We start from the raw sequence: 72,089 nt of genomic DNA on the forward strand, positions 1-72,089 counted from the left end.
TGGCTGTTGATTTGTCTGTCCAGGATTTTGAATCACTTGTAGCTCACAAACCGTTTGACCAATTGACCTGAAATTAAGTATATATATACTACGTGATGATTGACCTCCAAGGATATTCCTCTTTATATTTTTATCAACAACAACAACATTTATTTATATAGCACATTTTCATACAAACAGTAGCTCAAAGTGCTTTTCATAATAAAGAATAGAAAAATAAAAGACACAAGGCCACCACCACCACAAAGAAACCGGAAAAAGAAACAGAAGAGAGAGTAGGGGTCGGTACGGATTTTAGAGCCACCATGAATAGTTATTATGATGAATTGAACATACAGAGTATCAGGATTAAGTTAAAGTGAAGTTATAAAAGGCCATGTTAAAGTAATGTGTTTTCAGCAGTGTTTTAAAGTGCTCTACTGTATCAGCCTGGCGAATTCCTATTGGCAGGCTATTCCAGATTTTAGGTGCATAGCAGCAGAAGGCCGCCTCACCACTTCTTTTAAGTTTTGTTCTTGGAATTCTAAGGAGACACTCATTTGAGGATCTGAGGTTACGATTTGGAATATAAGGTGTCAGACATTCCGATATATAAGATGGGGCGAGATTATTTAAGGCTTTATAAACCATAAGCAGAATTTTAAAGTCAATCCTGAATGACACAGGTAACCAGTGTAGTGACATCAAAACTGGAGAAATGTGTTCGATTTTCTTTTCCTAGTTAGGATTCTAGCAGCTGCATTCTGCACTAGTTGCAAACGATTTATGTCTTTCTTCGGTAGTCCTGAGGAGGAGTGCGTTACAGTAATCTAGTCGACTGAAAACAAACGCGTGAACTAATTTCTCAGCATCTTTCAGTGATATAAGAGGTCTAACTTTACTTATGTTTCTTAAGTGAAAAATGCTGTCCTAATGATCTGATTAATATGTGATTTAAAATTCAGATTACAGTCAACAATCACCCTAAGCTTTTTACCTCCGTCTTGACTTTTAATCCTAATGTATCCAGTTTATTTCTAATAGCCTCATTGTATCCATTATTGCTGATCACTAAAATTTCAGTTTTCTCTTTATTTAACTTGAGAAAATTACTATTCATCCATTCTGAGATACAAGTCAGACATTGTGTTAGTGAATCAATAGAATCGGGTCATCAGGTGCTATTGATAAGTACAGCTGTGTGTCATCAGCATAGCTGTGGTAGCTCACGTTGTGCCCTGAGATAATCTGACCTAACGGAAGCATGTAGATTGAGAATAACAGCGGACCCAGGATAGAGCCTTGTGGAACACCATATTGGATATCATGTGTCTTGAGTTGTAATTCCCACAACTAACAAAATATTTTCTCCCTGTCAGGTAGGATTCAAACCAATTTAAGACACTGCCAGAGAGGCCCACCCATTGACTAAGGCGATTTCTAAGAATGTTGTGATCAATGGTGTCAAATGCAGCACTCAGATCTAAGAGGATGAGAACAGATAAATGGCCTCTGTCTGCATTCACCGCAAAGTCATTTACTACTTTAACGAGTGCAGTTTCTGTGCTGTGATTTGTTCTAAAACCTGACTGAAATTTATCAAGAATAGCATGTTTATTTAGGTGGTCATTTAACTGCATAATGACTGCCTTCTCCAGAACTTTACTTAAGAAGGCAGGTTAGAGATGGGTCTAAAATTTTCAAGAGCGAGGGTCAAGATTATGTTTCTTAAGTAGGGGTTTAACTACAGCAGTCTTAAGACAGTCTGGGAAGACCCCAGTATCTAATGACAATTTACTATGTCAAGAACATTATCAATTAGCACGCCTGATACTTCTTTGAAAAACCTTGTTGGTATTGGGTCAAGGACAGGTGGAGGTTTTAATTGAGATATTATTTTTGTAAATCAGGTAAATCTATCCTAGTGAAAGAGTTTAATTTGTTTATAACAGGATGTTGGGGTTTAGGGGATCCTTAGTGTTGGAGGATATACTATGTTATTTCTAATATCATTAATTTTTGATTGAAAATACAGCGACAGCCTCACAGGTTTCACTGGAAGCACTTAGGAGGCATTCCTTTGAGCTACCTGGGTTTAGTAGGCGATCAATTGTTGAAAATAAGACTCTGGGATTACTAGCATTGTTATTTATAATCTTAGAGAAATAGCAGCGTCTCTCAAGACGGACAGTGTTATTGTATTCTGTTATTTTGACTTTTAATATTTCATGGTGGATAGTAAGTTTAGTCTTCCTCCATTGACGCTCAGCTCTACGGCATGTTCTCTTTAAATCAGACACTCTTTGGGTCTTCCATGGTATACAATGCTAGAAGATTTTTTCACTGTCTTTTCAGGTGCAACTACGAGTGTCAACAGCAGCTCTCACTTTAGTATTAACTCTTTCCCCCTTACTATTTACATTATCCTCGCTATTATAGCTGGCACTATAAACGGACTGATTGCTTAGAATGTTTGTAAGTTTTAAAGCTGCTGCCGAATCAAAGAAGCGTTTTTTAACAATATGTTTCTCATGGGTGTTTTTATCATTATTTCTATATTAAAAAGTAGAAGAAAATGGTCTGATAGACCAATATCAATGATCTGTTTTATATCAACTTTCAGTCCTTTAGTAATCACTAAGTCTAACGTATGACCTGCTTTATGTGTAGGCTGATTTATGAGTTGTCTCAAATCAAAAGAATCCAGGAGGTTCATAAATTCTTTTACTTTTAGATCACACTGATTATCTATATGAAAATTAAAGTCGCCAACTATTAGGAGTGTGTCATAGTTAGTAATTAAAATTGACATTAAGTCAGAGAATTCCTCAAAAAGACGTTATATTTAGGAGGTCTATACACGGATAGTACTAGAACTTGAGAATCTCCATGGATAACAACGGCGAGATACTCAAAGGACTTGAACTTACCAAAACTGACATCTTTACATTTTAACCGGCTCGAGTAAATGTTTGCTAATCCGCCCCCTTTTTCCCTGGCGGTCTACACGAGTAAAACTGTAATCCGGAGGCGCAGATTCGATTAAAACTGCCGCGCCGTCTGAGTTAAGCCACGTTTCACTTAGTGCAATAAAATCTATTTTTTTTTATCACTAATAAGATTTTATTTTATTGTACAGTAGAATCAACTCTTGGCAGTGGTCAGTGGGGCGGCCATGGGGCGCATGTGTACAGGCGCCGTTCCCATCCCTAGCACCTTCGCAGTCACTTCTCCTACCTCTTCATATCGTAAAACATTCTTGAGGCAGATTGAAGACTTAAGCGCCAGCTTACGTGAAAAATTAAAGAAAATGCAACACAATTGCAACACAAACACTGACTTAATCATTTTTAATGGGAAAAGATGCCAATGAAAGAAGAGAAGAAGCGGGCAGCTAAGATGGAGAAAAGAAGAGCTACTCAGGAAACAGCAAGCACATCAACCTCTGAGCAAATGAATGCTAAATGTACAGAGAAAGAGGATGAAAACTAAGAATGCTCAAGTCAAGTGTATTCGCTGCACGTTATCATGCAGTGTGCCATTACTGGTAAAGAATAATACTGTGAGTTGGTTCATACTTTAATTTATGAACAAGGGTAAGTAATACTTTTAAAAGTTTTTGGGAAACACTAGCTAATTAATGAACAATCTTAAGTATGAGATAACAAAGTAGATAGCTTTATGAAGCTTTCAGAAAATGCACCCGAGATTATTTAGTAGACTCTTCTCTCTTTAACATTGCCATACGTGGAGATCACTACAACTATTGAGTATTTTGCTGATGATACTGAGTCCTTGCTTGTATCATAGCATTTAGTGCTTTTATTAGATGCCAAAATAAGCCCAATTCTCTCAAATCACTTCAATTTTCCACTTCTTGTAATGAGGATTTACAACTAACTTAAGGAGTTTCTTAAAGTGTTCCTTCCAACTCTTTTATCTGAGATCAGTATTTTGCACCCTTACTTAAAATTCCCTTCGTATTTGCTGAACAAACAAATATAGTTTTAGACTTTTTTTGAAGTTACTTTAAAATCCCCCTCTATAGTTTCATGAAAATCTTACAACAAATTGGTGTTTTCTTCTTCCATTGCTCCTTTTGTTGCCCTCTTGGCATTCCAGAGCCTCAGAATCAAATATGGAGAGCTTCCTTGCAACACTTAACAGAATCATTACATTTTGGTGGGTTCATCACCAGCTATTTAGGAACTCCAGCTTTGGCTTCAGGGTACTTTACTTCTGGGAAACTCAGCTCAGATAATCCCTGAGGACTATCTCTCTAGCAGGAAAACTTTATTTTGTGCCTCATCATAAGTGCTTTGAATAAAGAAGCAACAGTATGGAAAGTGTGTGTTTTAAAGTATTGATCAGGTAAGGATTTTCAGCTCTTGTGTTAATATTTCCACTTAGAACACACAGATGTTGAAAATAAGAAAACCCCCTCAGATTTGTGCTAAATGTTTGCTGAAATAGTTTCTGAAAATGCTACGAGTTAAAATAAACGGAATGTGTTTGTAGTTGAGCAATCTTTAGCATTGGCTTAGTTTCCCTGTTTTAGTTAGGAATTTGATGATTCAGCTCCAGGCTTCTGCAGTCTCCAAGTTCATTAAAATCAACAATAGAAAATGATCTCCATTAATTTTAAATATATTCAAAAGCAAATATAAATAAAACAGCAATGAAAACTTTAATGTAAACATAAAATACTGAAACACAGCATAAATAACTAAATCAAATATAGTGTATATACATATATTTTGAACTTAAATGTTACATATTATTAAGTTTAACAAGCCAAAACATTTCCATTGACTATACTTCTCAATAATATTTTTTACAGATAGACATTCCTCTTGGGGTGTTTTCTTCCAATCTCTTCAGTTTTTATCCAGATAATTTTTGTTGCCTTATTGAAATAATTACTTTAAAGATTGAAGAACTTGACTTGTTGGACAGTTCTCAAGTTCAAAAAAGCATTTTATTAAGGAGTGAGATGAAACCTGCTGTTTCTACTTGCAAACATATTGAATTCTTTTTAATTTCAAGTAATCCCAAGTGAGTGTTTCCTTTAACTCTGTAATATGTACCCAGAACTCACAAAGTAGGGGAGCCCCCCTCAATTTTATCAAACCCAGGCCTACTGCCACAGAGATCACGTGTGCTTATTTGGGCCCCCTTAAACAATGCTTTAAAAGGCACTTTTAATTCACTAAAACCTTCAGGAATGCTGATGTCTAACGATTTAAAGACATGGAGGTCAAACTAGGGGTCAAGCAATGACAATGATGGGTATATTTTGTGAGATCTTTGTTAGGATTTGATTAAATTATAGTCTTTTGTCTTCATTTCAGAATTATATCTAGCATTAAGCCTATAAATATGTAACCATTTTGCAAACGCGTGATCAAAACAACAGAGGCCACTGAGTGAACCACCATTCAAGGTATCCTAAAACCAGCATTTTAATAAATGCTCTTGGACATTTAATATAATAGTTAGTTGTTGGGCATTCTTCAATTGAGTTTTAATCCCTCAAAGATTCATCCAGCAGCATCCTGTCATTGGAATGGCTAATTACTTGTGGTTTCTTCAGCTTAACAGCAGCTTTCTTCAGCTGATCTTGTTTGCAGAATAGCCCTCTGAGTCATTGACGAGATGTTTCATCTTGTGAAGGTGTCTAATAGGATCTGATCTTAATAAAGTCACATACACCTTAATACATATTTTACAACTTGTTTTACTTATGGGAAAAAGATTACTCATTTAGTCAATCAGTCTTTACTTTGACAATAACATAACAGTTTCAAATGCACTTAACCTTTTCATGTTCATGTGGGCCTGGAACCTATTTTGACATTATCTGCCTTAACTCCAGATGGGTCTTGTAACCAAGGTGAAGTGACATGCTCAGAGCTTTTAAGGGAAAGCCAGTTGGAATATCGCTAAACAGAGTCAAAAGATTGAAACTGAGAAGTCTCAAAAGTTAAAGTAACAAAACTGACTTCCTAATCAGAACTGACTCTAGCATTTTTGCTGTCCTAGGCAAAACTGTACCAGGGACCTGCTACCCTGTTTGCTTTGGGTGGAATCATCACTGCCAGACTTCTACGTAGAAACCTGGAGATATGAGAGACAAGCCAATATGTATTGTATGGAAACAAAACAGTAGATTGATTGTGACTTTGGTAAATGCTGAGGGGTGGGGCATTTGATTATTTAAAGCAACATCTGTTTATAAGACAGTCTCAGAAAGATATACACATGAGGGGTGCCATTTCAGAAAACACATACGAACAGGGCTATGTTAGCAGGATTTATTTATTTGCCTTTGCATTTAACATTTCTCTAAAAGAAAACATACACATAATTAAATTACTTCTTAAAGAATGACATGTCCTGTAGTATTTGGTTTATACTGTCAGACTAGCAAGTAGTTTATGATGACAGTGACAATGTAGTTATAATCTTACAAAGACCACTACATAAACATATACTTTCATTTAGGTTACCAGAATAAATTGACAGGTTTAATATTATAACAAAATGCAAAGAAATTAAAGATTAATGATTATCTTTAAACCTTTACCTATGATTCTTATTTATGGTATCCTCACTAATGTATGCAAATAATTATAGTTTTGAATTAAATCATACTTTACCAATACAGTCAATAATTGCAGTCCTATTGCAGTTTTGATTATTTTTATTATTACTGATTTATTATTATTGTTTGATTCAAGAAGTGTCAAGAGGTGACATGATTGAAGTGTTTAAAATTCTGCAGGGAATTAGTACAGTGGATCGAGACTTGTATTTTAAAATGAGTTCATCAAGAACATGGGGACACAGTTGGAAACTTGTTAAGGGTAAATTTTGCACAAACATTAGGAAGTTTTTCTTTACACAAAGAACGACAGATACTTGGAATAAGCTACCAAGTAGTAGAGTAAACAGTAAGACGTTAGGGACTTTCAAAACTCGGCTTGATGTTTTCTTGGAGGAAACAAGTGGATAGGACTGGCGAGCTTTGTTGGGCTGAATGGCCTGTTCTCATCTAGATTGTTCTAATGATTATAATCTATGTTGTAGATTATGTTTCTACCACACCTCCAAGCTAGTACCCATGAAAGAAAAACTAAAATTAAGAACCTGCACTTGAAGAAAATTAAGAAACAAGAATGAAACCTCTAAAAAACTGAGTGTAGTGTATCCTGGGATTTGGAAGACCACTTGTAATGGACTCATGTAGATCATCAGACAATAAAATCAAACATCGCTTGCATAAACAACTTCTTTAATAGGTTTGATCACAGTAACCCACTCTCACCTCGGAGTACTGCATCCTCCAACCATCCTTCTGCTGATACCAGCATAGGTGAGACATCCCCACCCACAATTACAGCAGCCCAGGTGAGCAGAGAGCTGAAAAGACTTTGTGCCAGCAAAGCAGCGGGTCCAGATGGTGTATCGCCACGATTGCTGAAGACCTGTGCATTGAAACTGGGGAATCCTCTACAGCGCATCTTCAACCTGAGCCTGGAACAGGGGAGAGTCCCGAGGCTTTGGAAAACATCTTGTATCACTCCTATCCCAAAGGTATCACGTCCTAGTGAGCTGAATGACTTCCGGCCTGTTGCTCTGATGTCACATCTGATGAAGACCATGGAGCGGCTGCTGCTTCACCACCTGAGGCCACAGGTCCGCCACGCCCTCGACCCTCTGCAGTTCGCATACCAGGAGAAGGTGGGAGCGGAGGATACCATCATCTATATGCTTCATCGATCCCTCTCCCACCTGGACAGAGGCAGTGGTGTTGTAAGAATTATGTTTTTGGACTTCTCTAGCGCCTTCAACACCATCCAACCTCTGCTCCTTAGGGATAAGCTGACTGAGATGGGAGTAGACTCACACCTGGTGGCATGGATTGTGGACTATCTTACAGACAGACCTCAATATGTGCGTCTTGGGAACTGCAGGTCTGACATCGTGTGCAGCAATACAGGGGCGCCGCAGGGGACTGTACTTTCTCCAGTCCTGTTCAGTCTATATACATCAGACTTCCAATATGACTCGGAGTCCTGCCACGTGCAAAAGTTCGCTGATGACACTGCTATTGTGGGCTGCATCAGGAGTGGGCAGGAGGAGGAGTACAGGAAGCTAATCAAAGACTTTGTTAAATGGTGCGACTCAAACCATTTACACCTTAACACCAGCAAGACCAAGGAGCTGGTGGTGGATTTTAGGAGGCCCAGGCCCCTCATGGACCCTGTGATCATCAGAGGTGACTGTGTGCAGAGGGTGCAGACCTATAAATATCTGGGAGTGCAGCTGGATGAGAAATTGGACTGGACTGCCAATACTGATGCTCTATGTAAGAAAGCTCAGAGCAGAATATACTTTCTGAGAAGGTTGGCATCCTTCAACATCTGCAGTAAGATGCTGCAGATGTTCTACCAGACGGTTGTGGCGAGTGCCCTCTTCTAAGCGGTGGTGTGCTGGGGTGGCAGCATAAAGATGAAAGACGCCTCACGCCTGGACAAACTTGTTAAGAAGGCAGGCTCTATTGTAGGATTAAAGTTGGACAGTTTAACATCTGTGGCAGAGCGACGGGCACCAAGCAAACTCCTGTCAATCATGAATAATCCACTGCATCCACTTAACAGTGTCATCTCCAGACAGAGGAGTAGCTTCAGTGACAGACTTTTGTCACTGTCCTGTTCCACTGACAGACTAAAGAGATCGTTCCTCCCCCACACTATGCGACTCTTCAATTCCACCCGGGGGAGTAAATGCAAATATTAATTTTATTTTAATTCTTTTCATTTTTATTACTATTTAATTTAATATTGTTTCTTTGTATCAGTATACTGCTGCTGGATTATGTGAATTTCCCCTTGGGATTAATAAAGTATCTATCTATCTATCTAAACAAATAATAAAAAACAGAATAATCGGGTTAATAGAAATCAGAGAGTTGTATTGAGTTCAAGAATTTGTAGGTCTTATTGTTTAAAAAAGCACCACCCACCCCCAAGTTTTTCTGCTTAAGGTATCATCTACCTATTTCACCTAAATGGTAGAACTGACCCTGGTCCTAAAGGAACTAAATGCCCTTTGCTGAACTAAATTAAATCTCATAAAAACTCACCACCGATTTTATGTAATTATTCAGAACTCTTGATATCATGAGATGCAGGCGAGCCTCTTAAATATTGTTTATGTGGTAACATCACAAGTCATATCAACAGCCAATCACATGACTAGCATTGTAGTGAAGAAATAAATGCAACCAGCTGTGAAAGAATGCACAAAATGTAAATGTCATTAAAAATAATGGGAGACAAAATGTCAATGATTTAAACAAAATTGTTTAATTAATAAAAAAGAAAAGTAATTAATATTTGGTAAATGGATATACCAAATGTATACCCAAATATACAGAGTATTCATGACAATGAGGTGCCAATCTGTTGCAACACTTCTAGCACACAGCCAGCTATGGCCAATTTGGAGTCCCCGTTACTCTAACATATATGTCACTGGGAGCAAAATTGTAATAAAACCCAAAACAAATAGGTCAGATTGAAATGTAAGATGCAGAATTCATAAGGCTGCCATCCTAACCACCATGCCACCAAGTTTGTAATACTGTACTGAGTAGACAAACTCTTAACCAACAGCACACTTTCTCTAATTGGCAAACCACTAAACATTTGTTTTGTTCACATTTGGTAATGTTGACTGTAAAACTATTAAAATATATTATGAAATTAAATGTATTGTTTTATAGACCTATTAAAAGCTGTAATGAATGGTACTGACCTTGACCCATCAATTGATTCTGAGGTGTTGACTAGCCTGCTTATAAGAAACATATGTTGCTTGATTCTCAAATTTGCTGTTTTTAGAATCATAGATATACTTTAGTTAAGGGGGCTGTTTAGGGGGAGGAATATAAAGAAGTCGGAGCTTTGAGCTTCTCCTTAAGCTGTAGTCTACATCATCAGTACAGCCTGGGAACTGATCACTGATAACTGCACAGACTAGCAAAAAGCGTCTACTAAATCAATTTAAAAATGCAGACTGGGGCTTTTGCCTTCCTCATTTTCTGCCTGGTGAGTCTATACTTATTTTGTCTAAGTATGTGTAATTTAGAAATGCCATAGTAAAGATTCCGTTGCCTTAAACCCTGTATAATTTCTTGCATTTGTGTATATTACATCTTGAAGCCTGTGACTGTTAATCAGTTTTTCAATGACTTTTAATTAGACAAAATCACTAAAATTGTAATTATATATTATTCCTTAAATTTCTTTAGCTATTTTCCTTTTCTGTCCATTATTACATGCATACATGCATATACATACACATACAGTATATATATATATATATATATATATATATATATATATATATATATATATCTACGGGTCGAAGTGCGTGTGTCTGTCTGTCCAGCCCGGACGTGCGAGGCGGTCTGAAGTGTGAGGCTACAGCAATAAAGCTCAAAGAGCCGACAAGGTGGCCCCAAGTTAACAAGTCAGAAACAAAATCACATACCTGCTAACAGACATGGGGGGGCGAGCATATCCGCAAAACGAAACCGCCGACTCTACAGTTCAATTTTTTCTCTGACGATTTCAATAGTTTCTATGAGCCCGGGTTTTATATATATATATATATATATATATATATATATATATGTATATAAATATATATATATATATATATATATATTTAGCAAATTTGTTTTGTTACATTGTTGTAAATGGGTGTATTTTGGTAATAGACAGTTTTGAGATTATTGATTGATTGCTTCAGTCTTTTTGAAAGATTATTTCCCCAGAGTTTCTGATATTTTCCAAACCAAACGTAGTGAAGAGTACCTGGGTGATTCCACCGATCAATATTCCTGAAAACCAGCGAGGTTCTTTCCCCAAGTTTGTGGCACAGGTTTGTAATTTGTGTGGTGCATATTTTAGTCTTATATTCATAGGTTTTAGAAGACTTCTACCATGCTTAAATATTTTGTTGTATTAATTGTTACCTCAATCTGTTTATCTTAGATCAAATCTGAAAAGGCAAAGGAATCCATTATACACTATGGTATAACTGGACCAGGTTCTGATTTACCCCCAGCAGGACTATTTAAAATCGACAGAGACAGTGGATGGTTACTAGTAACTGAACCCTTGGACCGAGAGAAGCAGTCTGAATATTTGGTGAGTTTTTATCTTTTATCTGACTATTTGGTTGCAAGTTTCCAGCTTGCCTTGTACTATTTGTATGTAATGCAAGGAATGACATGAAACTAAGTTACCAATTCTATTTGTTCAATAGCTTACTTTACATGCTGTTTCAATAAGTGGAACTGTAGCAGAAGAACCTATGGAGATTGCAGTAACTGTGCTGGATCAAAATGACAACAAGCCTGAATTTATCAGCAAAACCTTTCTAGGAAAAGTGAGGGAAGGATCAGCACCAGGTGCCCTTTTACCCTTTATATGAGCTATATAAAATATATATAATATGCCTTGAAAGCATCAAGCAAAGTAAATGAACTGAAATAGGAAGTCAACGTGTGAGCTTTGATAATTTCATAATTTCTACTTTTCATTTGCAGGTGTTACATTTATGACTGTAACTGCCATAGATAAAGATGATCCAAATTCAGACAATGGCATTTTAATATATTCAATTTTAAGTCAAAGTCCACCTTTCCCAAATCCACACATGTTTACCATCAACCAGGCTACTGGATCCATTAGTGTGAATTCTCCAGGTCTGGATCGAGAGGTAAACATTTACGTATATCATACTTAGTTTCTAAATTCACTGAAACAACATTCTAGCTTCTTTAACAGTTCGCAGGTTTAATGATCTATAAAATTAAATCTAAACTAGTATGAATAAGGCTGAATGTATTACAGTTTCATACAGTGTTTATTTGTAGATATTTTCATAATTAGAAAATCAATGAAGGTATTGAAGGTCAACGAGGAACTCAATGTTAGGCAATAGTGTCTAGGGTAAGGTGCACAGCAGGCTCCAATATGAAATATAAAAGCCTGCACTGTCAGCATCAGTGTATGGACACGTGTTACTTACACTTGGTTACCTTTTCTGAAACACAAAAGCCAACAGATCAATAAGATTTAGCGTTTTGTTGTATGTCTTGTAAGTTTTTCAACTGCTGCAAGAGTTTTTCTGCTTTTTCTGTTTGCTTGTTTGTTTAAACATATTAATTATTAACTTATTAATGCTTACTATTAACTGAATTATTTCTCAGAAATATTGACATGACATTAAAAACAAAATTTTAAGCGAACAATAATAATGTGCAATTATACTGTCATAAGTAAAGGCACTTTCACTTGTGTACATTTGTTATAGAAAGCATTTTTTCTATTTTACATTCATATTCTTATATGATAAATTTAAAATATTATTGTGTTTTACAGAAATCATCTAAATATGACCTAATAGTCATGGTTGCTGATATGACTGGGGTGGGGCTTTCTACAACTGCTACAGCCATTATTGATGTTGTGAGCAAGGATGAAAAGGTACAGTTTTTAAATGTCCTACAATTCTTTATGTAAGTGTTTAACAATAGTTGATATGTTGCCAAACATTACAGTAATTTCCTGTCAGTAAGGAACCATTGTTTTTATGAGTGTACCTGTGACAATATACTGAACAGAATGGCTTCATAAATGGATGGACAGGTGAGTAATACGCTGACGTTTCTATTATATTATGGACTAGCAAAATACCCGAGCTTCGCAGCGGCAAAGTACTGCCTTTAAATTTTTATTAAGAAGAAAAGTAAACCTTTTTAAACTGAGGGAAAATATACCAATAACTATGTGTTAAGGATCTCTTTGTATAGCACGTTGTCAGTTCAGCACTCCGGTTGTAATATGACCAAGCTGTGCGAGCTTACTCTTGAGCATGCAACGTACAGTATAGTTAGCCTTGTGAAAAGCAATTTTGCCTCAAATCAATGGCAACCTTTTGTAGGGTGTGTCCCTGAGACTTATTACTTGTCATCAGCAAGCAGAGCCTTACTGGAAATTGGAGGCATTTCAATTGAAATGGGAGATCAGAGGGTATAATGGGGATGCGAGGAATAAAAACTCTCTCCCCTGAGCAACTGCCAGTAAAAATAGTTGCCTCAATTAGGTTCTTTTGCAGACACGTGACCTGAAGTCTAGTACCGTAACAAAGTTTTGGTGGCTGTAAGTTTTTCAGTAACATTATTGGTGTTCCAACCTTCAAAATTAGATAATGCTCAGGAGTGCCTGGAGGATTCAGAGTGTGGAGAAACTCTAGCGACAGTGTGTCTATTAACTTGTGGATTTTTCTGTGAGTATTTGGCGGCGGCATCACGAAGTTGTTTCCGCAAGACCGCGTTAGCTGCGGAGCTCAGCTTGGAGCAAAATGAAGTAAAGAAATGAGGTGAATAGGAGGGGAGATGATGACGTGACTCCCCCACCCGCCTTAACTCTCAATCCCTCCACAAACACACAAACATAGTCTCTCGGATCTCAACTCTCCTTTATATAAATCAGTAAAGGAGAGGACTAAACACTAAGGAAAAAGAACTGCAAGACCGCGTCAGCTGCGGAGCTCATCGGAGCTCAGCTTGGAGCGAAATGAAGTGAATGAAATGACGTGAATGGGAGGGGAGATGATGACGTGACTCCCCCTCCCACCTTAACTCTCCATATCTCCACAAACACAGTCTCGGCATGACAAACGCCAGCAGCAGGAGTCTATGAACTTAATTTAAAGTTAAGCTTTACACCTTGCTTTCGTATTCGTTTGCATAAACACAGTCCTTCACCAGAAATTTTATCTCCGTTACAAAGTGATCAAAAGTCTCGTTTATACCCTGCGTCTTCTCATTAAACTCAGTAGTAGCTTATTGTTATGCTTAGAAGCAGAAGGAAAAATCTCTGCTGGGTCCACATTGTGTACACACAACCTGCACCTCAGACAACTGATCTTAATTACTGTCTGATCTTTAGATATGGCCAAGTGGACTTCCTTTGTTAGTTTTAGTCACAATTACAGATTTAGCTAGTTTTGAGTGAGCAAGCTGAATTTTCTGCATAAGTTTGCTATTAGGGTTCAACAGAGCCAGAGTGTATTTTAGGAAAGTCTTCATTTGATCTTGGATTATTCACATTGGACAGGGGCAACACTGTTGCTTTCACCTTTTTACCAGCTGGATTCTAATAAAAATTATCACACAATCTGGACCTATCACTGCCTTAAGACATATCTAATTTGTCATTATCTCCTCACTAAGAACAATTCTGCAATGCATTTAATAGATGCAAGCATAATAAATATTTACTCCAATCACATAAAATAAAGTTTCATTTACTAATATAAAGTCTTCTGTATCTCAAATTAACCTGTTTATTTTTATTTAGATGTGCCATATTCAAACAGAGTCCACAGATAATGTGCCATACAAACAGCCACTAATTACAGTCTCACAAACTATTATCGAATGATTAACACTGCAGAGACTTAGTCAAGTTATCTTCGTTAAACCCTACCTACTTTAGGCAATTTTACATTTACTACACTTTTTCAAATGACGGTAAGGCAAATAAATGTGTATATATTTGTATGGCTGCATTATGTTGTTCAGTGTCATGGGGAATATAAAGCTTGCAGTTTTTTTTTTCCATATTGCTGTAAATGTTTGTTGTGCATATTAAATAATTCTGAGCTCACTGATTTCTTTTCTTTTCCTGAAAGATTGATTTTCCAATGACTTCCTTCCCAAATGGAGTGAAAGACACCAAGGTGATCCCACCGATTAACATCCCTGAAAATCAGAGAGGTGCTTTCCCAAGCAACTGGCTCAGGTTTGTAGTATATGTAGTGTATGTTGCAAAAATGTCATTAAAGGTTTGCAATCAGTGGCTTTTTTCTCAGACTGAGTGGATTTTCATCAACGATTTTTATTTTTTTGATGTATGAATTGATGCCTCAATCTATTTGTCTTAGATCAAATCCAGCAAGTCGAAGGGATCCATTGTACACTATACCATAACTGGACCAGGTGCTGATTTGCCCCCAGCAGGACTATTTAAAATCGACAGAGACAGTGGATGGTTACTAGTAACTGAACCCTTGGACCGAGAGAAGCAGTCTGAATATTTGGTGAGTTTTTATCTTTTATCTGACTATTTGGTTGCAAGTTTCCAGCTTGCCTTGTACTATTTGTATGTAATGCAAGGAATGACATGAAACTAAGTTACCAATTCTATTTGTTCAATAGCTTACTTTACATGCTGTTTCAATAAGTGGAACTGTAGCAGAAGAACCTATGGAGATTGCAGTAACTGTGCTGGATCAAAATGACAACAAGCCTGAATTTATCAGCAAAACCTTTCTAGGAAAAGTGAGGGAAGGATCAGCACCAGGTGCCCTTTTACCCTTTATATGAGCTATATAAAATATATATAATATGCCTTGAAAGCATCAAGCAAAGTAAATGAACTGAAATAGGAAGTCAACGTGTGAGCTTTGATAATTTCATAATTTCTACTTTTCATTTGCAGGTGTTACATTTATGACTGTAACTGCCATAGATAAAGATGATCCAAATTCAGACAATGGCATTTTAATATATTCAATTTTAAGTCAAAGTCCACCTTTCCCAAATCCACACATGTTTACCATCAACCAGGCTACTGGATCCATTAGTGTGAATTCTCCAGGTCTGGATCGAGAGGTAAACATTTACGGTATATCATACTTAGTTTCTAAATTCACTGAAACAACATTCTAGCTTCTTTAACAGTTCGCAGGTTTAATGATCTATAAAATTAAATCTAAACTAGTATGAATAAGGCTGAATGTATTACAGTTTCATACAGTGTTTATTTGTAGATATTTTCATAATTAGAAAATCAATGAAGGTATTGAAGGTCAACGAGGAACTCAATGTTAGGCAATAGTGTCTAGGGTAAGGTGCACAGCAGGCTCCAATATGAAATATAAAAGCCTGCACTGTCAGCATCAGTGTATGGACACGTGTTACTTACACTTGGTTACCTTTTTCTGAAACACAAAAGCCAACAGATCAATAAGATTTAGCGTTTTGTTGTATGTCTTGTAAGTTTTTCAACTGCTGCAAGAGTTTTTCTGCTTTTTCTGTTTGCTTGTTTGTTTAAACATATTAATTATTAACTTATTAATGCTTACTATTAACTGAATTATTTCTCAGAAATATTGACATGACATTAAAAACAAAATTTTAAGCGAACAATAATAATGTGCAATTATAGTGTCATAAGTAAAGGCACTTTCACTTGTGTACATTTGTTATAGAAAGCATTTTTCTATTTTACATTCATATTCTTATATGATAAATTTAAAATATTATTGTGTTTTACAGAAATCATCTAAATATGACCTAATAGTCATGGTTGCTGATATGACTGGGGTGGGGCTTTCTACAACTGCTACAGCCATTATTGATGTTGTGAGCAAGGATGAAAAGGTACAGTTTTTAAATGTCCTACAATTCTTTATGTAAGTGTTTAACAATAGTTGATATGTTGCCAAACATTACAGTAATTTCCTGTCAGTAAGGAACCATTGTTTTTATGAGTGTACCTGTGACAATATACTGAACAGAATGGCTTCATAAATGGATGGACAGGTGAGTAATACGCTGACGTTTCTATTATATTATGGACTAGCAAAATACCCGAGCTTACTTGCAGCGGCAAAGTACTGCCTTTAAATTTTTATTAAGAAGAAAAGTAAACTTTTAAACTGAGGGAAAATATACCAATAACTATGTGTTAAGGATCTCTTTGTATAGCACGTTGTCAGTTCAGCACTCGGTTGTAATATGACCAAGCTGTGCGAGCTTACTCTTGAGCATGCAACGTACAGTATAGTTAGCCTTGTGAAAAGCAATTTTGCCTCAAATCAATGGCAACCTTTTGTAGGGTGTGTCCCTGAGACTTATTAATTGTCATGTGAAGCAGAGCCTTACTGGAAATTGGAGGCATTTCAATTGAAATGGGAGATCAGAGGGTATAATGGGGATGCGAGGAATAAAACTCTCTCCCTGAGCAACTGCCAGTAAAATAGTTGCCTCAATTAGGTTCTTTTGCAGACACGTGACCTGAAGTCTAGTACCGTAACAAAGTTTTGGTGGCTGTAAGTTTTTCAGTAACATTATTGGTGTTCCAACCTTCAAAATTAGATAATGCTCAGGAGTGCCTGGAGGATTCAGAGTGTGGAGAAACTCTAGCGACAGTGTGTCTATTAACTTGTGGATTTTTCTGTGAGTATTTGGCGGTGGCATCACGAGTTGTTTCCATAAGACCGCGTTAGCGGAGCTCAGCTTGGAGCAAAATGAAGTAAAGAAATGAGGTGAATAGGAGGGAGATGATGGCGTGACTCCCCACCGCCTTAACTCTCAATCCCTCCACAAACACACAAACATAGTCTCGGATCTCAACTCTCCTTTATATAAATCAGTAAAGGAGAGGACTAAACACTAAGGAAAAAGAACTGCAAGACCGCGTCAGCTGCGGAGCTCATCGGAGCTCAGCTTGGAGCGAAATGAAGTGAATGAAATGACGTGAATGGGAGGGGAGATGATGGCGTGACTCCCCTCCCACCTTAACTCTCCATATCTCCACAAACACAGTCTCTCGGCATGACAAGCGCCAGCAGCAGCGAGTCTATGAACTTAATTTAAAGTTAAGCTTTACACCTTGCTTTCGTATTCGTTTGCATAAACACAGTCCTTCACCAGAAATTTTATCTCCGTTACAAAGTGATCAAAAGTCTCGTTTATACCCTGCGTCTTCTCATTAAACTCAGTAGTAGCTTATTGTTATGCTTAGAACCAGAAGGAAAAATCTCTGCTGGGTCCACATTGTGTACACACAACCTGCACCTCAGACAACTGATCTTAATTACTGTCTGATCTTTAGATATGGCCAAGTGGACTTCCTTTGTTAGTTTTAGTCACAATTACAGATTTAGCTAGTTTTGAGTGAGCAAGCTGAATTTTCTGCATAAGTTTGCTATTAGGGTTCAACAGAGCCAGAGTGTATTTTAGGAAAGTCTTCATTTGATCTTGGATTATTCACATTGGACAGGGGCAACACTGTTGCTTTCACCTTTTTACCAGCTGGATTCTAATAAAAATTATCACACAATCTGGACCTATCACTGCCTTAAGACATATCTAATTTGTCATTATCTCCTCACTAAGAACAATTCTGCAATGCATTTAATAGATGCAAGCATAATAAATATTTACTCCAATCACATAAAATAAAGTTTCATTTACTAATATAAAGTCTTCTGTATCTCAAATTAACCTGTTTATTTTTATTTAGATGTGCCATATTCAAACAGAGTCCACAGATAATGTGCCATACAAACAGCCACTAATTACAGTCTCACAAACTATTATCGAATGATTAACACTGCAGAGACTTAGTCAAGTTATCTTCATTAAACCCTACCTACTTTAGGCAATTTTACATTTACTACACTTTTTCAAATGACGGTAAGGCAAATTAATGTGTATATATTTGTATGGCTGCATTATGTTGTTCAGTGTCATGGGGAATATAAAGCTTGCAGTTTTTTTTTCCATATTGCTGTAAATGTTTGTTGTGCATATTAAATAATTCTGAGCTCACTGATTTCTTTTCTTTTTCCTGAAAGATTGATTTTCCAATGACTTCCTTCCCAAATGGAGTGAAAGACACCAAGGTGATCCACCGATTAACATCCCTGAAAATCAGAGAGGTGCTTTCCCCAAGCAACTGGCTCAGGTTTGTAGTATATGTAGTGTATGTTGCAAAAATGTCATTAAAGGTTTGCAATCAGTGGCTTTTTTCTCAGACTGAGTGGATTTTCATCAACGATTTTTATTTTTTTGATGTATGAATTGATGCCTCAATCTATTTGTCTTAGATCAAATCCAGCAAGTCGAAGGGATCCATTGTACACTATACCATAACTGGACCAGGTGCTGATTTGCCCCAGCAGGACTATTTAAAATCGACAGAGACAGTGGATGGTTACTAGTAACTGAACCCTTGGACCGAGAGAAGCAGTCTGAATATTTGGTGAGTTTTTATCTTTTATCTGACTATTTGGTTGCAAGTTTCCAGCTTGCCTTGTACTATTTGTATGTAATGCAAGGAATGACATGAAACTAAGTTACCAATTCTATTTGTTCAATAGCTTACTTTACATGCTGTTTCAATAAGTGGAACTGTAGCAGAAGAACCTATGGAGATTGCAGTAACTGTGCTGGATCAAAATGACAACAAGCCTGAATTTATCAGCAAAACCTTTCTAGGAAAAGTGAGGGAAGGATCAGCACCAGGTGCCCTTTTACCCTTTATATGAGCTATATAAAATATATATAATATGCCTTGAAAGCATCAAGCAAAGTAAATGAACTGAAATAGGAAGTCAGCGTGTGAGCTTTGATAATTTCATAATTTCTACTTTTCATTTGCAGGTGTTACATTTATGACTGTAACTGCCATAGATAAAGATGATCCAAATTCAGACAATGGCATTTTAATATATTCAATTTTAAGTCAAAGTCCACCTTTCCCAAATCCACACATGTTTACCATCAACCAGGCTACTGGATCCATTAGTGTGAATTCTCCAGGTCTGGATCGAGAGGTAAACATTTACGTATATCATACTTAGTTTCTAAATTCACTGAAACAACATTCTAGCTTCTTTAACAGTTCGCAGGTTTAATGATCTATAAAATTAAATCTAAACTAGTATGAATAAGGCTGAATGTATTACAGTTTCATACAGTGTTTATTTGTAGATATTTTCATAATTAGAAAATCAATGAAGGTATTGAAGGTCAACGAGGAACTCAATGTTAGGCAATAGTGTCTAGGGTAAGGTGCACAGCAGGCTCCAATATGAAATATAAAAGCCTGCACTGTCAGCATCAGTGTATGGACACGTGTTACTTACACTTGGTTACCTTTTTCTGAAACACAAAAGCCAACAGATCAATAAGATTTAGCATTTTGTTGTATGTCTTGTAAGTTTTCAACTGCTGCAAGAGTTTTCTGCTTTTTCTGTTTGCTTGTTTGTTTAAACATATTAATTATTAACTTATTAATGCTTACTATTAACTGAATTATTTCTCAGAAATATTGACATGACATTAAAAAAACAAAATTTTAAGCAAACAATAATAATGTGCAATTATACTGTCATAAGTAAAGGCACTTTCACTTGTGTACATTTGTTATAGAAAGCATTTTTCTATTTTACATTCATATTCTTATATGATAAATTTAAAATATTATTGTGTTTTACAGAAATCATCTAAATATGACCTAATAGTCATGGTTGCTGATATGACTGGGGTGGGGCTTTCTACAACTGCTACAGCCATTATTGATGTTGTGAGCAAGGATGAAAAGGTACAGTTTTTAAATGTCCTACAATTCTTTATGTAAGTGTTTAACAATAGCTGATATGTTGCCAAACATTACAGTAATTTCCTGTCAGTAAGGAACCATTGTTTTATGAGTGTACCTGTGACAATATACTGAACAGAATGGCTTCATAAATGGATGGACAGGTGAGTAATACGCTGGCGTTTCTATTATATTATGGACTAGCAAAATACCAGCTTGACAAAGTACTACCTTTAAATTTTTATTAAGAAGAAAAGTAAACCTTTTTAAACTGAGGGAAAATATACCAATAACTATGTGTTAAGGATCTCTTTGTATAGCACGTTGTCAGTTCAGCACTCCGGTTGTAATATGACCAAGCTGTGCGAGCTTACTCTTGAGCATGCAACGTACAGTATAGTTAGCCTTGTGAAAAGCAATTTTGCCTCAAATCAATGGCAACCTTTTGTAGGGTGTGTCCCTGAGACTTATTACTTGTCATCATGAAGCAGAGCCTTACTGGAAATTGGAGGCATTTCAATTGAAATGGGAGATCAGAGGGTATAATGGGGATGCGAGGAATAAAACTCTCTCCCTGAGCAACTGCCAGTAAAAATAGTTGCCTCAATTAGGTTCTTTTGCAGACACGTGACCTGAAGTCTAGTACCGTAACAAAGTTTTGGTGGCTGTAAGTTTTTCAGTAACATTATTGGTGTTCCAACCTTCAAAATTAGATAATGCTCAGGAGTGCCTGGAGGATTCAGAGTGTGGAGAAACTCTAGCGACAGTGTGTCTATTAACTTGTGGATTTTTCTGTGAGTATTTGGCGGCGGCATCACGAAGTTGTTTCCATAGACCCAGCGTTAGCTCAGACTCAGCTTGGAGCAAAATGAAGTAAAGAAATGAGGTGAATAGGAGGGGAGATGATGACGTGACTCCCCCACCCGCCTTAACTCTCAATCCCTCCACAAACACACAAACATAGTCTCTCGGATCTCAACTCTCCTTTATATAAATCAGTAAAGGAGAGAGGACTAAACACTAAGGAAAAAGAACTGCAAGACCGCGTCAGCTGCGGAGCTCATCGGAGCTCAGCTTGGAGCGAAATGAAGTGAATGAAATGACGTGAATGGGAGGGGAGATGATGACGTGACTCCCCCTCCCACCTTAACTCTCCATATCTCCACAAACACAGTCTCTCGGCATGACAAACGCCAGCAGCAGCGAGTCTATGAACTTAATTTAAAGTTAAGCTTTACACCTTGCTTTCGTATTCGTTTGCATAAACACAGTCCTTCACCAGAAATTTTATCTCCGTTACAAAGTGATCAAAAGTCTCGTTTATACCCTGCGTCTTCTCATTAAACTCAGTAGTAGCTTATTGTTATGCTTAGAACCAGAAGGAAAAATCTCTGCTGGGTCCACATTGTGTACACACAACCTGCACCTCAGACAACTGATCTTAATTACTGTCTGATCTTTAGATATGGCCAAGTGGACTTCCTTTGTTAGTTTTAGTCACAATTACAGATTTAGCTAGTTTTGAGTGAGCAAGCTGAATTTTCTGCATAAGTTTGCTATTAGGGTTCAACAGAGCCAGAGTGTATTTTAGGAAAGTCTTCATTTGATCTTGGATTATTCACATTGGACAGGGGCAACACTGTTGCTTTCACCTTTTTACCAGCTGGATTCTAATAAAAATTATCACACAATCTGGACCTATCACTGCCTTAAGACATATCTAATTTGTCATTATCTCCTCACTAAGAACAATTCTGCAATGCATTTAATAGATGCAAGCATAATAAATATTTACTCCAATCACATAAAATAAAGTTTCATTTACTAATATAAAGTCTTCTGTATCTCAAATTAACCTGTTTATTTTTATTTAGATGTGCCATATTCAAACAGAGTCCACAGATAATGTGCCATACAAACAGCCACTAATTACAGTCTCACAAACTATTATCGAATGATTAACACTGCAGAGACTTAGTCAAGTTATCTTCGTTAAACCCTACCTACTTTAGCCAATTTTTACATTTACTACACTTTTTCAAATGACAGTAAGGCAAATTAATGTGTATATATTTGTATGGCTGCATTATGTTGTTCAGTGTCATGGGGAATATAAAGCTTGCAGTTTTTTTTTTTTCCATATTGCTGTAAATGTTTGTTGTGCATATTAAATAATTCTGAGCTCACTGATTTCTTTTCTTTTTCCTGAAAGATTGATTTTCCAATGACTTCCTTCCCAAATGGAGTGAAAGACACCAAGGTGATCCCACCGATTAACATCCCTGAAAATCAGAGAGGTGCTTTCCCCAAGCAACTGGCTCAGGTTTGTAGTATATGTAGTGTATGTTGCAAAATGTCATTAAAGGTTTGCAATCAGTGGCTTTGTTCTCAGACTGAGTGGATTTTCATCAACGATTTTTAATTTTTTGATGTATGAATTGATGCCTCAATCTATTTGTCTTAGATCAAATCCAGCAAGTCGAAGGGATCCATTGTACACTATACCATAACTGGACCAGGTGCTGATTTGCCCCAGCAGGACTATTTAAAATCGACAGAGACAGTGGATGGTTACTAGTAACTGAACCCTTGGACCGAGGGAAGCAGTCTGAATATTTGGTGAGGTTTTATCTTTTATCTGACTATTTGGTTGCAAGTTTCCAGCTTGCCTTGTACTATTGTATGTAATGCAAGGAATGACATGAAACTAAGTTACCAATTCTATTTGTTCAATAGCTTACTTTACATGCTGTTTCAATAAGTGGAACTGTAGCAGAAGAACCTATGGAGATTGCAGTAACTGTGCTGGATCAAAATGACAACAAGCCTGAATTTATCAGCAAAACCTTTCTAGGAAAAGTGAGGGAAGGATCAGCACCAGGTGCCCTTTTACCCTTTATATGAGCTATATAAAATATATATAATATGCCTTGAAAGCATCAAGCAAAGTAAATGAACTGAAATAGGAAGTCAACGTGTGAGCTTTGATAATTTCATAATTTCTACTTTTCATTTGCAGGTGTTACATTTATGACTGTAACTGCCATAGATAAAGATGATCCAAATTCAGACAATGGCATTTTAATATATTCAATTTTAAGTCAAAGTCCACCTTTCCCAAATCCACACATGTTTACCATCAACCAGGCTACTGGATCCATTAGTGTGAATTCTCCAGGTCTGGATCGAGAGGTAAACATTTACGGTATATCATACTTAGTTTCTAAATTCACTGAAACAACATTCTAGCTTCTTTAACAGTTCGCAGGTTTAATGATCTATAAAATTAAATCTAAACTAGTATGAATAAGGCTGAATGTATTACAGTTTCATACAGTGTTTATTTGTAGATATTTTCATAATTAGAAAATCAATGAAGGTATTGAAGGTCAACGAGGAACTCAATGTTAGGCAATAGTGTCTAGGGTAAGGTGCACAGCAGGCTCCAATATGAAATATAAAAGCCTGCACTGTCAGCATCAGTGTATGGACACGTGTTACTTACACTTGGTTACCTTTTTCTGAAACACAAAAGGCCAACAGATCAATAAGATTTAGCGTTTTGTTGTATGTCTTGTAAGTTTTCAACTGCTGCAAGAGTTTTTCTGCTTTTTCTGTTTGCTTGTTTGTTTAAACATATTAATTATTAACTTATTAATGCTTACTATTAACTGAATTATTTCTCAGAAATATTGACATGACATTAAAAAAACAAAATTTTAAGCAAACAATAATAATGTGCAATTATACTGTCATAAGTAAAGGCACTTTCACTTGTGTACATTTGTTATAGAAAGCATTTTTTCTATTTTACATTCATATTCTTATATGATAAATTTAAAATATTATTGTGTTTTACAGAAATCATCTAAATATGACCTAATAGTCATGGTTGCTGATATGACTGGGGTGGGGCTTTCTACAACTGCTACAGCCATTATTGATGTTGTGAGCAAGGATGAAAAGGTACAGTTTTTAAATGTCCTACAATTCTTTATGTAAGTGTTTAACAATAGTTGATATGTTGCCAAACATTACAGTAATTTCCTGTCAGTAAGGAACCATTGTTTTTATGAGTGTACCTATGACAATATACTGAACAGAATGGCTTCATAAATGGATGGACAGGTGAGTAATACGCTGACGTTTCTATTATATTATGGACTAGCAAAATACCGAGCTTGGCGCAAAGTACTGCCTTTAAATTTTTATTAAGAAGAAAAGTAAACCTTTTTAAACTGAGGGAAAATATACCAATAACTATGTGTTAAGGATCTCTTTGTATAGCACGTTGTCAGTTCAGCACTCCGGTTGTAATATGACCAAGCTGTGCGAGCTTACTCTTGAGCATGCAACGTACAGTATAGTTAGCCTTGTGAAAAGCAATTTTGCCTCAAATCAATGGCAACCTTTTGTAGGGTGTGTCCCTGAGACTTATTACTTGTCATCGCGAAGCAGAGCCTTACTGGAAATTGGAGGCATTTCAATTGAAATGGGAGATCAGAGGGTATAATGGGGATGCGAGGAATAAAAACTCTCTCCCCTGAGCAACTGCCAGTAAAAATAGTTGCCTCAATTAGGTTCTTTTGCAGACACGTGACCTGAAGTCTAGTACTGTAACAAAGTTTTGGTGGCTGTAAGTTTTTCAGTAACATTATTGGTGTTCCAACCTTCAAAATTAGATAATGCTCAGGAGTGCCTGGAGGATTCAGAGTGTGGAGAAACTCTAGCGACAGTGTGTCTATTAACTTGTGGATTTTTCTGTGAGTATTTGGCGGTGGCATCACGAAGTTGTTTCCGCAAGACCGCGTTAGCTGCGGAGCTCAGCTTGGAGCAAAATGAAGTAAAGAAATGAGGTGAATAGGAGGGGAGATGATGACGTGACTCCCCCACCCGCCTTAACTCTCAATCCCTCCACAAACACACAAACATAGTCTCTCGGATCTCAACTCTCCTTTATATAAATCAGTAAAGGAGAGGACTAAACACTAAGGAAAAAGAACTGCAAGACCGCGTCAGCTGCGGAGCTCATCGGAGCTCAGCTTGGAGCGAAATGAAGTGAATGAAATGACGTGAATGGGAGGGGAGATGATGACGTGACTCCCCCTCCCACCTTAACTCTCCATATCTCCACAAACACAGTCTCTCGGCATGACAAACGCCAGCAGCAGCGAGTCTATGAACTTAATTTAAAGTTAAGCTTTACACCTTGCTTTCGTATTCGTTTGCATAAACACAGTCCTTCACCAGAAATTTTATCTCCGTTACAAAGTGATCAAAAGTCTCGTTTATACCCTGCGTCTTCTCATTAAACTCAGTAGTAGCTTATTGTTATGCTTAGAACCAGAAGGAAAAATCTCTGCTGGGTCCACATTGTGTACACACAACCTGCACCTCAGACAACTGATCTTAATTACTGTCTGATCTTTAGATATGGCCAAGTGGACTTCCTTTGTTAGTTTTAGTCACAATTACAGATTTAGCTAGTTTTGAGTGAGCAAGCTGAATTTTCTGCATAAGTTTGCTATTAGGGTTCAACAGAGCCAGAGTGTATTTTAGGAAAGTCTTCATTTGATCTTGGATTATTCACATTGGACAGGGGCAACACTGTTGCTTTCACCTTTTTACCAGCTGGATTCTAATAAAAATTATCACACAATCTGGACCTATCACTGCCTTAAGACATATCTAATTTGTCATTATCTCCTCACTAAGAACAATTCTGCAATGCATTTAATAGATGCAAGCATAATAAATATTTACTCCAATCACATAAAATAAAGTTTCATTTACTAATATAAAGTCTTCTGTATCTCAAATTAACCTGTTTATTTTTATTTAGATGTGCCATATTCAAACAGAGTCCACAGATAATGTGCCATACAAACAGCCACTAATTACAGTCTCACAAACTATTATCGAATGATTAACACTGCAGAGACTTAGTCAAGTTATCTTCATTAAACCCTACCTACTTTAGGCAATTTTTACATTTACTACACTTTTTCAAATGACGGTAAGGCAAATAAATGTGTATATATTTGTATGGCTGCATTATGTTGTTCAGTGTCATGGGGAATATAAAGCTTGCAGTTTTTTTTTTTTCCATATTGCTGTAAATGTTTGTTGTGCATATTAAATAATTCTGAGCTCACTGATTTCTTTTCTTTTTCCTGAAAGATTGATTTTCCAATGACTTCCTTCCCAAATGGAGTGAAAGACACCAAGGTGATCCCACCGATTAACATCCCTGAAAATCAGAGAGGTGCTTTCCCCAAGCAACTGGCTCAGGTTTGTAGTATATGTAGTGTATGTTGCAAAAATGTCATTAAAGGTTTGCAATCAGTGGCTTTTTTCTCAAACTGAGTGGATTTTCATCAACGATTTTTATTTTTTTGATGTATGAATTGATGCCTCAATCTATTTGTCTTAGATCAAATCCAGCAAGTCGAAGGGATCCATTGTACACTATACCATAACTGGACCAGGTGCTGATTTGCCCCCAGCAGGACTATTCGAAATGGATAAAACCAGTGCTTGGTTACTAGTGACTGAACCTCTGGACCGAGAAAAGCAGTCTGAATATGTGGTGAGTTTTCATCTTCTGTCTCTCTATTTGGTTGCACACACAGCTTGATAAAATACATTATGCACCCATATATATGTATATTAAGTATGGTTTTTTTTAACAGCTTATAGTACATGCAGTTTCAATTAATGGAGATATAGCAGAAGATCCTGTGCCCATAACTATAACTGTAATTGATCAAAATGACAACAAACCTGAGTTCATCAGCAAAACCTTTGTAGGAAAAGTGAGAGAAGGATCAACACCAGGTGCCCATTTATTACCATTTTATGTGAGCCACATATACAGGACTGTGAACTTATTGTAAGCTTTATTTACTCTTGTTTTTGAAGTCCTTTAGACCCACTGACATCATATTTTTAATGGAAGAGTCCAAGAAAAGAAAATGAACTGAAATTGAAAAGCTATATGTAATGTACTGATTTCATTATTTCCCATTTTTCATTTGCAGGTGTTACATTTATGACTGTAACTGCCATAGATAAAGATGATCCAAATACCGACCATGCTAAGATTAAATATTCAATTTTAAGTCAAACTCCACCTATTCCAAATTCACATATGTTTGCCATCAGCCCAGATACTGGATCCATTAGTGTGATGTCACCAGGTCTGGATCGAGAGGTAAACATTTACAGTATATCACACTCAATTATATTAGGCCTGTTTCTAACTTGCCTTATAAAACTTTCCAGAGGGTTAATATTTCACAGGTTTTATAATCTGCTAAAAGTTACTTGTTTTAGACATACATGGGGATGGATGAATTGCATACTATACATTTTCTTTAAACATACTTATAATGTACTTTAAAAATTATTAAATCAACGAAGAATTGGCTAATAGGCAGTACTGTCCAGAGTAAGAGTAAGGCATACAGCAGCAATCAGAATGGAAAATATAAGTCCGCATTTCCAATGTCAGTATGTGAAACTTTTGAACTCACAGTACAAGTAATCTAATTGTTATTCAAAAAGTCTACAGGTATCCAAAATGCATCATTTCACTACATCTCTCATGTATAAAATTTTCAATCTTATCTAAAGTGTTCCACTTTTTGGGGAAATATCCTTGGTCTTAACTGTTTAAATTTGGAGCATTTTAAATAATGATCTAATATTTTTAACTGAAATATTTAAAATGTTCAAATAAATTGAATGAAAGGTAAAAAAAAGTATTAAGCATTAACAACATTAAAAATGACAAGCAATTACATTGCTTTATTTAATTTACATTCACATTTGTATCTATTTAATGAAAATCTTCCAAAAGAACTGTAAAAAAGCATTTTTGTATCACATGCTTACTCTTGGCTAATAAAGTTTCAAATATTTTTGTATTTTACAGAAAGCAGCTAAATATAAATTAACAGTCGAGGCTGCTGATATAAATGGAGAAGGACTACATACACTTACGACTGCCATTATTGATGTTGTGAGTAAGGATGAAAAGGTACACTGTTTAACATTGGTGGCTATTTACCTACCCTGAAATATGGAGGGACTATTCTTTTATTAGTGTAAACCTTTCTTTTACAGTATGGTCCCTGATGCGCTTTCCCAATGCCAATTATAGCATTCGCATCTCCTGCTACCTAAGCAATAAATATATATAAAGGATGCTTCAATCAGGTTTTTTTAGGGCCGATACCAATTATTGATATCATGTTAATGAATTGGTTGATTCCAATACTGATTCCAAATTTATTTTTAATTCCTTGTAAGAGAACAAACAAAAAGTTGGGGCACTACCCAGGGAACCCCTTATAATTAGAATTCAAGAGAAAACAAGCAATAATGGCAATAACATTTTTTTCAAATTCAAGTTCCAAAGTGAACTGTTTACAAAATGACAAACTTTCCGGTCATAAGTCTTTCCAGCTTGGGGAAGCGGTTCCATGTGGACAGACACCAGAAGTGATGTCAGAAATGGTACAGCTGTCAATCATCTGGTCTGCAGAGGGAGAAAGAGCAAAGGCATTAGGACACAGCTCCAACCCCTGGGGCTGTGGATAATTGCAATCACCAGAACCCTTAGGCTGTCCCTTATGCGCACATGTGTGACAGGATCTCCACCCCACCTTAGCCTAGACCCGTCTAGTCAGACAGCCCAAGCTGTGAGGTCATGAATACGAGAACATCGGCATTGGCTTGGAGAGAACTTTTGTGATGGATGACTTTGAATCAATAATGCTGAAGGTCCAAGAGCTACCCAATGATGCGCACATTAAATTCCTTATGAAGTGCCATCCACTGAATGGGTGCATGGTCCGTAGTCGTACTTCAGTTGGTTAATAACCCGCTTTATCACCAAGATTTCTCTATCCACCACTGCACACCAAGTGTCCAGATCCAGTAGTTTCTGCCTCAGGAATATGATAAGGTGTTCAACATCAAAGGTGCTTTGGCTCAGCAGAGCCTGTTAGACAAAAGGCAAAGAAAAATCATGAGTTATTAGCACGGGTGTTTTAAGTCACGGAATGTGGCTTCTGTACTAGCATTCCATACCACCGTGTTAGGGGCCCACTTCTTTGTACGATCAGTCAAGGGCACTGCCCTCTCAGAAAAACAAGGCACAAACTAGCGGTAGTACCCCGCTAAACCTAAGAAGACTTCGTCCTGATACTTGGTTTTCAGATAGGGCGATTTCATGATGGCATCAACTATAGAACATTGTAGTCAGACCAAACACCTGCCAAGTAAGTAGCCTAAATACTTTGCCTCGTTCAATCCAAAATAACATTTCTTGGGATTGATCCCACAGACCTGCTTCACATGTTCCTCCCATGTGCTGGAATAAATAACAATGTCATCTAGATAGGCGGCATTATACAAATTGTTGGAGTGGAGCACTCTATCCACCAGACACTGGAAAGTCGTTGCTGGTGCCCGGTGCACTCCAAATGGGAGAACATAATACTGTTGCTAGGGGTGCTAAATATGATCTTCTTCTTAGCAGATTCCGTTAAAGGAATTTGCCAGCAGAAGCGTAGCTAGAGTTTTCAGCGCCCAGGGACAACTGAAGATTTCGCGCCCCCTCCTGTTTGCCAAAATGCAATGGGGAAGGGAAAGAAATTTTTTTTTAATTTATTTAAAATAATAGTATTTTAAGAAAAAAATTTCATTTAAGTCTCCGAAAATGATAATGCTGCCTCGTGTTCTTTAAAATCTAAATCCATCATTAGTTTTTGTAAGAAAAAATTCATTTTCCGCATTTAAAAATGATTTTAAAAAAGTATATAGCAAATCATAAAGCAAAATAATTATCTATACTAATAAAAGGCAAAGCCCTCACTGACTGACTGACTGACTGACTGACTCATCACTAATTCTCCAACTTCCCATATAGGTAGAAGGCTGAAATTTGGCAGGCTCATTCCTTACAAAAGTTGGGCAGGTTTCATTTCGAAATTCTATGCGTAATGGTCATAACTAGAAGCTATTTTTCTTTATTTACTGTAATGGAGTTGAGCTCGAAAGCCATGGGGGGCGGAGTTTCGTGTGACATCATCACGCCTCTCACGTAATCACGCATTACGTAGAAAACCAGGAAGAGCTACAAAAAGCTCTGAAGAAAACATGCATTATATAATTAAGAAGGCAGCGAAACAATTAGAAGCGAGCGAGTGACATATAAAACCATATTCAGCAGCTCACGTGAACTGACACAGTGCACAGACAAAAAGCAACGGTTCCAAAGAGTGCTGAACAAAAACCGAATTACACTGCTACGCTCAAATAGACAAACCACACGCCGTGGCGCAATAGTAGAGGCTTCGCCTCTAGCGCTGACTTCCGAGGTTCGATGCACTAAGTATGTACGCGCGCTTCTTGATTCATTTTAGCCTCGCATCCCCTTGGTTTGAGACGTATGAAAAAATATGCGGTTAACGCAGAAAGACAGATCACCAGTTGAAGCTTTATGAATAATGGATACTTTATTCGCGATCAATGATTGTTTTGGTAAAGCCATACTCAGTGTATTCATTAGATGAACGGTAAAAAAGTAAGAGCGAGGGGAGGGTAACTTATTGAGGCACACAGGCAAAACCACAATAGCACGCGGGCTCGATGTACTGTAGTGCGTCAACTCGATCTGAATTGCGATCACATTTGAAAAATATATCTTTTAAAGTTCTATTTAGTCCATATGTGTCAAACTCAAGGCCCATGGGCCACATCCGCCCGGCGTGTAATTATATCCGCCCCAGATCATTTTATATACTGTATTATTGTTATTAATGGCCGGGGATATGAAGCGCTGGTAACACAATAAACTACAGATCCCATAATGCAGCGCTTCAGCTGCCTTGCGCACTTACCGCGTTAATCAAGTCTAGCTTATGATGCTGCAAGTTATTGCGAAGCTAGCCACACGATGCCGAAGAGAAAAGGTGATTCTGAACATAGAGCCTTTAAAAACCGATGGGAGGCTGAGTATATGTTTACTGAACCCGTGTGTCTCATTTGTGGAGCTAATGTGGCTGTAATTACAGAATTTAATCTAAGACGGCACTATGAGACAAAACATCAAGATAACCTGAAAGACCTGAATGCAGTGCTCAAGATACAGAAAGCAGAAGAGTTAAAGAAGAATCTGACACTTCAGCAGGTTTTTAACCGTGCAAAATCACAAAGTGATTTCAAGTGAAGCTACTTTTATGGGAGACACAAATGCACCAGTGCAACTTGCCCCACTTTCCCTGTTGCCAAGTAATGTTGAACCAAGTCGGCACTACGGTGTTCCCAAATCGCACTTTGCTGATAAACTGGCGCACTGCGCACTGAGTTCACGGCGCTTTGGTGACTTTGAAGAACAAAAAGAATTTTGAGTTGTTTAACCCATTTGCCGTCGATGTGGAAACTGCACCTGTGCAGATTCAGATGGAGGTGATTGAGCTGCAGTGTAATGGCACACTGAAGGCAAAGTACGATACTGCACGGCCCGCACAGTTTATTCACTCCATTCCGCACAAATGCTCCAGCTCCGTCTACATGCGTCTCGAACCTTGTGCATGTTTGGTAGCACATATCTGTGTGAGAAGCTCTTCTCAGTCATGAAGACTAACAAAACAGCACACAGGAGTCGCCTCACTGATGAGCACCTGCAGTCCATCCTGAGAATCTCCACAACACAGAACCTCACACCAAACATAAACGAACTTGTTGCCAAAAAGATGCCAGGCGTCCAGCTCTGATAAAATGACATAAGAGCAAAGACAACTGAATGATTTGATTTGTTATTGCTGAAAAGAACAAATTTTATTTATATTTCCAGGTTTTGTTATGCACCATGTTCATATTTGAATTTGTATAATTTTGACAGGATATATTTTTATGGAGAGCAAAATCTTTTGGGATATTTAAAATTTAAGTTTATTTTTATATAAAATTACATAAGAGTAAAGAAATTTGAATGTTTGTTCTTTTAACGTTTACTTTATTTCTAACTTGTATAATTTAGACAGGATATATTTTTATGGAGAGCAAAATATTATTTATTTAAGGTTTGAGTTGATTTATTCGAATAATATTCTGTCGACTAAATAAAAATTCCTTCTATTTTAAAATTTAAATAGAACTTGAACAGAAACGATAGTTCATAATATCCAGGCAGACTTGCGTAAGAGCGGAGTCATCCGTTTTAACAAACAGCGTATTGCACTGATACGAAATAGCCTGCCCATTTAATTATTTAGGAATGGATAAATAAATTAAGATTTTGTACAAATAATGTTTTTCATTTTTCTTCCTTCATGGATTCTGGCACCCCCAGCAACAGTTGCTCGCACCCCAAAGACTGTATATATGTGTATATATATATATATATATATATATATATATATATATATATATATATATATATATATATATGGATGTATATAATATATATATATATATTGTGGAGCCGACCCGGACACAGACAGGCGGACATGTTGTAATTCACCACCACACGTTTATTATCCAATAATATATATAATAAATGGACACTCAGACCCAGTCCAAATAGTGCACAAACCCCAACACACACAGTCCTGGCCACAAATGCCTTCTTCTGGGGCCACCTCCACTCTCCTCTCTTGCCTCGTCCTTCTTCCACCCGACTCTAGCGCTGAATGAATGGAGACGGCCCCTTTTAAACAGTCCCCGGATGAGCCCCAGGTGTTCCCGGCATTCCTCCTCTGGCCACGCCCCAGCGTGGCGTAAGTGTTGGCTGTCCTCCCAGCACCTCTCCGGGTGCCATCCTAAATCTTCCCCCCAGCACGTCCCCAAGGCATTGGGGCACCTCCTGGCGGTGACCACGGGCCCCTACAGGGTGGAGCTTCCATGCCCTGTACCCGTGGCCCCCAGAGCAACCACTAAGGCGGCCCCCATGTGATCCAGGGTGGGCTCTGACCCTCTTCTGGTCCCTCACAGCGTCCCGGCCGGGTCGTTGCCCCTGGCATCCCTGACAATATATATATGTGTGTGTGTGTATATGTATATATGTAGATATGTATGTATATATGTATATATATGTATTTGTGTGTATATATATGTTTATATATATATGTATTATGTGTGTATATGTATATATATATATATATATGTGTATATATATGTGTATATGAAAATATGTATAGATATGTATATATATGTTTATGTGTGTGTGTAAATATATATATATATATATATATATATATATATATATATATATATATATATATATATATATATGACAGCAACACTCATCACTCACAACAGTGACAAAACAATTACATTGACAATCATGTTACGTTATTTTCAAAATGTTTCCTTTTCTTTTTCATTACTTCTTTAACACACTACTTCTCCGCTGCGAAGCGCGGGTATTTTGCTAGTATATTTATAAAAACTGCATTACTTACAATTTATTCATATGAAAATATGATGGGGAAACATCTAGACTTTTGCAGCCATCTACTAGAATACTTCACCACAGCCCATTCAATTTTCTATCAAACACATAAACACAAATCACTTGGCACACAGAAATGGAGTTTGCAACAATTTAGACAATGATACACTAATGCCTCATGTCAGTCGCGCGACCTGTTTAATAACATCAAAAATGTTTCTGGGTGGGAGTCAAGAATGTTAGAGTAGTGGAGGGGATAAATTATTGTCTGTTGGGTATATAGAACTAATACTGTACATGTTTCAAAATCAGAAAGAGGCAAAAAACATAGGAAAAAGATATCCTCATACTGATGGAGTGATGGACTGAGTATGCAAATGTTTTTTATTTACTTTTTAGTGCATTTAAGACTGGAAAACATTTCATTGTAAAATTTTGTAACATCAGTTTGGCGCCCCCTGGATGCTGCGCCCGGGAACAGATGTACCCCCATCCCCACCCCCCCAGCTACGCCACTGTATGCCAGTACCCTTTCGTTATGTCAAGTGTGTTCAAATATTAAGCCTTTCCAAGGCATTCAAGGAATTTGTTCACTCATGGCATCGGGTAAGCATTGAATTGATTAAGTCAGTAAAAGTTATTGCAAAAGTTCCAACTTCAGTCAGGCTTTGGGACCAAGAAAATGGGGCTAGACCAGGGACTAAAACTTTCCGCTATTACACCAAGATATAGCATTCTCTTGATCTCAAGCTCCACTTCTGCTCTTTTTGCCTCCAAAAGGCAATACTGGCATTCTTGGACAATAACCCAAGTTTTAGTGATGATGTCATGTGCAATCAAGAAAGTTCTTCCATGTCACTCATTCACCACTTCCAGGGCAGACAAGATGGCTGCTTCAAGCTCTTGTCTTTGAATTAAATCAATCACAATCACAAATTAAATCTTGTGTTCTGAGCGAATAATGAACAAGGTTATCTGGAGTAGGGATCAGGCTCCCTGTCCTTTCACGGTTTCAACAAATTGACATGGTATACTCATTTGGTTAGCTGACGATTCAGTAGTTTAACCAGATAATCGACCAGCCCCTTCCTCTACTTAATTTCATATGACCCTTGCCAATGTGCCAGGAAATTTACAGTGGGAAATGGGAATAAGGACCATGGTTTGAATTCCTGAAGAGATGTGCCACAGTCATAATAGTGAGACTGGTCCATATTCTCTTTTAGAATTGGTAGAATTTTTTAATATCTATCTCGTAACTGCACAATACATTCTAGAATATTGGTAGAAGGGACTGTCTCTTTCTCCCTTCCTTCTATTAATATTTCCAATATTCCCCATGATTGCTGCCAATATAACAGTTCAAAAGGTGAAAAACTCATTGAGGCTTGTGGGACCTTCCAGTATGCAAATAGAATGAGGAGGTGTAACTGATCCCAGTTTCCCCCATCCTCGCTGACCACCTTACGTAATATTTGCTTGAGCGTCTGACTAATCTCCAATAAACCATTAGTTTGAGGATGATACACTGAGGTTTTTAAATGCTTAATATGGAGTAACTTGGCAACCTCCCCAAACATCACAAAGGTGAAAGGCAACACCTGGTCTGTTAAGACTTCTTTCAGGATGCCGTGCACACGCAAAGATCCCTACTAGTTCTTTTGCGATTTTCTTGGAATTGGCCACTCTCAAGGGGATAGCCCCTGGGTTAACATGTAGCATAGTCAACTATCACCAGAATTCATTTACGACCATGTGCAGGGGGTTCAAGGGGTCCTGCAATGTCGATTCCTAGGCACTTAAACGGTATGTCAATGAGCGGGATGGGAACAATAGGGTCCTTCCAATGAATCTGCTATAACTGTCATTCTGGTTAGGAAGCCCAAAAAGTCATTCCTGGCCGATCAATCCGTTCTAACATCTTCTCTGTTCCCAGATGGGCACCTAGGAAATGGGTGTGTGCTAGCTTGCAAACCTGCTGCCGCTGGCTAAACTACAGTAATACCTTATGTAAGAGGGCGCTACAACTAAATTATTTTTATTTAAATATTATATTTTCTTATTATTTCTGTGTATAACTCTGCATGGAGAAGGAGCTCAGTTTCATTTTCATTTTTTAAAATGTTTGGGTGAATGCACAATTTAATCCTTTTTCTCTTGTTGTTGCATTTTTAGATAATATCAAATGCTGAAATTACTGAGATCACTACAGACATTGCACCAATTGCTGAAATTTTTGATATCACTAAAGCTGCTCCTGCCACTAATCTGAAATTTGAACTGTTTCGTAAAGAAGAAACTGTCTGGAAAGTGTTAAGTGGAGAGTAAGTAAAAGTGAATTAAATAATATATCATTTTTCCAGTAAAGTGTAAAAATATATATGAATACTTTATATATTGGGAGACCACACTTGGAGTCATGAAGTAAATTTTAATATATTTTATACATATTTTAAAAAGTTTCATTAAATACTAAAATTAAAAAAAGAGTCTTGAAATGTACACCAATTAAAATATGCATTTACCTGTCGTGTGAATTTCCATCTTTTGTTGTATTAGAATACAAAACCTTTATGTATTATTTTGGATTTTTCTATCAAGGCTGTATGGCTGCCTTGTGGCTCCGGGAGACTGAGTTTAGTCTTGGCCCTGTCACTTTTTGTTAAGTATTTACACATTCTTCCCATTTGGTATTTTTGTTTTGTCCTGATACTCTGACTTTCCTCTCATATCCCATTGTGTTTGTAATATATTAGACTGTGTTCCCATCCAAATTTGGTTCTTGCCTCTCCCGTTGTTGCGGGGAGAGGCTCTGGTTACTTGGAATGCTGAAAATGAATTAAAATGAATTAAATGAATTAAAATGATTTAGTTAATAGATCAATAGATAATAGATATCAACACAAAACTTTATGAAGTTAATTTAAAAGAAGTTTTGCTATTAGTATAACTAACTATAAATTTAAAAATCATATTTATTCTATAAGTATTTATTCCATTTGGCTTGAGGCATCTCGTGTAATCTACACTAATAAAAGGCAAAGCCCTCACTGACTAACTGACTGACTCATCACTAATTCTTCAACTTCCCATGTAGGTAGAAGGCTGAAATTTGGCAGGCTCATTCCTTACAGCTTCCTTACAAAAGTTGGACAGGTTTCATTTCGAAATTCTACGCGTAACGGTCATAACTGGAACCTACTTACGTACATATATACGGCCAAAGCCTGCAGCTCGGTCGCGGTGTGAGGTGGAGTTGCATCAGCAGTAATCCAATAGACACGCTGCCGCTAAATATTCGCGGGTGAAGGACTGTGCTTATGCAAATGATGATGAGATGGTCAGGGATAGACTAGTGTTTGGCACAAACTTGGAGAAAGTGTGAGAGAAACCTTAAAGTGCCAGGTCTTAGCTAACATTAAATAATGCCATGGACATCGCAAGATCGCATGAGATAGCACAAGCACAGCTGAGAACCTTCGATACATGTACTCCGAGCAGCTCACGTGAACTGACTGTGAACGCAGTACGCAGAGAACAAGCAAGAGCTCCAAAGAGCTGAACAAAAACGCATTACACAATTGAGAAGGCAGCAAAAGAATATGAAGCGAGTGACGCATACAAGTATATTCATAAGTGCAGCTACTGCGGAAACAAAGCATGGTGTAAACCTTAAGTTTAAATTAAGTTCATAGACACACTGCCGCTGGCGTTTGTCATGCCTACGACGAATACGATATTTGCGAGATACAAGTTTAGTGAGAAGACGCAGGGTATAAACGAGACTTTTTATCACTTTGTAATGGAATTAAAATTGCTGTTACGGAGTTAAAATTGCTGGTGAAGGACTGTGCTTATGCAAACGAATAGGAAAGCAAGGTGTAAAGTTTAGCTTGCAGTACGCACACAAAAAGCAAGACCTCCAAATAGCACTGAACAAAAAACGCATTACACAATTGAGAAGGCAGCAAAAGAATATGAAGCGTGTGACGCATACAAGCATATTCATAAGTGCAGGTACTGCGGAAACAAAGCACACGGTGGAAAAAGTCAATGTCCAGCTAAAGGAAGACAGTGTAAAAAATTTGGTAAATTGAACCACTTCGCTAAAGTTTGCAAGACTGGGAAAGGTAAACCCATGCATGCAGTGTGTGATGTCTCACATAAAGAGGAAGACGAGCTGTTTATTGATGCAGGAAGAAAGGAACAACCCTCTGAATCTGAACAAGCCTTTGTAGACATATCAATAGGAAAGCAAGGTGTAAAGCTTAAGTTTAAATTAAGTTCATAGACACGCTGCCGCTAAAAATTTTCGCAGGCAAATCCACAACTTAATACCAGGAATGCCTGTTAACATCTTAGATTCACGAGTACCGATTTGGGTAGTGAACACTTCGATGAATGAAACCTGTTATCGTTACAACAGTTGACAAACACGGAATATAACTTGAACACAACACATTCTCCAAATACGAACCTGATTGAAAGAAATAATGATAATCAAATCCTTGATGACAGCAACACTCATAACAGTCACAAAACAATTACATTGACAATCATGTTACGTTATTTTAAAAATGTTTCCTTTTCTTTTTCATAACTTCTTTAACACACTACTTCTCCGCTGCGAACCGCAGGTATTTTTCTAGTTAATACTAATAAAAGGCAAAGCCCTCACTCATCACTAATTCTCCAACTTCCCGTGTAGGTAGAAGGCTGAAATTTGGCAGGCTCATTCCTTACAGCTTACTTACAAAAGTTACGCAGGTTTCATTTCGAAATTCCATGTGTAACGGCCATAACTGAATCCTACTTACGTACATATATACGTCCATAGCCTGCAGCTTCGGTGCGCGTGTGGCGGGTTGATCCTATGTCCTGCCTATATTGCGTCCCCCATCCCCATGCCTCCCACGTAGTTGGCAGCCTGCCTTATATAGATTTAAATGCTTAAACGAGCAGAGCAGACAAGCTGGCAAACAACACTGAAAACTCTCTTTTGTTGATTTCATTATACTTTGCCCTTTCTCTGTGCAGTTTTTCCCCCTTTGTTGTATCTTAAAAATGACAATTTAAAACGAGCAGAGCAGACACGCTGGCAAACAACACTGAATAATTAACGGCTGCAAGTACTTTAGCTAAAATAATACATTAACTAAACAATTAGAAGACCTAGAAAAGTAGAATGAAAATCAAGATGAAAATACTGTTAAAAAGAAAAAAATACATTATTCCTATATAACTGCTTGGTACATTTTAATATTTTTTTTTAGCAAACTTAGTTTTCTAATTTTGATATTGTTCCCTAAACACAGAACTTGGGAAATATTAGTTCACTTAATTAGCCCAGGAGTTCAATTAAAAACAGAAGCTGGTTGGAACAAAAACCTGCAGCCACAGGGGTTCACCAGGAACGAGTTTGGGAAACACTGGTTTACATTGTTCAGGTACCTAGTTTATTTATCGTTCCAACCGTAACTCCATTAACATGTCTATTGAGGTGATCACCATCGATCAAAGAACTGTCACTTACCGAGTGGTTTCCATGCCCGGAGATGGCACCTGCCTTTTCCATTTTTTGTGTTACATATTGCACGGCCATATCAGGCTCACTCTTGATATCTGGAGGAACATTGTGTCTTATGTATTGAATGACTGGGACAGGTTCAAGGTGTGGACTGATGACGGTACAGGAGATAATTATACTACACAGGAGCACTAGAAGAGTGAAATGCTTAAGCCCTTCACCTATGGTTCTGCATGTGAGTTGATGACTGCCGCTGAATTGTTCGGTTGTCGCTTTCAAGTGTACCGAAATGGCCAAATATTTTACACCTTTGGAGAACCGCCAATATCTCTTAAACATCTTAGATTCAGAGGTGACGATTTGAGCAGTGGACACTTTAATGTTTATGAATATTTCAACTCTCAAAAGCTGGATGAGAAGTTATCGATGAAACTGGTTGTATGCTTACAACGCTTGACAGATGCCGAATGTCACTTCAACACAACAAGTCCTGCAAAAACTAACGTAATTGAAACAAACGATGAAACTGAAACCGATTATGACAGCAGCATTCCAAGCTGTGAGAAAACAGTAAAAAAGAGGCGTGTCAGACGTCATGGTACATTTTCTGATGCAGCTAGACAGAAACAACTTCGTGACGCTGCCGCCAAATACTCGCAGAAAAATCTATAGGTTAATAGACACGCTGTCGCTAGAGTTTCTCCACACTCTGAATCCTCCAGGCACTCCTGAGCATAATCTAATTTTGAAGGTTGGGGCACCAATAATGTTACTGAGAAACTTACAGCCACCGAAACTTTGTAATGACATGAGACTTCAGGTCACGTGTCTGCAAAAGAACCTACAGTGGGATGCAAAAGTTTGGGCAACCTTGTTAATAGTCATTATTTTCTTGTATAAATCGTTGGTTGTTACGATAAAAAATGTCAGTTAAATATATCATATAGGAGACACACACAGTGATATTTGAGAAGTGACATGAAGTTTATTGGATTTACAGAAAGTGTGCAATAATTGTTCAAACAAAATCAGGCAGGTGCATAAATTTGGGCACCACAAAAAAGAAATTAAATCAATATTTAGTAGATCCGCCTTTTGCAGAAATTACAGCCTCTAAACGCTTCTTGTAGGTTCCAATGAGAGTCTGGATTGTGGTTGAAGGTATTTTGGACCATTCCTCTTTACAAAACATCTCTAGTTCAGTCAGGTTTGATGGCTTCCGAGCATGGACAGCTCTCTTTAATTTACACCACAGATTTTCAATTATATTCAGGTCTGGGGACTGAGATGGCCATTCCAGAATGTTGTACTTGTTCCTCTGCATGAATGCCTTAGTGGATTTTGAGCAGTGTTTCGGGTCGTTGTCTTGTTGAAAGATCCAGCCCTGGCGCAGCTTCAGCTTTGTCACTGATTCCTGGACATTGGTCTCCAGAATCTGCTGATACTGAGTGGAATCCATGTGTCCCTCAACTTTGACAAGATTCCCAGTCCCTGCACTGGCCACACAGCCCCACAGCATGATGGAACCACCACCATATTTTACTGTAGGTAGCAGGTGTTTTTCTTGGAATGCTGTGTTCTTTTTCCTCCATGCATAACGCCCCTTGTTATGCCCAAATAACTCAATTTTAGTTTCATCAGTCCACAGCACCTTATTCCAAAATGAAGCTGGCTTGTCCAAATGTGCTTGAGCATACCTCAAGCGGCTCTGTTTGTGCTGTGGGGGAGAAAAGGCTTCCTCTGCATCACTCTCGCATACAGCATCTCCTTGTGTAAAGTGCGCCGAATGGTTGAACGATGCACAGTGACTCCATCTGCTGCAAGATGATGTTGTAGGTCTTTGGTGCTGGTCTGTGGGTTGACTCTGACTGTTCTCACCATTAAATTACGCTTCTGTCTATCCGAAATCTTTCTTGGTCTGCATTTTGAGCCTTAACTTGAACTGAGCCTGTGGTCTTCCATTTCCTCAATATGTTCCTAACTGTGGAAACAGACAGCTTAAATCTCTGGGACAGCTTTCTGTATCCTTCCCCTAAACCATGATGGTGAACAATCTTTGTCTTCAGGTCATTTGAGAGTTGTTTTGTGACCCCCATGTTGCTACTCTTCAGAGAAAATTAAAGGAGGAGGGAAACTTACAATTGACCCCCTTAAATACTCTTTCTCATTATAGGATTCACCTGTGTATGTAGGTCAGGGGTCACTGAGCTTACCAAGCCAATTTGAGTTCCAATAATTAGTTCTAAAAGTTTTGGAATCAATAAAATGGCAACGGTGCCCAAATTTATGCACCTGCCTGATTTTGTTTGAACAATTATTGCACACTTTCTGTAAATCCAATAAACTTCATTTCACTTCTCAAATATCACTGTGTGTGTCTCCTATATGATATATTTAACTGACATTTTTTATTGTAACAACCAACGATTTATACAGGAAAATAATGACTATTAACAAGGTTGCCCAAACTTTTGCATCCCACTGTAATTGAGGCAACTATTTTTACTGGCAGTGGCTCAGGGGAGAGAGTTTTTATTCCTCTGATCTCCCATTTCAATTCAAATGCCTCCAATTTCCAGTAAGGCTCTGCTTCGCAATGAAAATGAATAAGTCTCAGGGACGGACCCTACAAAAGGTTGCCATTGATTTGAGGCAAAATTGCTTTTTTACGTTGCTTGCTCAAGAGTAAGCTTAGCGCACAGCTTGGTCATATTACAACCGGAGTGCCGAACTGACAATGTGGTATACAAAGAAATCTTTAACAAATAATTATTGGTATAGTTTCCCTCAGTTTAAAAAGGTTTACTTTTCTTCTTAATAAAAATTTAAAAGCAGTACTTCGCCACTGCGAAGTGCGGGTATTTTGCTAGTTAGTTATATATTTCAACAAGAACATGAGAACGTATGTGTGAACTTGTCAAGTGTACATTTTTTACAAACGTTACAATGTTTTTCTTCTCACAAAGAAACCTAGACACATGGAATAAATTACTAAGTAACTGCAATATTAGCCATATTTGCACGTGTTTTGTGTTTATTTTAGATTTATTTTAACCCAGCCACAGGGGATACACAAACCAGTGTGTTTCTTCATGCTGGTCCCAAGCATGGATAAATGGGAAGGGTTACATCAGGAAAGGCATCCGGTGTAAAATTTTGCCAAATCAATATGCGCACAGCAATACAAATTTCCATACCAGATCAATCGAGCCCCGGGTTAACAATGACCACCACCAGTACTGTTAGCCAACAGGGGGCTGGCGGAAATTAGGCCACTTTTGTCCAAAGAAGGAGAAGAAGACAGGGTAGACATGTCCGGAAGGCAGGAGGAGAGGAGGAAGCTAAAGAGAGTGGAACTGAGGATAGGAACTTTGAATGTTGACAGTATGACTGGTAAGGGGAGAGAGTTAGCAGATATTATGGAGAGAAAAAAGGTTGATATATTGTGCGTGCAAGAGACTTGGAAGGGGAGTAAGGCCAGGTGGATCGGAGGTGGATTCAAATTGCTCTTTTATGGTGTGGATGGGAGGAGAAATGGAGTAGGGGTTATTCTGAAAGAACAGTATGTCAAGAGTGTTTTGGAGGTGAAAAGAGTGTCAGACAGAGTAATAATTATGAAGCCGGAAATTGGAGGTGTGATGATGAAAGTTGTTAGTGCATATGCCCTGCAAGTTGGGTGTGCGATGGATGAGAAAGAAGATTTTTGGAGTTGGATGAAGTGATGAACAGTGTACCTGAGGGACAGAAAGAGGTGGTTGGAGCGGATTTCTATGGACATGTTGGTGAAGGGAACAGAGGAGACGAGGAGGTTATGGGTACGTATGGTGTCAAGGAGAGGAATGATGAAGGTTAGACGATAGTGGATTTTGCTAAATGGATGGACATGGCTGTGGTGAATACGTATTTTAAGAAGCGGGAGGAACATAGGGCTATGTACAAGAGTGGAGGAAGATGCACACAGGTAGATTACATCCTATGCAGAAGAGATAATCTAAAGGAGACTGAAGACTGCAAAGTGGTGGCAGGGGAAAGTGTAGTTAAGCAGCATAGGATGATGGTCAGTAGGATGATGTTGAAGATCAAATAAAGGACAATAGTGAGGGCAGAGCCAAGGATCAAACGGTGAAAGTTCAAAGAGGAAGACTGCAAGGTTATGTTTAGGGAGAAGGTGAGAAAGGTACTGGGTGGTAATGAAGAGTTACCAGACAGTTGGGAAACTACAGTAAGTGTAGTAAGGGTGACAGCAAAAAGTGTTCTTTGTGTGACATCTGGACAGAGGAAGGAGGAAAAGGAAACCTGGTGGTGGAATGGGGAAGTACAGGAGAGTATAGAGAGGAAAAGGATGGCAAAGAAGAAGTGGGATACTCAGAGAGATGCAGAAAGTAGACAAGAGTACAAGGAGATAGGGTGCAAGGTGAAGAGAGAGGTGGCAAAGGCTAAAGAAAAGGCGTATGATGAGGTAGAAAAGGACCTGTACTGATTAGCTAGACAGAGGGACTGAGCTTAGAAGGATATGCAGCTGGTTAGGGTGATAAAAGATAAAGATGGAAACATACTCGCAAACAAGGAGAGTGTGTGAGCAGATGGAAAGAGTACTTTGAGAGGCTGATGAATGAAGAGAACGACAGAGAGAAAAGGTCAGAGAGGTGAGATTGCGTTGGTTTGGACATGTGCAGAGGAGAGATGCTGGGTATATTGGGAAAAGGATGTTAAAGAGAGAGCTGCCAGACAAGAGGAAAAGAGGAAGGCCTAACAGAAGGTTTATGGATATGGTGAGAGAGGACATGCAGGTGATGGGTGTAACAGAACAAGATGCAGAGGACAGAAAGATACGGAAGAAGATGATCCGCTGTGGTGACCCCTAATGGGAGCAGCTGAAAGAAGAAGTTGTGTTTATTTTAGAGTTTTGGCATGTGGGAATTTTATTTCTGCCATTTACTTCATGCTTGGATTTAAATTTATAAAGTTGTTTTTGTTACTGTCATATCTTATTTATTTGTTCCCATTTTGGGTCCCATCACATGTACTTTGAATGTCAGTTGTGATGACACCACAGGATATAATGGCATAAAAACGGTGCTGATTGCAAATGGAACAATCCCTCAGGGGATTCAACAATCTTGTCAAATGTTGTTATCACTTTCTCCAAGCTGGTATTTGACTTTCAAGTATGTCTTGCTCCTGTTTTCTGACTGCCTGAATTTGTTTGCTATCATAGTATTGACCTTTAGCTTTGCTTGGCCACTTCTCCTGCTTTTTTCATCTCCTGGCTTTTTTTGGTGCAAACAATAACCCATTGGCACATTTATGTGTCCGTAACAGTAGTGTATTAGAGAGAAGGACATTAGGGATCATCAATCCTTGACTTGGTGTTATTTTGCAGAATGTGAGTTAATAGAATTGGTAAGACTGTTGAGTTGAATTTTTCCAAAGTTCTAAAAGGTGTCCCCATGTGTCAAAATAAAGCATTTAACTTGCATTTTTTGATTAATGTCCCTTACAATACTACAACATGAAGATAAAGGAAAATTAAAATCAAATCCAAGGTAAGGCTATTAAAAAAAGCACAATTCATGTGAAGGATATAAAAAAAATTCCCAGGGAATTGAAAATTTCCCCAAAATATATTAAACTTAATTTAACTTTAGTTTATATTTATGTTTAACTTAAGTTAAAATTAAATTTAACTTTAATTTAAAGTTACATTTTTTTAAATGGAGAGGGTAAAAAATGGCTTTTTATGGAACACAAGAAAAAGAAAACAATTATTGAAAGAACATTAAAGGAATACGCCACCCAAAAGTGAATTTTTTTATATGTTACTTAATTTACCCCATGCACATAGTAGTGGTGACTGAGAAAACTATTTCATCTCATGTTTTCATGCAGAATGGAGTGAAAAACGTCATAATATAACAAGCCAATTGTGTCCAAAGCTGTATTACTGCAACCAATGTAAAAAATAAAAAACAGCCATTAACACAATTAATGAAATATGGAGGGACTTTAAAAATTCGGTTTAACCCAGAATCTGCAGCTTCACAAATTATAACAAGTACAGACCACAATCATTAGGAGTGTACCTATTAGATCAACTGATACATAAAGGCTCATAGCTGTAATTTAACCCAAAGTGTCTCTACTAAATTTTGATTGAAGTGGAAATTCCTGTGCAATAGCATATATTTCTAAACCCATCTGACCCAGTGAGTAGCAGTCTACCCCTGCAGCATCAGGCACAACTCAAGAACCAACTTTGGACGAGCGAGAATACTTAAAAAAGCTATGAATATTTCTTTCAGAGTGTAATACAGTATATGTTGAAAGCTATGTACAACTAAAATAGGTTTTTATTGTCACATTATTGATTTTTGTGTTAATCAGTGAAAAACTATTAAATACTTTAAGATGAAATAACTTAAAACAATCAATTTTTTAAAAATCCAAGGTATGATTATGGTACCTTTAGTAGATATTGAGAAAATGTGAGCAAAGCTTCAAGAGCATCTCCTTGTGTTTCAGAATTTCAAATAGTTTTGCTGCCTTTGGTGGCATGAACCAGTCTTTGTATAATGTGAAGATTGCTGTATAGAAAAGGAATATGTATGGAAAACTTGTAGAAAAATGTTTCTTTTTGAGTTGCTCCTATTATAACAAAGGCATTATTTACAATTGTCAATAATAATGATAATAATAATAATAAAAACTGAGTCACAATAATATGCTTAGGCTATTACATTATATCCACTGTAACCACTGGTTCTTTTTTCCATCACTAAGAAAATCTTATTCTTTATTTCAGTGTCGCCCCTGGCAATGGTCAGATCTCAGCAAAAAATTTTTGCCAGGCATATACCGACTGCATCTTGATACCGGTGATTACTGGGGCAAGCGAAGCATGGACTTTCTTTTTTCCTATGTTGAGGTATCTTAAAAACATAGATGGCTATCTTATATATTGAGATATCTACCATAAACTGAACATGTCGATTTTAATGTGTGCTGTAGTTATAAGTATACTGTATACTTTACTTACACATATATTTCAGTGTCAAAAAATGTAACTCAATTATAGCAAAGGGATCTTTCAGAATGCAAGTTTTTCAAATCTTAAAAATACTGAACCTTATTTTATTGTTGTACTGAAATGCACAGTTTTAACAGTTATTATATATGTATTCATGAGTTGGAAAAAGAAACTAACCATCATCCTCTCAAACACAAGACACTAGTTAGACAAAGATGGTCTGACAAGCTGCACATTATTACATCAAGGCACAGCTCAGAATAATCTCAAATGCACATAGTGCTTAGAGCACAAAGGCATTTAAATGTCTTACAGTACTGTTTATTGTGGACAACATGAAATGTACTGTTTTACTGAAACATCTCTTGCTGCTTAGCTAGGACATATCATCATAAATGTACCAGTGGTTCTTAGCTGTTTCAGGTAGTTCAACATTATAATACTTGCACTAGCCAGCCACCAGAGATAAATCACACCCCAACATGTTCCCTAGCAGCAGCCTCCCTCAGATCCTCTCTCTTAGTCCAGAGACATCTGGAGGCTCTCTCCCAAGTCTGTGTGTTGCTATAGATTGCCTTCATCCTAGTCTCTGCTTTAATATCAAGTTCAGTATAGGCTTTACAGAATGAGTTTCCTGCAAATTCTATGAACACCTCTACTGGCTGATATCTAGCCCTCCAGTCTTGTCTATGGCAGTTGCTAACAAGGCCATCTTCTTTATCTCTTACTTCTGCTCAAATACCTCCTCCATGCATTCTCTATGTGAAAGAAAATTAATTTCTTACAGGCTACTAAGAATTAAAATCTGTTTGCTGCAGTAAAAAAGTTACTCATACAGACGTCTGTCTTAAGACAGGATGTGGTAAGTTGACCAAGGACAGCTTCTGCTTGTCTGTCAAAACTTTGACTTTGGGCAGCTTTTCCTTTTCAGGCGAATCTGTCACAAAAAACAAAAATAAGACAACGATAACTTCTGCTTTAAGGGTCTAACTGTCACTTATGCAAAAAAGAAACAGATGGCTGATGTAAGCAATAAAAACAGAATGCTCAGATCAACTTTTACATCTCCATGGCATGCTAAGTTCCAGCAAAATAAAGACTCCTGTTGATTCTAACATGATGATGATGTCAAGACTGAGAGTTGTTTCTATAATGTGCTTGGGAAATCTGAGTTGTCTGCCAAGACCCACTGTCAGGCCCCAGTCCTGAAATGTGTTTAGTAGTCCAATGGCTATTTTTATTATCTTATTGGGCTTCTCTTAGTTCAGATGAAGGTTACGGAAGGCTTCACAGGCTTCAACCTTTAGCTATTGTTAATCCCATTGCTGACAGCTTCTGCAATGGTTCTAAGCACCTGCTTGTACTGCCATTGATACAGACCTTCATCCTGAAACTTTGGACAATTTCTCAAAATGTGTTGTTATAAGATCCCTCTTATCTGGCATAAGGGAAAAGCTGAAGTTTCCAAAAAGTCCTAGCTGTGCAGGTTTGATGGACTAGATAGGAAATCATAAATCGCTTGGACCAAGGAGTTAATGCAGTGTGATTCTGCCTGACAAATGTAGGCCCACATCATTTTTCTTTTTACATGTTATTGCTTGGTCCCACCTTATCCAGTTGCCTTGTAGTCTCATTCCTTCTGTGCTGCAGGATGTTTCCTTCTACTCAACAGCTATCCTCATTTTATTCTTTAACTTTCCTCACAGGGCCCTGTCAAAGTGTGAGATTGCAAAAGTTTCAATCCAGCCAATCCTCTAGTCACTTCCCATACCAGTCATACTTCTTTCTGTCAGATCAAATGCAGCTCATTCTTTCTACTTCCTGCTGGCCTTAATGTCTGAACTTGCCCTATTGACTTTATGGTCAGCTGAGTCTCTATATTACAGCATTTTCCTTGCACACAATTCTTTCAACTCCTTCATGTGGGGATTTAAAGAGGATTTCAGTTTACAGACGTATAATAATGGGCAAGGTTGGTTAAGTTTCTGTCCAGACTTAGCTAACTCATTTGAAATTGGCTGACTCTCCTCTCTAAATCTATAGTGATGGAAAGGGGAATTCATAAAGTCACAGGAATCAGGACAGTATTCTATGTTGATAAACCCATGTTTTAAACTTCTTGCTAACACTTATCAAAAATCTGTCTAGTTTCATGCAGGTATTTATATATAACTAGCTAACCCGCAGTGTACCATACGCCGCATAATCAGGCCGGTTTTGTAATGATTTTTAAGCATAGGGAGAAAATTAACATTTGAAAAATCAGTAATGTAATAAATTACCAAGAAAAGCAACATTGTAACAATGCACGGAACGAACCAACACACAATCGTCTGTGCGGCGCTCAGGCACAGAGTGTGGAACAGGAGGAGAGGAGAAGGACGTCCATTCTGCTCCCTCTGTCATGGTAGTCTGCTGATTTCTCGTTCAGTATGCACTGCCTGCTCATGTGCCCACCTCCAACTTGTCACTCGAGTCGTTGCCGTCTTTTCACAGTCCAGATGCACCTGTGACTCATGTAGACTTTTCATTGCTCTGTGCGGTTTTGGCTGCCTTTCTATATATAATCCACCAAGACACCCGACCAGGGTAGTAGCGACGTGAGAGGGGGGTTTGTACAAAGTGCAGGAGCATCTAAGAAGACCCATGTTTGTCGCGGATGTTAATTGCTGTATGTAGCGTGTAAAACAGTTTGCTATGGTGCACGGGGTCATGCGTCGTAACCGAAAACTCGGTTTTTAAAGACTGCTTACTTGATTGTGTTTTAACCTCAGTTGTAAAGGAATGCTTTAAGGATCCCATGGGATACCCCTCGCAAACCGTTTTACACGCTGCATATGGCGATTCACCTCCACGAGAAACACGCCTCTTTGAACAGTCAACGTGGCTCAGAGTAGCATGTGGCCTCTACGACAGACGAACATAAATGATGCTGTTTTTTCTGTGTCGTTGCGTCCGGGTTGGTGGGCGTGGCTCTGCGAGTTGTCGTCGTATCCAATGGTCTTGGAGTTGGTGGGCGTGACTTCATCATGCGTGTGCCATAGGTGGCTTACTTGTCGGTGGCTTAGTGAATCCACGCCCCTTCCAGCATGCTTTCCATGGGTGTCTTGCCTTAGTGAATTATATATATAGATATTATATTTAAGGCAATTTCATTGAAACTGATTCCAAAGTTACCCAAGCTTTTCACAGTTATCTCTGTGACAGAAGGAGTTTGTGCCTTCTATGTGAAAGTTGTCTATGACTCCACCCTACTTTAACACTAGTGACTTGCAGTGGTTGGCTTGATCTGTATCTTTGCCATCCTGTCTTCTTTTAAAGTCTTACAGGATTCATCTGTCTCCTGGCACTGACTCAGTGGTCACTGTCATGTCATCCATATAGACACCAATGGGGAGATAAAAAGCCCAGACTTGGTTGGCCTTTGTCATGTTGCTTTACAGCCAATGGCGATGATTCCAACTCCTGATCTTTGCTACTCAGATGGCATTGCTCCTGCAGAGACAATCTTGCTGGTATCTCATTCATCAAATCATGAGGACTGAGGCATATGCATTGGCCAGATCTAGCCACATGATCACCATATTGTCTCCATTTTCCCTGGCTGCTCTGTGGCATTGTATGACTTTTTATTCAATTTAGAAATTGTGAGGCACACACAAATACATTAAATAATGTTTGTTTTATTTTGCATCAATTAAGATATAGGTTAAACAGATTTTTAACTCATTTTTACTTACTATTGCTATGAATGTTACTATAGATCATTTCTATCTGTTGTTATTTTCTGTGTTATTTTTTCTGTTTTTCTATTCCTTTTGTGTTGCTTTGAATACTTGTCATATGATATGAGCATGGAAGCGGTGCTCCATAAATAGTATTACTTTTACAGTTGTAGTATTTATAAAATTGTTTCTTAAATCGAGTCTTAGAGCCAACAAATTTTAAGGATTTCTAAACCCTAATGTGGACTGACAAATTAACAATTGTAACACTCATATGAAGAACATGTGAAATATGATAAATGTTTTCTTTCTCTAGTTTATATCAATAGCTGAAATAATTGTTTAAATTAAACATTTGATGCTAGTCAAATTGTAAAAGCAAAATTGGGATAGAACGGTCCAAACAGTACTAGTAAATTACATTTTAGTGAATGCAGTAAATCACTTAAGGGGAGATTTTACAATACAATGCAACTGATTGCACTGTGCAATAATGAAGAATCAAGTACATTAACTTCTACAATATTTATTATACACACAATAAATGTAGAATATTATGAACAGGAAATCAAATCAAATGAACAACTTAAATAATATTTAATTTCAAAGTAAACATGTTGGGGCAAATGTAGTAAATAAGCTGCATAGATAGACAGATTGGCACAGAGTGGCTTAATGCCACTGTTCACATCACACTTGTCAGACCGACGTGTGTTTGTGTGGGTTCATTTCTTTCTCTTCATCATCAAGCCTATGCTCTGAGAGGACAAGCAATCTTGTGTGTCTCCGTATGTCTATACTTGCATATTTAATTAAATTATGCATATTAAAAATTACTCGTGCACAACTTTTGCAAAATCAATAGGCCTGGTCCCATGACTAAATGTAACAGACTGTAGAAATCCTGGTTACATTAAAATTAACAATTTCTAAGGCAGTTATCATTGGACATTGGTCAAACTGTTTGTGAAGGTTGTGAGAATAAGTACTGCACCAACTTGTTTGATAAAGAGAGGCCAGTTTTTTCAGAAGTCACCATTGCACATAGGCATTGGCATTCAATGCGGATATTTTGGAAACTACTAGTAAGATATTCTCTCTTTCTAGTAGGTAGACATCTAGGTGAATTACACATTGCAAAAAAAACAACAAGATAATTTTACGATAAAAATTGTAATTTTAAAATGTGAAAATAGACTTTGATTAACACAGATAACGGACACCATACTAAAATCAACTTTCAGCTATGTTATGATCATCGTAAAATCAGAATCTCAACTTAACTCCATAGAGAATGTTTAACAACATCTCCGAACTTTAATTGATATGAGAGTAAAACAGTAAAAGCATTTGAACAAAATGTGTTGAAATGTCCAGTAAGCATCAACAATTGTTTTAGAAGCTTGATAGTGTATATCAAAACAGTGCTTGAGGGTATACTGTGTGTTTCTGCTTGTGTTTAATGAGAGTCATTTTGTTATAAATCAAATAAAAGAAAAGTTACTTGTACTATTTCTCTCTTGCATTTGTTAATCTACTTTAACTGGAAATGACTACTTTCATAAGTGAGATTAATGGTTTCTAATGACTAGAGAGTCAGAACAGCTGAACAAAGTAGCACCATAAAGCAATTTATTTCCTGTTGTCAATCCTGTCAGGTGACCCATTGTATTTTGCTCTTAAAGGCATTGTGTTTTACTGTAGCTGTAGGTGACGGACTGGCATTTTTAGAAAACTAACCAGTAAAATAATATTTGACATCCCAGAACACTCATAGCATAAGAAGTAACTAAATATATGGATTAGAGCACTGAGAAGGGACACATAGGCATGCCTAAGCAAATTATTACCTATCTGTGGATTTAAATGGCAGATAATTCAGTAAATAACAGAGGTAGTAAGAATACACTGTTCTTCAGTATCATGCCATTCACTTTAGCCAACTTTGTGCTTAAAATGTAAGTTGATTGAATAATAAGTTCACCATTTTTAACGCTGCATTTTTATATTCTTACAAACCAAATATAAAGGATTATGTGCAGTGAATGGGACAAATCTTTATGAGGAATAATAATCTTTCAAACCATTTAATGCATCCTGGGTATATTAAGAAGTAATAACACTGACATACTTACAATTTTCTGTTTCAGATTGCCTTTGTTGTGAAAGGTTCCAGAACTGCGCCTATCTCTGTGCTCCTGGGTCCTGTATCATACAGTACTTATAAGGCTGCATGAAAGAAGAATGACCATTTATTACATTATGTTTCCATTTATTCTATTATTAAGTGAATAAAACCATTTTCAGCCATGTATAGGAAACAGTTTTGAGACACTTTTTGTTTCTGTTCAATCATTATTTTAATAGCGGATCATGTTAATATTCTTTTCTTCTGTACTGTATATTGTAGTCTGCTATAAGTAATAAAATGTTCCCTGAAAATTCATATACAATGGCTTTGTATAAAAAAATTAGAAATAAAAAATATTTGGGTACTTTGAGCTACATTTTTTTGTATGAAAATGTGCTATATAAATAAATGTTGTTGTTGGTCACGCTTATATCATCTAGTGATGATATGCTTCTCTAATGTAAAATGCAGAGAAAAGGAAATAGAATAGAGTAGCAACATAATTTCAATAAAACCTGATGTGCAGCAATTTATCTACTGTACATTGAAAAATAATTAGGGCTTGTAATCACATGCATGGCGGATGAACAGAAGTAGTGCAAGTAGTGATAATCAAAACAGTGGATTTCATTACGCATACCATTTCACAAAATTGCACTCTGCTAAAATGCATTCAAGTATAAAGTCGCTGGACACTGTGCGGTTCATTTCGCCAAAATACGTTTAAGTATAAAGTTATCGGACACGCTAAGTTTATTTTGTCTTTTTAAATTTAACAAAATTGTTTCAATATGTTGTAAAACTGAAAAGTTGTTATCCTTTCTTATTATTTCTTAATAAAGACAAAGTTGATTTCAATGCAATTTTGAAGATAAACGTTAATGTAACGTCCCCCATACAAATATACGAGGGCTGATTGAAAACCAACTACGCTGTCACGGTTTCTCTTCCGTGGAGGTAGACATTGACGGGTGTGAGCCTGCAGTTGGATGGCTGTATTCTTCAGCGCTCTGTCACAATGAGTGGAAGCACCACACACATGTCGTCATGGCATATGAAGAAGACATTCCTGTGAGAGAATGGCAGAGGTGTGTGATTGAATTTTGTATTAATCTTAGGAAAATGAAACAACTGAAGAAAAAAAAACACAACTACGTGTACAGAAGATCTCCTCAGATGATGACTATGTCGCTAAAACTACCTGTTACTTGTCTCTGAATCATTTTTGAAATGTTGTGAAAATGTATTCAATGTGAAGGATGCTACTTCAAAAAAGACAAATGTTCTGAGACTGTGGAGTCATCTGATTCGAAATAAAAAAATCAGACTCATTACTTTTGAATCAGCCATCGTATTTAAATCAAGAAAACTTTATAAACAATGTAAGAAGTGAGGTGGGCCACCTTTAGAGTGTTGGGTGTCAGAATGGCAACCCCATTTAATAAGAAAAAGCTGCTTGCAAGGAACAATAAAGACCCCAGGGAACAATAAAGTTCTCTCCATCTAAAAATGGTGAAACAATGGAAGGACTGTTGGTCCATAACTAAAGGTCTCGTTCCACACAAAGGTCTGCCCTCAAAAGGTCCAAACTGAACACCAACTTCTGGCTGATGGGCTTTTTATTTTGATTAAGTCCAAAGTTGAAATCCAAGTTACAGCCTTGCCTACACTTAGACCTTGACTGCAAATTCTGGTGCAATACAAATACACACGTTCTTAAATCCACATCATCAAATTGAGGCAGCAGGGTTTTGAAGCCTCTCCTGGAGGTAGTGGGCCCAAGGCAGGAAGCAACTCCTCAGAGGGCACCAGGCTGTTGGAATCCTGCTTGGAAAAATCCGACTTTTGATTTGCTTGACCGTGAAAACACTGTGTCCGATTGCAGGGGGGGAATCTGAATGTGCCATCCACCAGCACTAATGAGTTGAGTCTGTGTGACCACCATGTTCAGCGTGCCTACCCCTGAAACGAAATGATTATAGCTGCTTTGAACTGTATCAGTGAAAGTCTGAATGAACGTAAACCGCCTTCATTCAGGGCACTCATAAGAAATGTCATGATTTACTTGCTGAAGTAGAAGTACATGATAAACAAGAATAGTTGTGTCAGATATTTGAAATATTAAAATGTTTAAAGTTGAAATATTCTCAGTTGTAATAGACGTTTGTCAGTTGTCACCCTCTGATAGATGCCCATAGAGAGTGAGATTCTTAGTAAAGGACCAAAAATTATTAATAATGTCAGATTCATAATCACTGACCTTGAAATAATCTAAAATGATACCCAACATGCTTATTTTTGAAATTTGTCATATTTAATCTTCTGGGAGGGGTTCTTAGTGTGGTATGACTGCCAGTAAAGAATCCATTCATCCATTATCCAACCCGCTATATCCTAACACAGGCTCACGGGGGTATGCTGGAGCCAATCCCAGGCAGCACAGGGCAGGGCACACACACACACACACACACACACACACACACACACACCTGGGACAATTTAGGATTGTCAATGCACCTACTGTGGGAGGAAACCCATGCAGACATGGGGAGAACATGCAAACTCCATGCAGGGAGGACCCGGGACATGAACCCAGGTCTCCTTACTACGAGGCAGCAGCGCTACCACTGTGCCACTGTGCCACCCGGTAAAGAATCAAGTAACAAAAACATCACAATCTTGATCAGCAACCTCAAAAAAACATTAAACAACACTTGACGTGCCTATTTAACAGATTTTGTCAAAGTTTTCGTGAAGAGGAACAATTTTGACCCCTCGTATCCCATTAGGGGGTGAACTCCTGGGGTCGGTTGAGGTGGCATGCACAACTTCATGTCCAACTGAACATTTTTGCTGTGGACACATATTGGTTTACTTTTTTATCAAAAGGGTGTAATGTCCGGTACAAAATATGGTCCAAAATTTATTTTTTTAAATATATATATAGGTCAACAATAGGGGAAACCCCGAAAAACTCGATGTCTTCCATAACTAGACATCAACACGACTCAAATAGTATGTCATACAAGTGGAAGACGCGGCCCTCTGGTCCTCCAGTAAAAGGCAATTGAAGTGGGTGTAGTTCACTAGTATGATGCTAAACTTGAATATGAATTTTGAACACATAGCACCAAGCCATGGAGGAGTAGCAATAGAGACTGTAATGGACGGTAAAAATAAGGAGTTGCTGATACTGCTTATATGTCTGTGTGGTCCTCAAATAAAAGGAAATGGAAAAAGCACTCAAAGGCGGTGTAATGTGGAAGTCCAAAATGACAGAAAAAATGACAAAAGACAAAGGAATGCAAGAATGTGAGGAAACATTAAACAAAAGCCCGAGTCACTGAATGTTCTAACAGTGCTGGTCCTGTGTAAAGGGATCACTAGTAATAATAATACAGTAGTGCTGGGAGGTATACTGGTTCATACTGAAAACCGTTTTTTATTTTTGTTATGATATGGATTTTTTTTATACCGCAACACCGGTTTAAATTGCCTAAACGACGTTCGGAACGTGGCACAGCGAGAAACTGTTCAAGACACACCGTTAATCACATACAAAGGAGTACGTGCTTTAGTGGAGGTGTTGTGCTGTGGCTCTTTTTCACTGCTACATCGCTAAACAGGCCTGCAACGGAGTACACGTGTTAGTGGAGGTATTGCGCAATGAAAATGGACAGAGAACATTCCGAAACTGAAGCTGCAGCTGACGATAAAGTTGAACATGATGACAGAGAAGAACTTTTGCCGAAAAAAGGAGTGACGTCCGTTGCCTGGAGATACTTCGGTTTTAAAAGGTCGGATGGGGACCATTAAGTTCAAATGTGTGAATACTGTTTCTATAATACAGTACTGCAAGCCAAGTTGTACTTGTTTTATTTTTTTTCAATACAGTGTAATGTACCTGGGTACTGTGTAATAGTGTGACGACATGTTGACTTTATTCTCAACATTTCCACTTTAATCTTAAAACTTATGACGAGAATAAAGTTGACATGTTGACTTTATTCTCGCCGTTTATGTCAAGATTAAAGTCGACACATTGACTTTTATTCTCGTAATGTGTCATTAAACTAGAAAATCATAAACTAAACTTCATCGTAAAATGAATATTTAATTTACTAGATTTTCTGAAACTCCATCATAAGTTATATAGCACATTAAATGCTTTGTGTTAAGTGTTCCCTGAGTCATGTTAAATCGGTACGTGCTTCTTAAACTGACTTCCTCTTGTACTGAGGAGGCGCAGGCATCACATAGAATACATTAATTTCATGATATTCCTGCTCCCTGAACATTTAGAATGCTAAGATAAATACTTGGTATAATTTTCATGATGAAATGCATTGAAGCATGTATTAATCATCTGGGGGCACGGTGGCATGGAGGTTGCACTGCTGCCTGGCATCAAGGTGGTCTCGGGTGTTCCCTACCTTGAATTTGCATCTTTTTCTGGTGGGTTTACTTGACGTGCTTCAGTTTCCTTTCAAAGCCATGTAGGATGTGGGGTTTTGTTATGCTATATTGACCCTGCTAGTGTATGTGTTGCTCGTATTCACCCTGCGATGTGCTGGCGTTCAGGATTTGCTCCTGCTTCTCACACACAATGCTTTCTAGGATGGGCACAACCTTGAATGGAAGGCACAATTAAACATGTATAACGAAGATTTGAACACTTCGTGGTCTAAGTTTTTAACTACAGTAGTTTTCATTTCACAAAGACGCTTATCATGTGGTGATTGCTTTTGTGGAGAAAGAAAAAGGAAGGATAGGAGCTGAAGGTTTAGTACGTCAGACAGACAGCACGCATGCAATAAATAAAGCCCGCTCAGAAGAACATGCATTGAATTCTGTGTTCGTGTCTCCGACCACCAGATCACGAACACAATATTTAATCAATTAATCAATCAACATTTATTTATATAGCACATTTTCATACAAAAAAATGTATGTCAAAGTGCTTTACAAAATGAAGAATAGAAAAATAGAAGACACAATAAAAAATAAACATAAGTCAACATTAATTAACATAGAATAAGTAAGGTCCGATGGCCAGGGTGGACAGAAAAAACAAAAAAAAAACTCCAAAGCTGGAGAAAAAAAATAAAATCTGTAGGGATTCCAGACCAACAGACCGCCCAGTCCCTTTAAGTTAACCTGTGCGATACTCATCCATACATCCAGATTTTGGAGCCTCGTCACACCTGCCATAAAGTTCTCTACACTGAACGTACATCTGGGGACCCCTTACGGCGAGGGAGCAGCACTACAGCCACACCACTGTGCATGTTTAATACAGGCTTTAATGCATTTCATCATGAAAATGATATCAAGTATATATCTTAGCATTCTAAATTTTCAGAGAGCAGGAATATCATGAAGTGAAAGGATTCTGTGCGGTGATCGCTGCCGGCGCCGCCTCTTAGTGCGGAGGAAGTCAGTTTAAGAAGCGTGTAGTGATTAACAGCTGGGTCGGGGAAAACTTAACACAAAGCATTTAATGTGCTACATTAACTTATGACGGGGTTTGAGAAAATCTAGTAAATTAAACACTTAACCAGGTTTCCATCCAAGGAGTTTTTGCGAAAAAATATTTAGCGCTTCAAATTTTAGCTGAAGGAAATGCTAATTATCGATAAAATGTTGTACATGTCGACATAATATTTTTCCGTTTAACTTTAGCGCATAAATTCCATATCGATACTTCAGATGTCGCAAAAACTACATTGGAAACACTTTTTATCGGAAAAAAGGGCTTTAACGCAAATAAATGTGTCACATGATACATTTTCATCACGTGCAATCAAAACGAGAATAGCGGAGCGGTTCACATGTTCTGATGAAGAGACTCGTTATTTCTCGTGATCAGCCAATGCAGTAGCGGATAGGGTGGGTCTCCTGCTACTAAAAGGGGTACCTTAACTCCCTCCACATCAACTGTAGCCTGGGGGTGTCTCTCAGGATGTCTAAATAATACAAAAACCGCAAAGGTAATTTACTGTGCCAGTCAAAATATTTAATAAACCGTGTGTTTCATTATCTAAACATTTTTTTCTTATTATTAAATGGCAGATGTTTTAGCATATATGAGAAATTCTCTCATTAATATTAACTTTAGTTTTTTTTGATTAAACGTCGTTATTTTGTATTAATTCAAATGTCAGTTTTAATTAAAAACCTTAAGGGAAGCAGGTTACAGTACTAATTCAGTTGTTATCGCACTGAGAAGGGATGTTGAAAGGTAGGCTCACCTGTATAGATCCGATGCTGCAAACACAGCTGCATCATGGGCACTTCCAGGATTGCCAACGCAAATGTCTCGTTTCATGTACCTGTCATCAACAAGGGCCTGGAGAACAATAGATGGCCACCCTTTGCGATTAATGTAATCGCGGTAGCCTTCCGTCGGGGGAAGAATAGACACATGCGTGCCATCCAGCACACTGTAAATCTGTGGCACAAGATGCACCAAGGAATTGCGATATGCAATTTCATTGGCCTCCGCTACAGTCGGAAGTCTGATATAATGCCGAATTAATTTTTCTTTAATTGCGGCGCACACAGCATATACACATCGATTGACGGTAGTTTTACTAACCCCGAAAGTTTCTCCAACTACTCTATACTCGGCGCAGGTTGCCAGCTTGTAAAGGGCGATGGCAATCCGCTTTGGGGTTGGAACCGGTGGTCGGTGACAGGACTGATGAATCCACACATCATCTCAAACATCGGCCGTGTCATTCTAAAATATTGCAGCCAGAGATTTTCTGTGAAGTGTCTCCCCACCACCTCCTTCCAGAAGGTCTTATTCCGTCGTCTCTCCCATACCCGCACTGGGGTACTTTCTTCGAGCTCTAGGGCTATCAGACAAGCAACTGCTTCATTCTGCTGTCGTCTTCGGATATTATGTACAATTCCAATTATTTGTGAAACTGAAATAACAGTAAGCTGGCAAATAAAAAAAACTGTCTGAATAATCTCTCAATTTCTTTGTTTAGTGGAGGGGGTGTAACGTGGAAAACAAAAGGTAGATAATTTGCGACATACACAAAATTATGTATGGAAACGGCTCAAGTGCAGATTTTTTTTTCGCGATACAACAAAACTTATGCGACAGTTCGGTTTGGAGGGGATGACGTCATCACGCACGCCATTTTATCGATAAAAAGCCAGTTGGGTGGAAACAGGCTGGAGAGAGCAAATTTCGCACATTTTTTTACGTATATTCTGCTTGTCGATAACAAAACGTCGCAAAAAACTGGATGGAAACTTGGCTATATGTCTATATATGTCGACTTTATTCTCGACATATAGTTTGTTTTTTTCTTTTCCCTGGGTCCGTATTTTTTTTTTCTTCACTGTGGCCGACGATTCCGTAGGGCTATACCACAAATAACATTATAAATGCAAGTTGCAGTTTTATAAGTTATGTATATAGCTTAGTATGAAGCAAGGTCCATATTAATGCAATTTGCCTAAATGATGGTTCAGTTGGTAAAAATGTCATCACCAAGTTGCACTTGTTTTACTTTTTTTTTATTTAGTAAATAATGTGTAATGCACCTGGGCTCGAAGTCTTGAAGTAATAGTATTACTGGAAGTTGCACTATTATTTATTTTATTGTTATTATTTATTAGTTTAAATATTATGCAGTTTAATGATGGTAAAGGTGTTTAAGAAGTCACTTTAACGTGTCAGTGGACAGAGATTGTTAACATTAACAGAAAGTGTATGGAGGACTATTTCGGACAAAATTAAATAAATAAATAAATGCACAAATAAATAAAAAGTACTGTGAAATGTGAGCATAAATAAATAAATGTGTCACGAAATATGTTTTTTGTTGCTTATTTATTTATTTATTTATTTAATTTTGTCCGTAACATTCCTGCAAACCGTCATGAAATACGACTTGAAATAAAACTGTCACTTTCACTCGTCAAAGTTGAGAGGGTGGGCTCTAACACGCCCTCTAGTTACTGATTGGTGAATCGATAGCACAAGAATTAATTAGAAAAATGCTTACTACTGCCGATGAAATGGATTCTGCCGAAGATATTACGTATTTCAGAGAGAGAACTGAAGATTTTTTTTTTTGCAGCAAACTTCTGCAATGTGATCAATTATGAAGGAATATCTTGGACAAAATTAAATTAATAAATAAATGCGTAACAACTCTACAGCTCTGATCAGTGGCAAAGTTGTTTGAAAACTGAGAATATGCACCTGACTTTATACTCGTAAAATAAGGGTCAATTACTCAGTGCAAAATATTAGTTGGAGCTGCTTTGGGCATTCCATTTCAAAGTACCTAAACTAATACAGCCGTTGCAGCTTACCGTATATCAAACTGGCTCATTCGCCTTGTGATCGTCTTCTCCAATACACCATACAGATCTGCAATCTGTCGTACTTTTAAACCACATAACAGAAGGTGTTCTATTGACTCAGCTGGAATGTCAAAGGATGGACGTCCAGAGCAGGGAACTGTGTCACCTGAACTGGAGTGTAGTAGAGTCCGTTCGACCTTTTCCTCGATAATTTCAAAAATAGTTTCATCTACATCGGAGTCTAAAAGGGCCGCCAACATGTAATTTCTTCCGATAAATCTTCAGTTTTCTCTCTGAAATACGTAATATCTTCGGCAGAATCCATTTCATCGGCAGTAGTAAGCATTTTTCTAATTAATTCTTGTGCTATCGATTCACCAATCAGTAACTAGAGGGCGTGTTAGAGCCCACCCTCTCAACTTTGACGAGTGAAAGTGACAGTTTTATTTCAAGTCGTATTTCATGACGATTTGCAGGAATGTTACGGACAAAATAAAATAAATAAATAAGCAACGAAAAACATATTTCGTGACACATTTATTTATTTACGCTCTCATTTCATGATACATTTTTTTATTAAGGCTTCATTTCATGATACATTTATTTATGCTCTCATTTCATGACAAATTTATTTATTAATGCTTAATTTTATGATACATTTATTTATTTATGCTCACATTTCACAGTACTTTTATTTATTTGTGCATTTATTTATTTATTTATTTAATTTTGTCCGAAATAGTCCTCCATAAAAGTGTAGTTGGTTTACAAAAAATATTTACTCTTTATTCCTTTTCTAAGACTCTGGATATTTTAGTAAGTCTAAATGCCTTTTTGGATGGCTTAAAATATGTTGTCAAAAGTATAGTTTAAGTTTTTGCAAATTTTGTTCAATAACAAGGCTTTATATTTTGACTGCATCTGTCATGTAGTGTGATTCCTTCTCTTCATTAGTGCCACCCCCTTGAAAACAATGCACCTGTATTAATACTTGTGTGCTGATTAAAATGTTTTTTTTTTGTACAATGTACAATTCTCATGACAGTGGAACAGGTTATTCTTAGCCAGTCTACTGCAGTAATTGCTGTGGAAAATGTGGTTACCATCCACTCATGCATGGGAAAAAAATACCGTTGAATACTGTGAAACCGGGAGAATTTAGAAAAATACTGTGATATAGAATTTTGGTCATACTGCCCACCCCTATAATAGAGTAGCCCGTTTATGTGTATCTAGTATAGTAAAGTCCAGTAAATGTCGATTCATTGAAACTTAACAACTGGCCAAAAAGTTGGCATGAAAGGCAAAATTTAGTAGTGAGTTATTATACCGAGGGCTTGAATAAATGTTTACCAACCCTGACAGACAGAATACCCTTACAATTTCATACACACATATACTGTACTTACTGTATATACATTCAGAGAGAGGTAGATGTGGGGTTTCCTCATACCGGTGAGGGAGGAAAAGTTGGACAAAAAAAATGCTAAATTGATTTCAAAGCATTCACAGTAATTCTTATGAAAACACTAATTATTTTTGTTAATAACCCTGTTGAGTTCTTCAGTTCCTAATTACTCGGATATAATCAGTTGGCCTAACTGTATATGAGCACACTTCTGAACATGGTCTGTTATTAATTATACATGCAGCCTACTAAGTACATTCAAGAACAGTACACAGTTCATTCGCAATATAGAGTGGGACTTTATTACAAAATTTGTTAAAAAAAAATCAGACATTTAAAAACTTCATATTTATCTACATGATTAATATATACATCAACAACGTGACAACATTGATAAAAGACAAATTAAAACAGTCAAATGTTTGTTTACTACCTTCTCTGAAGGCACTGTAAATCTGCACTTCCATATTCTGCATTTCACAACATTAAAGTAAGAGAAAGAGTTTTGTTCTCTTGTAAAAAATTCTGTACTGTACTCCGATTTAGGAATGTGAATCTGAGCCTTTACCTTTACATCTAAAGATGGCATAGTGAAGTAAATGCTGATAATGTTCAAAACTGTACAGCTCACACTGAACAGGTCAAAGTTGAAGCCTAAACCATGATGACTTTTTTTTTTTAATTCTGCATTTTTATTTTTTCAGTGATGCTTTGAATATTGCACATTTTGGTTGATGAACTGTGTTTTAATTAAACTTAATGTAAGGATGCATTATGATTCTTTTAATTCTGAACAGAACAATATACTTTGCATAACTACTGCATATGGAATCTGCAGTTGTAACAACAGTTGTTGCTAATTAGAAAAATAACCATGGTCTAACTTTTAAAAAGTGCACATTGTAACATATCACTGGTTCTGATCAATTTAATACTTTTTACACATATATATTAAATAAAAGTAAGTACTTCCCTGTAAAACAGTCTTCTTTTCAATGCTTTTGAGTTTTAAATTAAGGAAGCTGTGCAGGAGTTCTGTTAGAAACACATAATGAATTTTACCCTAAAAATAATACAAAATATGTTATAAAAGGTGTTTTAAATATAAAATTTATTTACAAATTAGTCCCAATGGACTGTATTAAAGTGCATTTTAATCTTGGCAGTGCTGAAACATGAAACAAGGTGTTTAAACCAGCTTAGACCTCATTCCCAGTATGCAATGTCACTGTCATTTATGCCCTCTGAGCTTACACATTTGTCAGTTTTGGGCACAATGAATGTGTAAAGCACCAAAGTGGAACAAAAAAGATGATGGAGGAAAAAATCCATCATTGCTGAAGAGAATTCCTTGATTCTGAAAGTCTTGAATTCTTTAATGACATGTAGTAACAAGTCTTGGCTTTCCTGCAAGGATACAAAAACATAATTAGGGGAGATTAAGAACGACCATATAAAATGCATTTGTGATGAGAGCCTTTAACAGAAGTGTTAAGTATTATAAATGAATGCTGTTTATGCATCTTAATCCATTTCCAAGTCTTACGCTGTTAGAGACAAACAAAGCGTTAATGCTACAAGCCACTATCAGACTGCATGGAATTCTGTTAGATATGCCGTAAGGACGCCTGTTACACATATCGCTGCTAACAAATGTTAAACTAGGAGGCCTAATGATAAAGTTATTTGTTATGTTCTGGATATCAAAACATTTAAAGGATAAAAATGGTTTTATTACTGTAACAGTAAGGCACATTTAAACCACTTTCCCATTTGAAAGGCATGTGTACTGTATAAAGCATATACATACTAACATTATAATTATACCTGATAATTTTCAACATTAGAATCAATGAAGTTCTAATTAAATGCATAAAATACTCAACAAAAACACAAAACTGTTGGCTATTATAAAAATATTTATAACACTGAAAACACTGCATGGAACATTGAGGTCTAAGATTGTAATTTTCAGGTTTGTATGGTATGCCGATTTTCTAAATTTCTAAAATGGTACAGTGCTGGCATTTTATTAGTTTTGGCAAAGGAAGTAAATGGTTGTTTTCATACACCTAGCACTCAGTTGGTTATTATAGTGATGGCAACAAATCCCCCCACTCTTCAATGTAATATCCCTATTACATCTACCTCAAATCACCAAGGGAGGACCCCCACCTGGTTTTTGAATGCATATATTTATATAAACACACTTGAGGCTCTAAGGAGTAACCCCACCACCAGTCCTCGTTATGGTTAGCGATGCATGGCAGAGCAGGGATGCACCACTGTTTGCAGTCTGGGGGAAAAAGCAGCAATGAGAATCTGGGGGGTTATCCGTTACTTGTTCTGGTATCATTGTGGTAACGATACCAAGGTTAAAATTTTAGTATCAATACAACACTAATAAGCACACATTTAAACTTGCCCAACTTTCAAAAAATAGAAAGAAAGAATAAAATAAAAATTTCTATTTTTAGGTGGAAAGATTAGCTTTTGAATATTATGCAGAAGCCCATCAGTTACACTCCCATTAAAGCAGATGCATAGCACTTTCCTAATGGCTTAATGATGTCTAATTTTGCAGCCACCATGCAAAATGATGCCCATGCAAAGCTATTGTAAGCCAATGCAGCTGCAGAACGTACCTTTCACGGAAAAACCCTGTGCCACATAGGTTTTCTAAATGTTATTCAACACTGTAATAAATAAAGGTTAAAACTGATGACTAGTTCATACAATAATATAATAATTCTAGCTTTGCTGGGTTTTGAATTATTGTGGAATTATTCTTTTGAAAGTGCAGAAACTGAAAGTTATTCTTCCTGCACCTACACTTCTAGATAGCTACCATTCCTAGAATACCTGATATCTGGGGTTTTCTGCGGGTGCTGCTCCATGTTCTTCCAACCCCTGGGCTAAATGTGGAGAGTGTTGAGGTTCCCCGCACTGTGGGACTGAGTGCTGGTGTAACTGGTAGAAGATCAGACTGTAACAAAACAATAATTTACGCTGCATGAAACATTAAGTCAACAATTTCTCAGGGAAAAGCCAACAACTTCTCATAAAATAAACATGTGATACAGCATCAGTGTATTCACAAATAGTTGGGGCAAAGTATTATTAAATAATCTTCTTTTTCTCACCTCTGTGCTTTCTTGTGTGGGTGTGGGTGAAGGAGATGGAGACACTGAATTGGAAGAATTAACAACAGAGGAAGTTTCTACTTTGCGTGACTGTGGCCCTAGCTCCACGGACCGCACCCTCTGAGCAAACTTTAGAGAGCAGATTGATTCACTGACATTTTTCTCAACAGGTGAAATCTGCAATGAAAGATGAAACATTTTCAGATTGATATTTTCTTACTCCTGTATTCACAATGTTACATTTCTAACAATAAAAAGTACTGCCCATCAAGGGTGATAAACATATGTGACCTACTGGCAAAACTGGTTGAAATGCAATGGATTTGAAAATAAACTTCCTGGCTGATATACTATGCAGCCTTAAACTATATAAAATATCATACATATTCTAAAAACAGATAATGTAAAATACAATTTTATCAACTGAAAGAAACTAAAAACTAACTGTTCATGCTCAGATAATTTGCACAGTAGAGGCCAGCAGGAAATATGTGACTACCTTTAGCAACTGGATAGTACTGCAGTATGCCTTATATGCTATTTTAAAGAGCGTGGTTGTGCTTATGAGTGTGCCTTAAGATTGGTTCCTCCCCTACCCCTGTATTGGAAGAATAAGTGGGTTTAAGTAGTTAATGAATCTCTACTATCTTCAGAAGTAAAAACACAATGGATTTCACAAATCACATACATTACATGTATAAATACACCAAAAACAAAGCATCCATATACACATTTCTCCTGCTGTCCCATAACCCATTTTAGATCTCAGAGAATTGTCACTGATCCCAGGTCTCTGTTAAGGGATGGTCACTGCTTCCCCTCTCCTCTCAATCTTGGCTTATCATTATTTAAATGAATATTGTCTCTCTTTTAACTTCATCAACTCCATGTTACCTCTACTACCTCCCACCAGATGCTGGTCTGAAGTAAAATAATTGTTTTCTTACTCTTATGGAATTGTAAAAGACCATACCTTAAACATTCCAAGTTTAATATGAAGCAGATTTCCACACTGAATGAATTCTATCACTTTTGGTTCTGTCTTTGTCCCCTTTCCCATCCACCTGCATGGCTCTTACTGAATTTAATTTGCCTGCCCCTTGCTCACTGCAAGATGCACTGTCCATCTTGTTAAAGCCAAACACACCAAGGCTGTCTTTAAGCCCAGTGCATCTTATGCTATTCATTTATGGCATCATGCAGAAAAACTCTTAGCCTTTACTATAAAATCTTCTACCTGGACTATCAACTTTTGCAAATCCACCATTTCCATAGGTGGAAAGGCAAGGGATCTTCCTTCTTTTTTCTGCTTTGCACCTTTTCTTCCTTAAACAAGCTTAGTATCCACTCTCTCTTCTTTTCTCAGTAAATCTGCCTTTACAGTTAATATTTGGACAGAGACAATTTTTTTCTAATTTTGGTTCTGTACATTACCACAATGAACTTTAAATGAAACAAGTCAGATGCAATTGAAGTGCAGACTTTCAGCTTTAATTCAGTGGGTTGAATAAAAAGATTGCATAAAAATGTGAGGCAACTAAAGCATTTTTTAACACAATCCCTTTATTTCAGGGGCTCAAAAGTATTTGGACAAATTAAATAACTGGAAATAAAATGTTCATTTCTAATACTTGGTTGAAAACCCTTTGCTGGCAATGACAGCCTGAATTCTTGAACTCATGGGCATCACCAGATGCTGGGTTTCCTCCTTTTTAATGCTCTGCCAGGCCTTTACTGCAGCGGCTTTCAGTTGCTGTTTGTTTGTGGGCCTTTCTGTCCGAAGTTTAGTCTTCAGCAAGTGAAATGCATGCTCAATTGGGTTAAGATCAGGTGACTGACTTGGCCATTTAAGAATTTTCCACTATCAATTTTCAATTTTCCACATCAATAAACACTAGTGTCCCAGTGCCACTGGAAGCCATGCACGCCCAAGCTATCACACTGCCTCCACCGTGTTTTACAGATGTGGTATGCTTTGGATAATGAGCTGTTCCACGCCTTCTCCAAACTTTTTTCTTGCCATCATTCTGGTAGAGGTTGATCTTGGTTTCATCTGTCCAAAGAATGTTTTTCCAGAACTGTGCTGGCTTTTTTAGATGTTGTTTAGCAAAGTCCAATCTAGCCTTTCTAATCTTGAGGCTTATGAGTGGCTTGCACCTTGCAGTGCACCATCTGTATTTACTTTCATGCAGTCTTCTTTATGGTAGACTTGGATATCGATACGCCTACCCCTGGAGAGTGTTGTTCACTTGGTTGGCTGTTGTGAAGGGGTTTCTCTTCACCATGGAAATGATTCTGCGATCATCCACCACTGTTGTCTTCCGTGGACGTCCAGGTCTTTTTGCGTTGCCGAGTTCACCAGTGCTTGCTTGCTTTCTCAGGATGTACCAAACTCTAGATTTTGCCACTTGTAATATTGTAGAAATTTCTCGGATGGGTTTTTTCTGTTTTCGCAGCTTAAGGATGGCTTCTTTCACCTGCATGGAGAGCTCCTTTGACCGCATGTTGTCTGTTCACAGCAAAATCTTCCACATGCAAGCACCACACCTCAAATCAACTCCAGGCCTTTTCTCTGCTTAACTGATAATGACATAACGACGGACTTGCCCATGAAATAGCCTTTGAGTCAATTGTCCAATTACTGTTGAGCCCCTGAAATGAAGGGATTGTTTTAAAAAATGCTTTAGTTGCCTCATTTTTTTATGCAATCGTTTTGTTCAACCCACTGAATTAAAGCTGAAAGTCTGCACTTAAAATTCATTGTGGTAATGTACAGAACCAAAATTAGAAAAAAGTTGTCTCTGTCCAAATATTTATGGACCTAACAACAAATCAAAAACTCTTTTTTTTTTATTTCACAATGGTCCTGTGATCTGGCTTCACTGGATTCTCTTCTCACCTGGCAAAATATTTCTAAGAGTGTCAGATTTTGTTCCATAATCCTAACTACCAATTCACCCAACTCCAAATAATTCATAAACATTTTTTATGGGAAGGGTACTGGACACCATTTGAGTTGAATACAGTACCCCAAATCAATAAATGTATTTATTTATTTTTTTTTTTTAGAGAATCGCATCACACTAAGTATTGAATTAGGTCTCATGACTATTGTGGAATACCGGCTGAAAGACATGCCTCTAGGTGCAAACCACAAACTGTATTCAGCATCCTCTTTCAGAGACGATTTCATATAATTAAATATCCTGACAAATAAAATCCAGAAATTTTAGATTGTTTGATCATTAGTTAACTGGTTGTATTTGTGGGGCAGGGCTTGCGCAGTGGTAGTGCTGCTGCCTTGCAGTAAGGAGACCTGGGTTCGCTTCCCGGGTCCTCCCTGCGTGGAGTTTGTATGTTCTCCCCGTGTCTGCGTGGGTTTCCTCTGGGTGCTCCAGTTTCCTCCCACAGTCCAAAGACATACCAGTTAGGTGCATTGGTGATCCTAAACTGTCCTTGGTGTGTGAGTGCCCTGCGTGTTTTAAAATGTATTAGGCACCATCAATGACAAAATACAGTACAACCACCAAAGGATTATATTAAAAGGTGTTTGAATTAAATACTGGTGCCCTGCCTAGGAATCAATCTCTATAAACTTAGTTTTTCTTATGAAGCTTTGGTTACTTCTGTACTTAAAGGTTATTTATTTCTTCTTTTTTCTTTTTATGCTTTAAACATACGGTTCAAAACTTAGATCTTTTAATTTACGAGTTACTTTACTGCCAAAAGACCCTTAGGCGTTGGCACTTAGATATGACCCTGCTCAGTGGAGGATAAAGCAGGTTGGAGAATTATGGACACGGTTATTTCAGTGCCACTATTCTGAGGCAAAACACTTACTAAAGAATATTGCAAGTGCAAGTGTTGCATTTCTATTCAGGAGAAATTTATTTTGCAGCGCATATAGTAAATATTCATACATTTTATAGAACTAGGAAAATGGCTCTTACAAAGCATATCGTGGAAAAGTGGACAAAATGAAATTATGACAACTAAGCTAGGTTTACTGAAACCGTTTCAACATTCAATTACTGAAATGAGTTGCTATGTAATTTTTTGGACGACTGCTGCTGGATACACCCTACACAATAGCACCCCTATCGCAAATCAGTTTTTTAGAGACAACTGTGCGCTTTTGATCAGTGAGTGTGTGCTTTATCAGCCACAATTACATTCTCTGCTGCAAGTCTAAACTCTGATGTCAAGTGTACCTGTAAGCACAGAATGATGATAAGTGAAGGATGAGAACAAAGAGGAACCAATCAGAACCAGACTTGGTTTCAAAATTCTGATTGGCTAATGACCTCTCCAATCAGCTGCAAGATGTTGCATGCTGACGTACTAAAGAAACAAGACGACCAGTTGGTGAATTTTGTGCTCTATAGTTTTTGATAGAAATTATGATAGTTCTCAATAGCACTTGAGTTATATACAGTTTTACTTTTCTTTTTCAAAACAGAGACCACAAGAGTCTGTTTGCAGTGAGTAAATGAGTAAATGAAATGAGACATGAAGCAATTTTAAGTAAGAGAGACTGAAGGAAACATTTGGGGTTAGAATCCAGTGTGCAAGGTGATGAATATATCGTTAAACCACTAATCTGAATGGTCAACCTCAGTTACAGGGGGGACAAATGTGATAAAGAAGAGATCATAAGTGGTGAACTGAAGAATATGTGAGAAACACTACACTGTTTCTGAATAGAAAATATCTTTTAAAGTAAAGAAGGAAAGCAAAGATGTTCGAGAGATAAAGTAGATGATAGGGAAAATTGCAGCAGGAGGTTTCAGAAGAAACCTGTCGGTACAGAAAACAATGTTGACAATTCATATGTGATAATTTGCTGACAGGGCAGATAATGAGAAGGAAGAAATTTGTAAACTATTCTTTTCATAGAGGGGGTCTGTTTTTGTTTTTTATTTGGACTACATCTATAATGCATTTTGTGCAGAGTTTTGTGTTTGTTTTCCAAGATGTTTCAAATCCGAGACATAGGACACAAGATAGCAATCTTATTCTCTAAGTTTTTTTGGCTGGCTTATCAGCATACATTGTGTTGCAAAGGTTATTTACATTTAAGGAAAAGTGGTATAGTATAAATGTTAATTGTAGTGTATTGTGATGATTTATAGATAACTTGCTATTGAGAAGAAAATGGTAAGGAGTGAAATTTTGGGGTGTATTTTAAATAAAGGGTACATAGTTGTGACACCCTAATAATGTGTATATGCAGAGCTAATTTTCTTGTCCTCCTCCTTCCTCCTAGAGATCTGACAAAACGAACTACTGAAATTGGATGAGGTGCAAAGTTGATACATCAAGTAATTTAGAAGCCAAATTGCGTAGGCCTCTGTAAGTATGAGTGGGGGAAAGGAGAACTTAAGTTGTTATAATTAGCAAAATGAACAATGAGCTAAAAACTACCGTATATACTCACGTATAAGTTGGGTCTTGAAAACCGAAAAATCAATCATAAAATCAGACCCTGACTTGTATACCCATTCAAAAATACAACACTTAATTTTTTTTTTTTTTATATCTTCTTGCCTCCTCCAATTTCGCATCGGTTTCTCAGACACATTGAATTTTGTTGCAGCAGCGCAGTTACCAATTTCTTTCACCACTTCAATGACTTTTAATTTAAAACCAGCTTCATATTTTCTTCTGATCGAACACTCCATTGTAGATAAGGGATGCTCTTACAATAAAGGTGTATGATGGTGTGAGATACAAAAAAAACACGAAAAAGTGCAAACGTCACTTCAAAATAGTTTGGGTATTACCCTGTGGTCATGTAGGCACAATACATGGGGGAAAAAAAAGGCAGTGTGCTCCGTTGTTACTCTCTCAGGTGGGCATTAGTATATCAATTTCTTGGACCAATAGCAGGAGTTTTCCCACATTCGACTTATATGACCGACATTATATGATAAAAATGAAGCCCTGATTTATATGTGGGAGAACATAAACACGAGTATATACGGTAGATTGAATCTTCTTAATGCAATAAATAAATGCCAATAGCTGCGATTGTGTTTCTTTGTAAATTGTGCACATTTATTTCTGTGGACACAGTTTTTCGTGAAAATAAGTTCAGATTTTCCTGTAAAATTCCAATGTTTGCAAGAGTCTCTAGCATTGCTGAAAGAACCAAGAAGGTCTGTAAGTAGTTGGTTAGATGTTCTCAAAAGGAACTAGGCAAAATTCACAAACTAGCATAAAGAGGTCTAAAGTCATTACTTACCAAGATACTGTGCCCCTCACTTTTTCAGTTCCAGACATCACACTTAAAAGTTCATCCTTCTAGCGTGAACTGTGATTTTCTGAACACTAGACCAGCATTTTTGTATTGAAGACCTAACTGCTAAACAGGAATACCTTTCCAGAATCTAACAGTATCCAGTCCTATTTTTAAACGCACATGGATACAGCAGAAACTTTGCAACATTCTTTTACTGTAGACAATCGCAAAAAAAAAAAAAAAAGAAGTGTACATACTGAATGTTGTTTTGTGTGCCCTCATCACAATGGATTCTAGGAATCTGCTTATAGCAATGTAAAATCAAGTGAAAAAATAATCTGTTCTCTTGTGCATCGTGGCATATACAATTGTATATGCACTATAAGTACAACCTTATAGTTTAAGCTTAATTTATGCTAGGCTGCCTTAGAGGAGAGGAGTCAGTAAGAGTTTGTGCAACTTGTAGCTTAATCTCTTACTGAAAATATGAGTGGTCCACTTCAGATTAATACAGCAGAATCGTGGAGTTTATTAGGTTAAATAAACCTATAACAGCATTCTACTGCTGTGTACATTTCAGTCCACAGATATGTGATTGTGACACTACAGTATATTGTTTCACTGTCTGCAGT

General features: G+C 37.4%; 2 protein-coding genes and 1 pseudogene across 3 annotated transcripts in view; 2 read left to right on the forward strand and 1 right to left on the reverse strand.

The window, feature by feature from the left end:
* Positions 1–9,437: 9,437 nt before the first annotated feature.
* LOC120534865 (cadherin-4-like) lies at positions 9,438–18,768 on the forward strand (the record flags this gene model as incomplete). The annotated part of the gene is made up of 12 exons (XM_039762380.1): positions 9,438–10,094; positions 10,813–10,932; positions 11,046–11,201; positions 11,320–11,464; positions 11,603–11,775; positions 12,441–12,545; positions 14,758–14,880; positions 15,010–15,165; positions 15,284–15,428; positions 15,567–15,739; positions 16,406–16,510; positions 18,712–18,768. Coding segments are annotated over exons 1-12 (1,497 nt in total), but the record flags the coding sequence as incomplete, so codon positions are not given.
* Positions 18,769–18,770: 2 nt separating this feature from the next.
* Positions 18,771–52,517, forward strand: LOC120535396 (annotated as a pseudogene).
* Positions 52,518–62,352: 9,835 nt separating this feature from the next.
* kifc3 (kinesin family member C3) overlaps positions 62,353–72,089 on the reverse strand; it is a 116,243-nt gene continuing 106,506 nt past the window's right edge. For both annotated transcript variants that reach the window (XM_039763215.1, XM_039763216.1), the window contains 3 exons: positions 65,217–65,393; positions 64,936–65,059; positions 62,353–63,480 (listed from right to left, as the gene is read on the reverse strand). In XM_039763215.1, the coding sequence (XP_039619149.1) occupies positions 63,449–63,480; positions 64,936–65,059; positions 65,217–65,393 (333 nt within the window). In that variant the 3' untranslated portion in view covers positions 62,353–63,448. The remainder of the gene's footprint in view (positions 63,481–64,935; positions 65,060–65,216; positions 65,394–72,089) is intronic.

Source organism: Polypterus senegalus, chromosome 9, assembly GCF_016835505.1.
Source record: "Polypterus senegalus isolate Bchr_013 chromosome 9, ASM1683550v1, whole genome shotgun sequence".
NCBI classification, from domain to species: domain Eukaryota; kingdom Metazoa; phylum Chordata; class Cladistia; order Polypteriformes; family Polypteridae; genus Polypterus; species Polypterus senegalus.